At 43.0% G+C, this 71268-nt stretch overlaps 3 protein-coding genes across 5 annotated transcripts in view; 1 reads left to right on the top strand and 2 right to left on the bottom strand.

Annotated features, from left to right (window-relative positions):
• The window catches only part of ZP2 (zona pellucida glycoprotein 2), a 17563-nt gene extending 5191 nt beyond the window's left edge, over window positions 1-12372 (bottom strand). For both annotated transcript variants that reach the window (XM_025370815.1, XM_025370816.1), the window contains exons 1-11: window positions 12089-12372; window positions 9334-9597; window positions 9153-9241; window positions 7979-8062; window positions 7498-7592; window positions 4743-4895; window positions 3623-3667; window positions 3311-3475; window positions 2224-2320; window positions 1946-2127; window positions 1033-1159 (exon numbers count right to left, since the gene is read on the bottom strand). In XM_025370815.1, coding sequence (XP_025226600.1) covers window positions 1033-1159; window positions 1946-2127; window positions 2224-2320; window positions 3311-3475; window positions 3623-3667; window positions 4743-4895; window positions 7498-7592; window positions 7979-8062; window positions 9153-9241; window positions 9334-9512 — 1216 coding nt within the window. In that variant the 5' untranslated portion in view covers window positions 9513-9597; window positions 12089-12372. The remainder of the gene's footprint in view (window positions 1-1032; window positions 1160-1945; window positions 2128-2223; window positions 2321-3310; window positions 3476-3622; window positions 3668-4742; window positions 4896-7497; window positions 7593-7978; window positions 8063-9152; window positions 9242-9333; window positions 9598-12088) is intronic.
• A 21146-nt stretch (window positions 12373-33518) lies between these two features.
• On the top strand, window positions 33519-58634 carry ANKS4B (ankyrin repeat and sterile alpha motif domain containing 4B). The gene is made up of 2 exons (XM_025371158.1): window positions 33519-33725; window positions 57333-58634. Exons 1-2 carry the CDS (start codon window positions 33562-33564, stop codon window positions 58420-58422), a joined length of 1254 nt encoding a protein of 417 aa, XP_025226943.1. The 5' UTR covers window positions 33519-33561; the 3' UTR covers window positions 58423-58634.
• An 8697-nt stretch (window positions 58635-67331) lies between these two features.
• The window catches only part of CRYM (crystallin mu), a 43689-nt gene continuing 39752 nt past the window's right edge, over window positions 67332-71268 (bottom strand). For both annotated transcript variants that reach the window (XM_025370482.1, XM_025370483.1), the window contains 3 exons: window positions 70727-70848; window positions 69958-70042; window positions 67332-67652 (listed from right to left, as the gene is read on the bottom strand). In XM_025370482.1, the coding sequence (XP_025226267.1) occupies window positions 67588-67652; window positions 69958-70042; window positions 70727-70848 (272 nt within the window). In that variant the 3' untranslated portion in view covers window positions 67332-67587. The remainder of the gene's footprint in view (window positions 67653-69957; window positions 70043-70726; window positions 70849-71268) is intronic.

The raw sequence follows: 71268 nt of genomic DNA, 5'->3' as shown, positions 1-71268 counted from the left end.
TTGTGAGGGAACCTTGATCTGCAGCTTTAATTACAAAGGGAGCTGAAGTTAGTTGATTGTTCTATGTGAGATGAAGACTTTTCATCCAAAGGAGGGACCAGTAGACATAGGAAGAGGTGCTATATAGCATAAGACCAGTGAGAATCCTGATGAAGGGCAGAAGTTGACTTAAAATTAAACTTAATGTGGCTTTAAGTACAACACCTATGTTATTGTATCCTTTCTTTGTATACTCACAAATCCTGAGTAGTTCGGGGAGAAACTGAGGCAGGAACTGATTTTTCTATTTGATCTGACTTGTGCAGATCAAATTAAACAGAAGCACATGGTGGAGGCAATGCTAAACAAGAGATATTCACTCTGTATTTCTTTAAGAATTTGTAGGAATTTCGGGGTCAGGCGGGACTTAAACTTTTAATTCTAACTAGAAGTTTGAACATTCTTACCTAGATGGCAGGTTCAGGCTCCTAAGCCAAAATATCTAGATTACTTAACCATGGGGCAGTTACCATAAAATCTACCTATGTAAGGGATCTTAAAAATATCATACTTAGGACCCCATCATAGCAGCTAGACTGTTTCTAATCTGACTAGTCTTTAGTTTCTTCAGTCTATAAGCAATACATCAGAATCTGACCTTCTATACATTTGCCCACATGTATAAGAAGAGCCAAGGGAGAAAAAAGGTAGAATATGGTTTTAATAAAAGGTCTTGCCGGGCGCGGTGGCTCAAGCCTGTAATCCCAGCACTTTGGGAGGCCGAGGCGGGTGGATCACGAGGTCAGGAGATCGAGACCATCCTGGCTAACATGGTGAAACCCCGTCTCTACTAAAAATACAAAAAAAAAACTAGCCGGGCGTGGTGGCGGGCGCCTGTAGTCCCAGCTACTTGGAGGCTGAGGCGGGAGAATGGCGTGAACCCGGGAGGTGGAGCTTGCAGTGAGCCGAGATCGCGCCACTGCACTCCAGCCTGGGCGACAGAGCGAGACTCCGTCTCAAAAAAAAAAAAAAAAAAAAAAAAAAGGTCTTTACCTATGGAAACTGGTGACTCACAGACACACTCAGGATAGATCACCATGGATACTGTCTCCGACTGAAGGAGAAAGGTCAGCCTGAGTGAAGCTAAGTAGAACTGATGGAGCAGGCATTTTTCAGATAACTGAAATAAGAAAAGAATGTCAATTAGCAGCCACAGCCTGTTGGGGCCCGGAACTGTCACAGGGAAACAGCAAGGAAGTCCACTGAATACTTGCAGGACACACTCCAGACTTATCTGGGTTCCCTTTAAGCCAAAACAAGAGAGACCCTATCACTTCCTCAGATCTGGATGTATTCCCAGGCAGATTTATTGCTTTAAACTCATGCCCTGGAGTACCTAGCACTGTACTCTTTGTACGAGGCACTAAAGTTTGAATTAACAGATCAAATTCCAAAGAATAGTGGAATCCTCTGCCAAGCCAGGTCTGAGTCAAAAGGACTCTACAGATGTTATAAAATGGTATTGTATAACATTGTACTCCCAACCTAAGGTTATCATCTGGCGGTATCCCTGGCAGTTCTAGTGAAGGCTAACCTCAGTAGCGACACTACGGGACCCTTTTGTTTAGATCAAGGTGTCCTGTTCGCTGACCAGGACAGATTCATCATTAGGTATTTGACAAGTAGTTGCTACTACTCAGTTGGGGCCTTAGACGGTTTTCAGACTTAGAAACACTTAGATGATTTTTCATGGCAGAACTTAAAGAGGTTTTATGTTTAGAGAATGAACATCAGTTACTTGGTATTTCACTTATGCAAGATGATCAAATGAGGCCTTCTGGCATTTGAATCTGTTATGTTGGCAATTAGAACTCACGGGCAAGTTATCAGCCATATCAGGACTACCCACAAGAGTATACTTCAAGTAAGGACCCGGTGGAGTTCAGTGGTTGACGATTGAACATACTTTCGTTTTGAGCAGAGTTTTGCTGAAATGCAATTTCGTGCCATTTGTTGCTTCTAGATCAATTCCATTTTTATGCAGCTGGTTCACATCAATGTTCCGGTTTTCAAAGCTCACAGACTTAAGCTTCCCAGGAAACTCTGGTATGGTGAGAGTCATGTGTGTGGCATTGCAGTTCACGGGATCTAGAAGGAATGACAACAGAATGCCCATTACCAGCCTTGATTAAGCTTCTAGGACAGTGTCTCCCACACTGAGGTTGCAGCTGTCTGGGACCTTACCTGGTGCACAAATAGCTTGTGAGGAGAAGATCACCTTCTGTCCAGGAGATATAAATGTAAGCTTCAGAGACACCATGTAGAGATGACTGTTACCTTGCTAGGGGGAGAAATAACATTGGTTACTTGAATCTGTAACCAGTAAGAATCCTCTCAGCAAGAATATATCCAAGTAATGGGCACTACTTTGACACAAGTAGGATTTAAGCATTTGCTAATGACTGTTCTGGAGGTACACTTATTTTAACCTTGTTCTAACATCTGGAAGAATGTTGTCTAGATCACCTATAGCCAATCACTTCTAGGCAGATAAGATCTGTCCTTACCCCATATGACTGTTTTAAAGTATCAGCAGCCAGACAATATTTTCAAGCTTCAATCCATTTGTGTTCTTACTGGGAAATAGGACCATTCTTGAAGTGGTTGGCATTTGAGCATTTATGTGTCAGGACCTGTCCTAAGTACTTTAGGAGATTAATTTAGTGCAGTGTTCAGACTATTAGCCTGGAAAGCACCAATACTTGCTATAAAATATAGGACACTGACAACCCAAACAGAACCCCTTAACCTATAAAGCTTTTAGGCGTATGCTTGTTCTATGTTGTAGTATAGATTTAAGACTATGGGGAAAGAGACTAGATTGAGGTAAGGATTATGTCTGTTTATTTTTGAGAAATGGTCTCACTCTGTTGCCCAGGCTGGAGTGCAGTGGCACAATCTCTGCTCACTGCAACCTCTACCTCTCCTGGGTTCAAGCGATTCTTCCACCTCAGCCTCCTGAGTAGCTGGGATTATAGGCACACACCACCTCACCCAGCTAAGTTTTTGTGTTTTTAGTAGAGACAGGGTTTCATTATGTTGGCCAGGCTGGTCTTGAATTCCTGACCTCAAGCGATCTGCCCACTTCAGCCTTCGAAAGTGCTGGGATTATAGTCGTGAATACCCAGGGAAGTGTTTGGCACTTAATAGGCATTAAAATGCTTATATGGGTTGTATTATAAGTTAATGTGAAGACATGGTTGAGATTATGCTTGGATTTAGGAATAATGGCCTGTGCTTTGGTGGTACAAAGAAAGACTTCCACACCTACCACATAGTGAGTCACTCCAGTGGCATTGAATGGCACGTGGAAGATCATCCTGTGGTTGTCAATCAAGAGACTGAAGCCTTCCTTCATGGCCTCTGGCAGGGTTAGAGTCTTGACTCTTGCACCATCACCAACCTCAATGCTCCATCCCATCTTAAGTTTGGTCACCTGAAGTCAAAAAGCTTTGTTCAGAGGGCTGGCACTCCCTTAACCAAGTCTCTGGTAGCCTAATGATTTATCAGGTTGAAGGTAATATCACCTTTAACATAGAATTAAAGGTTATTAAAGTCTGATTTTTAAAATTTGCTTTCATACCTTATTGTCATCAGCCAAGCCAGAGAAGACCCGTGGCAAGGAAAACTGGAAGAAGAGAATTGTGATGTAAGACTCTGATTTGGAGGTAGATGTTTCTGAATTCATGTCACCTGCTAGAGAAATTGCTGTGTGGTTATCAAACCAAAAGGCCTGCTTGTGGGATGCAGAAGAAGCACATGAACCCTGACTGTGCCCTTAGATGTCATGATACTTCTTTGAACTTCTGATCCCAAGAGGCAGCTGGAAGATCTAAGCTCCTTTCTAGTTGTAAGTTGGGACACCTTTTCCCCCTGCAAGTTGGAGTTTCACTCATCACCCAGGCTGGAGTACAATGGTGAAATCTCAGCTCACTGCAACCTCCGTCTCCCGGGTTCAAGCGATTCTCCTGCCTCAGCCTTCCAAGTAGCTGGGATTACAGGCAAGTACCACCACACCTGGCTAATTTTTTATATTTTGTAGAGATGGGGTTTCACCATGTTGGTCGGGCTGGTCTCCAACTCCTAATATCAGGTGATCCACCTGCCTCAGCCTCCCAAAGTGCTGGGATTACAGGCGTGAGCCACTGCGCCTGACCGGGACAACGTTCTTAAACATTCACCCGTTTGACCTATGTCCATATAAATTAGGTACTATGTAAAGCCATGCAATTCTATCATTGTTATGGAGTTGCTTTTATATCAGTGTTTTTTTTAGTTGTCCATGGTTGACATTAGCCATGTTAGATTCCAAATCCATGAAGATGTGATTGGGCCATTTGTTCACTTATTGTATCTTAGCATCTAGGGTAGGGCCTAGAATATGGCATGTATTCCATTTGTCAGATGATTAATGTGAGTGCAACTACCAGTAAAACCCTATTGCCATGCATGATATGCCAAGTACCATGTATACACTCTCAGTCAATTCTTAGAGCCGCCCTGAGGTGAGCATTATTGTCCCATCACTTTGGACTTGAAAACAAAGCCTCAGGGTGGTTAAAGTTAAACCATCAACACACAGAAAGTTAGCAAGTACAGGGATTAAATCCTGGTCTGATTTCTAAGCCCAGCCCCGGTTAGATCATCATCATATTCCCCCTACAGTAGCCATATACCCCAAGCAGTCAGCCCACTTCACTCACAGACATGAAATCCTTCTTGCAGATTGTAGATGCTGAAAGCCCCTGGGTCTCTTCTACTTGCATAGCTGGACAGAAGAACTGATACATGACAGCTCCATGTCTTAGAGCAGCACTGTCATTCATGACTCTGATGGTCATCTGGTATCCACCATGCTGTGTAGAAATAGCATAGTGGGAACACTAAGTGCTGTACCTCCATGGGATTCTAGAATACCATCTGACCCGTCTGAGTGGCAAAACCCTTAAAGTTACCAATACCACAAGTGCCGGAAGGTACCTCATTCCTGTATCAGGAGACTAGCTAGCCCATTGCAATCTGTTAGTGAAGACTCACGCTGATAGGCCAGTTTTAGCATCAGGAAATGGAGTTCAGTTTCTATTTCTCTTGTGTCTACCCTATGTCTCAGTACCATGGTCCTGGCTGAATGGGGTTGGTTTGGGGCTTCTACCAAGGTTATCTGAATACTTGTTAAGTACCTAAGTAGCTGCCATTGTGCTGGGTAGAGCCACCCTTGCTATTACCCCTGACTTTAGGGAACTCAGTCTAAAAGTAGGTGTCAGCCAACCTTTTTCTGTTATGCATTAGCAACTGTTTTAGACTCATGTGAGCCACATGAAATCCATAGCATGTTTCCTTAAAAGAACTTTAAAAAGCTAAGAGCCAGCTGGGCATAGTGGCTCATTGCCTATAACCCAATCACTTTGGGAGACTGAGGCAGACGGATTGCCTGAGCTCAGGAGTTCAAGACCAGCCTGTGCAACATGGTGAGACCCCGTCTCTACAAAAAAAAAAAAAAAAAAAAAAAAAAAAAAAAACCACGAAAGTTAGCTGGGTGTGGTGGTGCATGCCTGTTGTCCCAGCTACTGGGGAGGCTGAGGTGGTACTGAGAGATAGGGGATTGCTTGAGCCCGGGAGGTGGGGGTTGCAGTGAGCTGAGATTGCACCACTGCATTCCAGCCTGGACAACAGCAAGACCCTGTCTCAAGAAGATTAAGATAAAACCCATTCTTAGTTTGAAGACAAAAAAAAAAAAAGACATGAACTAGGCACAGTGGCAGAGTGGCTCATGCCTATAATCCCAGTGCTTTGGGAGGCTGAGGTGGGAAGATCCCTTGAGGCCAGAAGTTTGAGTCCAGCCTGGACAACATGGTGAAATCCCCATCTCGACAAGAAAAGATTAGATAGGCATAGTGTTGCATGCCTGTAGCCCCAGCTAGTCGGGAGGCTGAGATGGGAGAATCCCTTGAGCCCAGCAGTTCTAGGCGGTAGTGAGCCATGATTGCAGCCACTGCTTTCCAGCCTGGGCTACAGAGCAAGCCTGCCTCACAAAGAGGCCATGGACTGCATCTGGCAGTCCACAGGTTATGGTTTGCAGACCCTTGGTCTAAGGGAATGCAACTCTAAGCCCTCTAATGTTGAGAATGTCTGTTTTAGAAGGAAATTATGAGATTTTTTCATGAAGGACATATGATTACTTCATTGGTTGATCATAGAGGGCTCTGGGGACCAGATGACTTACAGTTCAAGCCTGTTTACAGAGTAGGGTCTAAGAATGTATCTGCACAAAGCTTATACTGCAGACCATCTGCATCATAATCAGATGGTGTAGACTGTTAGACATGCAGATTCCCAGAACTCACCCCAGGCCTATGTCCAACTAGTCAATGAAATCCAAACTTTCCAAATTGCAACTTGCTAGCTTCTGCTTAGACAGGTTGCTTTTATTGCTCCTAGTATTCCTGATTGGGCAATACTGTTGCTTGGCAGTAGAAAAAACCTTACTGCTTGGCTGCTGTTTGCCTTTTAACACCTGTTTCTATATGTCAGATTTCTATTTGCTGGCACCAAAATAGCCTTCCATCTCACATGGGGGTTTACGGATCAAAATAGCTCATGTTTCATCATTTGTTGTATCCAGGTGCTGCACCAGGTCTTAATCTGTAGATCATCATTAGGCTTTATTACCCCATGGAGCAGGCACCATTACTGTCATCTTCTAGTAGGCAAACAGGCTTGAAAGGACTAACTTGCTGGAAATAACACCTAATTGGTGGTAGAGCCAGGGCTCAAGGGCTCAAGTACTTGAATGCCAGGGTTTCTCATCCTCAACACTGACATCTCAGGCCTGGTGATTCTGTGTTATGGGGAGGAGACTTGGGTAATGTTTTGTCTGCCAGCATCCTTGGCTTGTATCCATTAGATGCCAGTAGCAGCTGTTCTACCCCCAGTTGTGATAACCAAAGATATTTCTAGATGTTGCCAAGTGTCCCCTGGACAGATTCTCCGCCACTACCCCCCTACCCTTGACAGTTTTGCTCTTGTTGCCAAGGCTGGAGCACAATGGAGCAATCTCAGCTCACTGCTACCTCCGCCTCCACCCCCTGGGTTTAAGTGCTTCTCCTGTCTCAGCCTCCCAAGTAGCTAGGATTACAAGTGTGTGCCACCACACCCAGCTAATTTTTTGTATTTTTAGTAGAGATGGGGTTTCACCATGTTGGCCAGGCTGGTCTGAAACTTCTGACCTCAGGTGATCCACCCACCTCAGCCTCCCTAAGTGCAGAGATAACAGGTGTGAGCCACCACACCTGGCCTGGACAGATTATAATAGAAAAGAAGAACCACACACGAGACACCACCCCCTTGGTTGAGAGCCACTGCTTTACTCCAAAGAGTAAGTTCTTAGCCAAGTTTACTACCAGTAACTCTTAGGTTACTACGTACTTCCCCAAGAACTGCTCAAAGCAATGGACTTACCACTCTCCTGGTACAGTTTTCATAGGTAACCCTCAGGGTGAACTTTTCTGGGTTCAGGATGTAAGTGCAGTTCGGCACGTCGAGACCAAGGGGATCTGCCAAGACCAGAGCAGGATTAGACAGGATGGCTGAGTACATTTTAGTGACAGTCCAAAGCTACAGAGTTAAGACCACCAGTCCATTTCTAAAGCACTTCAGTCCCTTCACTTCCACCCCAACTCGGTGATAGGACTTGAGCTCTGAGATGGTATGACTTGCAGCCAGAAGCTTCCCAGAGATGCTGACGTAAGACACTTTCAAAGGAAGATAGGTCTTCTGTGCTGGGTGGCCTCATGCAAATCAGGTATCCCCATGGCATCATGGGAGCTGGATGCCGTTGCTGCAGGAATTTGGGTACTCTGCTCCCCAGACCAACAGGATTGGCCCAAGCCAAAAGCTGTCTACTAATCAGGACTATGATGAGATAACACACGTTACTTACCCACCACAGATGCATGCCATTTCTTGGTGCCAGGACTGCTTGGGAACTCCACTGTTATTCCCCTTTCATCGCAAACGACAGTGCCTAGGGAGCAAAGGAAGCATCTGGGGGCTTTGAGTCATAAATGATGCAACTCCCACAAAAATGTATAGACTCCTCTTAGATGGGAAGGATTCCAGATGAGGGAGGCAAGAATCGTCCCCTACCCTGGGAGAGCTCACAAACAAGTGAGCAAGATAACAATGATACAATATACCAAGAACTGTAAGGAGAATATCAGGCACCCAGAGCTTTTGAAGTATTTCAGGAAGAAGCCCAGGTTAGGGTTGACAAGCAGGTCTATAGAAGCCAGGTCAACACCTTGACAGTGGAGCGGATGGAGGCAGGTCTGGAATACTGACAAAAGCTTTGTCAACACATTTTGCAAACTGGCGTTAAACGAAGTCCTGGGTAAGTCCGAGGACACCCTTTATTTTTTTATTATTTTTTTGGAGACGGAGTCTCTGTTGCCCAGGCTGGAGTACAGTGGCGTGATCTCGGCTCACCGCAACCTCAGCCTCCCAGGTTCAAGTGATTCTCCTGCCTCAGCCTTCCGAGTAGCTGGGATTATATGTACCTACCACCACACCCAGCTATTTTTTGTATTTTTAGTAGAGACGGGGTTTCACCACATTGGCCAGGCTGGTCTCAAACTCCTGAACTCAGGTGATCCGCCTGCCTTGGCTTCCCAAAGTTCTGGGATTATAGGCGTGAGCTACGGCGCCTGGCTGCATTTTTTTTTTTTAAGATCAACTTTTGCCCATCATCTGCTACTCTGCAGCCTCTGGCTCAGGTGAATGTCAAGTGAGCAGCTCCAGTTTTGCCTGTTATGTCGATGTTTTCCTTAAGCGTGAGTTTGTGTTTGAAGTTAGTTGTGGTGGTTTGCTGTTCTGGCGATACCATAAAGCTTGAGGCAGTGAGGGATTGGAAGGCAGTGCAGGTGTTCTGAGTTTTCATTTAGCAGGTATAGTAAGTCTACAGGTTAGCAGAGGAAAGATCCAGTAACCTGACCAAAGTAATGAAGGGGGTGAATGGAGGTTGTCTGAGCCAGGCCTGTATCTCTTGGCCGGCTAGGCCTTCCAGCTGCAACCTGTTTTTCTCTGCTAAGAAGACTTCCCTCACCCAAGAGGCATACCTGGAAAGGCAGGATTTACCAACTGAAAAACATCTATGGAGTTCACTGAAGTCACAAGGGCAAAGAAGAGAGAAATCGACCTGTAAGTGCTGGAAAAAAAAGACAGGGAGTTAGTTAAGAAGAATGGACTTCAACAAACAAAGCTACCATAGCCGCTCCCTCCACTTCCAGAATTACTCACCTCCAGCCTGCATTGAACCAGCCCGAGGGACTCCAAGATCCTCCTCTCTGCCTGGACGCCATAGCAAAAGGCACTACCAGATCAACCGGGTAGAGGGTGGGCTGCTCTGTGTTTTTATAGCAGGAAGCCAGTCGCATCAACAAGCTCTCCCCATTGTAGGCAGCTGAATCTTCTCCCATTCTCCCAGCTGAAAGGGAAGGATTGGGGAAGGAAGTGGCCTCTCTGATTCCTGACAGATTGTGCCGGGTATTCTGCCAGCTGCCCCTGTGGGCCAGGCATGAAATCAGAGTTCGCGGAAATCAGCTGCAGGTGAGTAAATTGGTGTTTTCCCTATAACTTCGGGGGAAATTAGGATCTTTTGGGCAAATTATTTACAACTGCAATGTAGAGTGAAAGAGAATCATGGGCTTTATTGAGAAAAAAACAAGTCTTGTTCACATCACTAAACATTTTTTTGAGATACAGTTTCACTCTGTCACCCAGGCTGGAGTGCATTGGTGGAATCTTGGCTCACTGCAACCTCCGCCTCCTGGGTTCAAGCAATTCTCCTGCCTCAGCCTCCTGAGTAGCTAGGATTACAGGTGCGTGCCACCACACCTGGCTAATTTTTGTATTTTTAGTAGAGACAGGGTTTCACCATGTTGGCCAGGCTGGTCTCGAACTCCTGACTTAGGTGATCTGCCCGCCTCGGCCTCCTAAAGTGCTGGGATTACAGCCATGAGTCATTGCACCTAAACTAAAACCTTTTAAGTAACATCTAGTCTCCTGGCTACCGCAGAAGTTATCCTGATAATGCACATGAAGTATCTTTAAAAAAATGAATGAAGCCTTATTGACCCCCAAGTGTAAAAGCTTAAGCTTACAGCAAAAAAATGCAATTACAGAAGGATACAGAGAAAAGGCAAAAGTCACTCATAATAGTGCCACTGCTAATATTTAGGTGGGTAACTTTACAGATATGCTTCTACAAACACCACACACAATTTTTTTTAAAACTGGGAGGAAAGTTTAAATACTGTTTTATAATCTGCCACTGTCACTTTATAACCTATTAAACATAAAGCTCTCTGTTACCATTTTAGGGTGGCCTAGTATTCAATGTTGAGATACATCTGTGTTTATATAACTTCCATAATTATGAGCATTAAGGTGGCTTGCAATTTTTCATCATTATAAGCAATAACATCATGAGCATTCTGATACATTTCCTTGGTTAACCCTCAAGATAAATTCCTCAAAGTAAAACTTCCGGGTAAAAGGGAGTAGTGATCTAATAAGAATGTTTTGTTGTTGTAAAGCACTTGGAAGTTTCCCAGTGGGGAAACTGAGGCAAGGAAACTTGCCCCAACAGTATCAGGGGCCAGGTAGAGAACTCAGATTTCCTGAGGCCTGATCGATGTATTTTTTTCAACATCTCTCATTGCTCTTTGAGATAACTAGATGTCTGCAGCCCATGTTCTAAAATAGGTGAATATAATGCCTAGACTCTATACAAGTGATGGGTGACATTTGCAATTATTAGGTTGGTGCAAAAGTGATTGTGGTTTTTGCCACTATTATTTATTTATTTATTTATTTATTTATTTATTTATTTATTTATTTGAGATGGAATCTCGCTCTGTCACTCAGGCTGGAGTGCAGTGGCACAATCACGGCTCACTGCAGCCTCCGCCTCCCGGGTTCAAGCGATTTTCCTGCCTCAGCCTCCCCAATAGCAGGCGCCCACCACCACGCCCAGATAATTTTTGTGTTTTTAGTAGAGACAGGGTTCCACCATGTTGGCCAGTTTGGTCTCGAACTCCTGGCTTCAAGTGATCCACCTGCCTCGGCCTCCCAAAGTGCTGGGATTACAGGCATGAACCACTGCGCCTGGCCCTTTGCCACTACTTTTAATGGCAAAAAACAATTATTTCTGCATCAACCTAAACAGTATTGATTCATGTGTTGCCTTTGAGGTGTAACCCGAGGCATCTGAAATAACACTGTAGATTAAAATGTTTCCCTGACTTCCTTGATCAAAAGGATCACATGGAGCTCTTATTAATGTCACAGATTCCTGAGACCCACCCAAAAGCTACTGAATTGGACTCTCCAGAGGATGTGCCTGGGAAATAGTTGCTTAACGAGCACCACAGGTGATTCTTATAATCAGGAAAACCTGGAAAATACCTGGAGGGAGGGAGGCGAGAAAATCTGTGGTGGCCAGTGGTTAATCTCTTTACGGGAATTGGGTAGATTATATCCCAGCAGAACTGGGGAGAGGGAGCAAAATACAGACAAGTTTTTGGGGATAGAGATGGTAAAATCATTTCATTTTACAGCCAAAGCATGATAGCAATAGTTTCTCCTTCTATGCATATTTTCTGAAGTGACACCGTTTCTACAAATGTAATTCATTACCACAACGGTTGAGACTATGAGGAGAAGACATTAGAGGGAAAAGCATAGATGTGAGACTCAGAGCCCTGTTGAGAAGGTGGTCAGAGAAGTGATGGGTTAATGTGCTTATTCAGCCTCCCTCAGACCCCACCTCCCTCTCCACCCTGCTACGCACTCCCCTCAAGATGGCGTCTTTTCTCCAGAGTGGGAAGTTTTTGTCTTAGAAAGGGCAACTTTGGTCAGAGCCCCCAAATTATGGGTTTCTAAAAGGTTAAGGGGCAGCACAGAGATCCCAAGCAGGAGATGCGGTGAGAAAGTCCACTGTGGGCTGGTGAAACTGGTATGTGCACCAGAGATTAATTTTGTTTGTCTCAGCTAACCCAGACCTGTGGTGTGCTAGGGACAGCCACCGAACAAATGGCTCCGGGCCCATGAGCATCAATGTCTAGGGTTCTGCTCTGGAAAAAGCAGGAAGCTACAGTGTGTTCAGCAGCTGACTTTGAACACAGGAAGAAATAGCTGCTCCGTAAAACAGTGTCTTCTATCAGGAGGTAGGAAAAACTAAAGTCTTTACAAAAATGATTCTTAATATTCTATTCTCACTTATAAGTGAGAGCTGAACAATGAGAACACAGGGACACAGGGAGGGGAACAACACACACTGGGTCCTGGTGGCAGGGGTTGAGGGGCCAGGGGATGGAAAGCATCAAAATAAATAGCTAATGCATGCGGGGCTCAATACTTAGGTGATGGGTTGATGGGTGCAGTAAACCACTATGGCACACATTTACCTATGTAACAAACCTGCACGTCCTGTACATGTATCCGGGAACTTTAAATTTAAAAAAATTGCACTAAATAGGCCCGGTGCGGTGGCTCACACCTGTAATCCCAGCACTTTGGGAGGTCAAGGCAGGCAGATCACCCGAGGTCAGGAGTTTGAGACCAACCTAGCTAACATGGTGATACCCTGTCTCTACCCAAAATACAAATATTAGCTAGGCATGGCGGCACACACCTGTAAATCCAGCTACTCGGGAGGCTGAGGTAGGAGAATCGCTTGAACCCACGAGGCGGAGGCTGCAGTGAGCCAAGATTGTGCTCACGCCATTCTCCTGCCTCAGCCTCCAGAGTAGCTGGGACTACAGGTGCCCGCCACTACACCTGGCTAATTTTTTGTATTTTTAGTAGAGACGGGGTTTCACCATGTTAGCCAGGATGGTCTCCTGACCTCGCAATCTGCCTGCCTCGGCCTCCCAAAGTGCTGGGATTAGTGGCTGATATGGTGTTTCTTGACTCATTGATTTATAGAAATAACACTGATTAGCTGGGTACAGTGGCTCACACCTGTAGTCACAGCAACTCAGGAGGCTGAGGTGGGAGGATAGCTTGAGCCCAGGACTTTTAAGACCAGTCTGGGCAGCATAGCAAGACCCCATCTCAAAAAAAAAAAAAAAGAACACTGATTAGTGATTGGCTATACATTGTTGAACTATAGGGTACGAGTAATGGCGTCTAGCGTATGGTATGAGTTATGGTGTCCAGTGTATGGCATAGTTAGGTTAATTTTATGGCTCCTTGGTGTCAGTGTAGAGCCCATATATCAAGTAGCTCCAAGAGATAATTACTGAGCCCTAGGAGGAAGTAAGGTATGATAGTTGTCACGTTTCAATGCCTCTCTGGGCCTGATAATTTAAAGGGGCTTTGCATTCTTCAGAAACAAAGTTTATTTTCTTTCTCAAACCTATGTGCATATTTATACTTTATGTGTCTGCATGTGGGTCTATACATATGTATTTGGATTACAAGTCAAGAAAGTTGTCCCAGAGAGTTGACAGCGTCATCCAGGAAAGGAGAGGGTTGCCAGGGTCTGGGGAGTCCACGTGGCTGTGCTGGGCATTTGCAACCATTGTCTATTCTGATTTGTTCATGCTTTTGCTGTATGGGTTTTAAATACATTGAATATCATCCCCGGGAAAAGGATTAAGAAGATGCGAGGGTTGGAGCACAGAAAACATTTCCCCAGAATATGGTGCCTGGGCATGCCGAGTGCTTTGGAAAATCAAAAGGCTTTAGAAATAAGCCTCAGAATCAAGGTCTCTCTATCCTTGCCTTGTTCCCTTTCCACCCACAAAGTACAGGAAGGAACTCTCTCTGGAATTTCTTTAGTTGACCTAGAAAGCTTTTTTTTTTTTTTTTTTTTTTTTTTTTGACAGGGCTTTGCTCTTGTTGCCCAGGCTGGAGTGCAATGGCATGATCTGGGCTCACTGCAACCTCCCCCACCCAGGTTCAAGTGATTCTCCTAAGCCTGGCTAATTGTGGGCTTTTTGTTTTTGCTTTTGCTTTTTCTTTGTATTTTTAGTAGAGACAGGATTTCACCATGATGGCCAGGTTGGTCTCAAACTCCTGACCTCAAATGATCCACCCGCCTCGGCATCCCAAAGTGTTAAGATTACAGGCGTGAGCCACCAGGCCCAGCCAAGGCAGCTTCTTAACAGAAGAAATACTATTGCCTTCTATCCCCTCCCTGAAATCTCATTATCTATAGCAGGAAAGAAGACTAAGTAATGCAACCACACATAGACATACTTTTCCACAAGATGATGTCAGCCTCTGAAGCTCATTCAAATTCCAAAGATAATTATGTATAAGCTAATTTCTCTCTCCCTGGTCCATTCATTCTCCCTAATAATCATTACTGCCCCTCAAGAGAATTGTCTACAGTCCCCATCTCCTCCATCCCCTATGAAAAACCATATATACAGCCAGGTGTGGTGGCTCATGCCTGTAATCCTAGCACTTTGGGTAGTTGAGGCGGGTGGATCACCTGAGGTCAGGAGTTCGAGACCAGCCTGGCCAACATGGCGAAACCCCGTCTCTACTAAAAATATAAAAATTAGCCAGGCATAGTGGTGTGTGCCTGTAATCCTAGCTACACAGGAGTCTGAGGCAGGAGAATCGCTTGAACCCGGCGGGCAGAGGCTGCAGTGAGCCAAGATTGCACCACTGCACTCCAGCCTGGGCGACAGAGCAAGACTCCATCTCAAAAACAAACAAACAAACAAAAAACGGAATATATGCATCTGTGCCCCATTGAGAGCTTAGGAACAATCACTGTATGATTCCCACCTTCCCCTGCACATTAATAATTTTGTATGAATTTTTCTCCTATTCATCTGCCTTTGGTCAGTTTATTTTCTGTGAACCTTCAGAGTGAAAAGGTGGGAGTTTTCCTCCTTCAGCCCTTAAAAGAATAAGGAACTCCTGCCTTTCTGACTTTGAGGGAGAAGAAAAGGAAAAATCATTTGGGAAAAACAGGCTGCACCTGCACACAGATAAGCAACTTTGTCTAATTGGCGAGCTCCTAGGAAAAAAGTTTCCTCCCCTTTTCAGGCATATCCATGGTGGAAATTTACACAGGGAGGAGGGGGGCTTGCCTAAAACAAACCCACAGCTATCAAAACAAGAGACCCAGGCTTTGTGCTTGCCTAGATACATGCCCACAGCTGCTGTAAGATACTGGGAGTTGCACAGACAGCTTTACTGATGAGAAGTTATTCAAACTGCTAGAGATGAGAGATGAGTTTCTTAAAAAAGCTTTTGCATTCAGCCGTAACCCAGCAATCCACTTGGACTCCTCTCTCTGCTGCAGATAATTTTTTTTTTCCACTTATTATTATTCTTTTTTGAGACGGAGTTTCACTCTTGTTGCCCAGGCTCGAGTGCAATGGTGTGATCTCGGGTCACTGCAAACTCCGCCTCCCGGATTCATTCTCCTGCCTTAGCCTCCCAAGTAACTGGGATTACAGGCATGCCCCACCACACTTGGCTAATTTTGAATTTTTAGTAGAGATGGCATTTCCCCATGTTGGCCAGGCTGGTCTCAAACTCCTCACGTCAGGTGATCCACCCACCTCAGCCTCTCAAAGTGCTGGGATTACAGGTGTGAGCCACCGCACCCAGCCTCTTTCACTTATTAAACTTTCGTTCCAACCCACCTTTGTGTCCATGTTCCTTAATTTTCTAGGAGGTAGGACAAAGAACCCAGGGTACTAGTTCAGACAATGAGAAATGTCTACATTAAGATGCGTTGGTGAGACTCCGACCACTTTATTCATCACCTCTGTTTTCATTGAATTGTTTTAGTGATAAAATAACCAATTAAATAATTATAGACTGGGCATGGTGGTTCATGCCTATAATCCCAGCACTTTGGGAGACTGAGGCTAGAAGATAACTTGAGGCCAGGAATTCAAAACCACCTTGGACAACATGGCAGGGCCCTGTCTCTTAAAATTTTATTTAGTTAGTTAGTTTTAGTTTTTTGAGACAGAGTCTCACTCTGTCGCCCATGCTGGAGTCTAATGGCATGATCTCTACTCACTGCAACCTCTGCTTCCCAGGTTCAAGCTATTCTTGTGACCCAGCCTCCCCAGTAGCTGGGGCTATAGGTGGATGCCACCACACCTGACTAATTTTTGTATTTTTAGTAGAGATGGGGTTTCATCATGTCGGCCAGGCTGGTCTTGAACTCTTGACCTCAGGTGATCCTCCTTGGCCTCCCAAAGTGCTGGGATTACAGGTGTGAGCCACCATGCCTGGACAACAACAACAAAAAATTTTAAATAATAATTTTGACTGATTTCTGAGTGAGCTACCTAAGCTACAGAGTCTAAGGCTCAAGGATGAAAACTCAACAGTATAAAGGTAAAATGTTGAATGGATCTGGAGCTTGAGGCCTTGAAACAAAGTCCAACTCACTATGGTAAAAGGAAGATATTAAGAAGTTTAATACCTAAAGAGGTTTAGTGACTTGCTCTAGGTCATTTACCAAGTTAGTAGCAGACAGAGCTCCAGTGAGAAACCAGGTCTCCTGATGCCTCTCTCTGCCCTTTCTAATTGATTTTGATTTTCTCTCTCTCGCTGTGTGTGTGTGTCTGTGCATGCGGGGGTGTTTTAAAACTCTGTGCTTCTCTTGCAGTTCACTTGTCTTCTAAAAGTACAAGATGACATTAATTAGAATTTTAGCAGTATAAGATAAATAATATAAAAACTTCTCCCGGTTATGCTAATACAGCTCAAAATAGCTTTCAAATATCAAATATGAATTTAACTTGGAAAAATAAAATAGACTATGTCAATGAGTATGTTCTTCAACATCATATGGTAGTTCCTTTACCAATCTAATATACAATGTTAATGTTGTTTTCCCCCTAGGTTCTTCAGACAGATCCAAGTTGAATGAGCCTTCTGACAGTAATAAATTCAGAAAGAACTAGGATGAAAGCTTTATCGATCTATAAATATAAAGGTAGGGTGGCATCAATATATGGAAGACACAAGGCCCAGAAGTCCTTTTTTTTTTTTTTTTGAGACGGAGTCTCACTCTGTCGCCCAGGCTGGAGGGCAATGGCGTGATCTTGGCTCACTGCAAGCTCCACCTCCCAGGTTCAAGAGATTCTCTGGTCTCAGCCTCCCGAGTAGCTGGGATTACAAGCATGTGCCATCATGCCCAGTTAATGCTTTGTATTTTTAGTAGAGACTGGGGTTTCACCATGTTGGCCAGGCGGGTCTCAAACTCCCGACCTCACATGATCCACCTGCCTCGGTCTCCCAAAGTGCTGGGATTACAGGCGTGAGCCACTGCGCTCGGCCGAAAAGTTCTAAATAAAAACTCATTTTCGTACAGATGTTAACACAAATGACCCTATGGCTAAGTAGCTAGGGCAATGGTTACTCTCAGCAATGTAGCATATTGCTTTGAGTTGACAGACTATAAGATATGTTCAGTATTGAAGTTCTTAGGGGGATGCAGTAGATTGAGTGTAAAAGTCCCAATCTTGTGCCCCTCTCTGTGCTCCTACCATTTGTAATGTGCCTCTACAGTCAGCCTATGATACCACCACCACTGTAACCATAATAAGTTAGTTGCCCAGTGCCCACGGCAAGTCAATATGCCGAGACACTGGTTGCAGCGGAGAAAGAGGTTTAATCATAGGTTCACTGAATAAAGAGATGGGAGGAAACCTCAAATCCATCTCCCTAAGGAGTTTGGGGCTAGGGTTTTGGATGGGCCAAAGTATGGAGATAATTGATTGGTGGAGTGTGGGGGTGAAGTCATGGGACAGGGAGATAAACTATTTTCATGGTGATCCGATTCCTCTGGGCAGGGGTGGTGAGGGGTCCTCCAAATGGTTGCTGGAAGGCAGAACATGGTGGCTCACACCTGTAATCCTAGCACTTTGGGAGGCCAAGGCAGATGGATCATTTGAGGTCAGGAGTTCGTGACCAGCTTGGCCAACATGGTGAGACCCCGTCTCTACTAAAAATACAAAAATTAGCTGGGCATGGTGGTGGGCACCTGTAATCCCAGCTATGGAGAGGCTGAGGCAGGAGAATTGCTTGAACCCGGGTGGTGAAGGTTGCAGTGAGCCGAGATCATGCCACTGCACTCCAGGCTGGGTGACAGAACAAGACTCTGTCTCAATTTAAAAAAAGAAAAAAGAAAAACACAGGCCAGGCACAGTGGCTCACGCCTGTAATCTCAACACTTTGGGAGGCTGAGGCGGGTGGATCACCTGAGGTCAGGAGTTCAAGATCAGTCTGGCCAACATGGTGAAACCCCGTCTCTACTAAAAATACAAAAATTAGCTGGCCATGGTGGCAGGTGCCTGTAATCCCAGCTACTTGGGAGACTCAGGCAGGAGAATTGGTTGAACCCAGGAGGTAGAGGTTGCAGTCAGCCAAGATTGCACTATTGCACTCCAGCCCGGGCAACAAGAGCGAAATTCTGTCTCAAAAAAAAAAAAATTGCTGGCATTTGGGGTCTGAAAAACATCTTAAGTGATCCTTAAGCAAAAAGCCTTATGATTCTAATGTCAGAGAGCCTATCTACAGATACAACAGAGGTGCAAATCAATTCTTAAACAGTCTCGTGTCCCTAATGTCAGGGATCCTATCTGCAGGAACAATGGGAATACAAATGGTCACTATCTAGTGCTATGTGACTTTCAGCCACAAGAAAGTGGGCCAAAGTGCAGCCTGATTAATGCTTAATTGTAACTACATTTCTGTCCCCAGCCTGGCATGCCATTCTTGTCAACCTAGGTTTCACTACCCCAACCATCAAAATCTGGCTGGCTTTGTGACTTGCTTTGGCCCATAGAATGTGGTGGAAATGACCATGTGTCAGTTCTGTGACTAGGTCTCAAGAGGTCTTATACACCCTGCTGTCTCCATGAGAACAGGCCCAGGATAACCTACAGATAATGAGCAGTCTCAAAAGGCAGAGACAGGGCATCTAAACTGAGGCTATCCTAGAGTGACCAGTCCTTAGCTGACTTGCTGGTTAACTGGTGATGAATGAATGAGCCCAGCCACTCAATCATCCCTGTACTCCTGGTACATAACCCATTTGATCATGGTGGATTATCTTTTTGATATGCTGTAGGATTCACTTAGCTAGTATTTTGTTGAGGTTTTTTGCATCTATGTTCATCAGGAATATTGGTTTGCAGTTTTCTTTTTTTGTATGTCCTTTCTTGGTTTTGATATTAGCGTTTGTAGAATGATTTAGGGAGGTTTCCCTCTTCCGCTGTCTTGTGGAATAGTGTCAGTCGGACTGGTACCAATTCTTTGCGTGTCTGATAGAATTCAGCTGTGAATCCATCTGGTCCTGGATTTTTTTTTTCTTGGCCTTGTTTTTATTACCATTTCAATCTAGCTGCTTGTTATTGGTCTGTTCAGAGTTTCTATTTCTTCCTGGTTTAATCTAGGAGGGTTGTATGTTACCAGGAATTTATCCATCTCCTCTAGGTTTTCTAGTTTGTGCATGTAAAGGTGTTCATAGTAGCCTTGAATGATCTTTTGTATTTCTGTGGTGTCAGTTGTAATATCTCCTGTTTTATTTCTTTTTTCCTTTTTTTTTTTTTTTTAAGATGGAGTCTCGCTCTGTCTCCCAGGCTAGAGTGCAGTGGCGTGATCTCGGCTCACTGTAAACTCCACCTCCCGGGTTCACATCATTCTTCTGCCTCAGCCTCCTGAGTGTAGCTGGGATTACAGGAGCCTGCCACCACGCCCGGCTAATTTTGTATTTTTAGTAGAGATGGGGTTTCACCGTATTAGCCAGGATGGTCTCTATCTCCTGACCTCGTGATCCACCTGCCTTGGCCTCCCAAAGTGCTGGGATTACGGGACGTGAGCCACCTTGCCCGGCCCATTTCATTCCTAATTGAGCTTATTTGGATCTTCTCGATTCACTTCTTGGTTAATCTCACTATCACTAGCAGTCTTTCAATTTTATTTATCTTTTCAAAGAACCAGCTTTGTGTTTCATTTATCTTTTGTATTTTTTGTTTGTTTCAATTGCATTTAGTTCTTATTTCTTTTCTTCTGCTGGGTTTGGACTTGGTTTGTTACTGTTTCTTTAGTTCCTGAGATGTGACCATAGATTGTCTATTTATGCTCTTTCAGACTTTTTGACGTAGGTGTTTAAGGCTATGAGCTTTCCTCTTACCACCGCTTTTGCTGTATCCCAGAGGTTTGATAGGTTGTGTCACCATTATCTTTCAGTTTGAAGAATTTTTAAATTTCCATCTTGATTTCATTGTTGGCCCCAGAATCATTCAGGAGCAGGTTATTTAATTTCTATGTATTTGCGGGGGTTTGAGGGTTCCTTTTGGAGCTGATTTCCACTTTTACTCCACTGTGGTCTGACAGAGTACTTGCGTGATCTTGGCTCACTGCAACCTCTGCCTCCCAGGTTCCAGCAATTCTCCTACCTCAGCCTCACGAGTAGCTGGTATCACATGCGTGTGCCACCACGCCTGGCTAATTTTTGTATTTTTAGTAAAGATAGGGTTTCACTATGTTGGCCAGGCTGGTCTCAAACCCCTGACCTCAGGTGACTCGCCCACCTCTGCCTTCCAAAGTACTGGGATTATAGGTGTGAGCCACCGTTCCCAGCCTTAAATTTGTTGAGATTTGTTTTGTGGCCTATTATGTGATCTATCTTGGAGAATGTTTCATGTGCTGATGAATAGAATGTATATTCTGCAGTTGTTGGGTAAAATGCTCTGTAAATATCTGTTAAGTTCCATTTGTTCTAATGTATAGTTTAAGATCATCATTTCTTTGTTGACTGTCTTGATCACCTGTCACTGGAGTATTGAAGTCCCCCACTATTATTGTGGTGTTGTCTATCTCATTTATTAGGTCTAATAGTAATTGTTTTATACATTTAGGGGCTGCAGTGTTAGGTGCATATATATTTATGATATATATGTTTTCCTTTTGACTAGTCCTTTTATCATTGTATAATGTACCTCTTTGTCTTTTCTTTTTTTTTTTTGAGATGCAGTCTTGCTCTGTCACCCAGGCTGGAGTGCAGTGGCATGATCTCTGCTCACTGCAACCTCTGCCTCCCAGGTTCAAGCGATTCTCCTGCCTTAGCCTCCCAAGTAGCTGGGACTACAGACACATGCCACCACACCCAGCTAATTTTTGCATTTTTAGTAGAGATGGGGTTTCACCATCTTGGCCAGGCTGGTCTTGAACTCCTGACCTCAGGTGATCTGCCCATTCCAGCCTCCCAAAGTGCTGGGATTATAGGCATGAGCCACTGCGCCTTGCCTTTTTGTCTTTTTTAACTGTTGTTGGCTTAACGTCTGTTTTGACTGACACAAGAATAGCTACTCCTGCTCACTTTTGATGTCCATTTGCATGGAATGTCCTTTTTCATCCCTTTACCTTAAGTTTATGTGAGTCCTTACATGTTAGATGAGTCTCTTGAAGACAGCAGATACTTGCTTGCTGAATTCTTATTCATTCTGCCATTCTATATCTTTTAAGTAGAGCATTTAGGCCGTTTACATTCCGTGTTAGTATTGAGAAGTGAAGTACTATTCTATTCATTGTGCTAGTTATTGCCTGAATACCTTGTGTGTTTTTCTCGTTGTGTTATTGTTTTATAAGTGCTGTGAGATTTATGCCTTAAAGAGGTTCTATTTTGGTGTATTTTTGAGGATTTGTTTCAAGATTTAGAGCTCCTTTTAGCAGTTCTTGTAGTGCTGGCTTGGTAGTGGCGAATCCTCTCAGCATTTGTTTGTCTGAAAGAGACTGTGTTTTTCCTTCATTTATGAAGCTTAGTTTCACTGGATACCAGATTCTTGGCTGATAATTGTTTTGTTTAAGGAGGCTAAAGACAGGACCCCAATCCCTTCTGACCTGTAGGGTTTCTGCCAAGAAATCTGCTGTTAATCTGATAATTTTTCCTTTATAAGTTACCTGATGCTTTTGCCTCACAGTTCTTAAGATTCTTTCCTTCATCTTGACTTTAGATAACCTGAAAATTATGTGTCTACATAATAATCTTTTTATCATGAATTTCCTGGGTGTTCTTTGAGCTTCTTGTATTTGGATGTCTAGATCTCTAACACGGCTAGGGAAGTTTTCCTCAATTATTCCCTCAAATACGTTTTTCAAACTTTTAGATTTCTCTTCTTCCTCAGGAATACCAATTATTCTTAGGTTTGGTTGTTTAACATACTCCCAAACTTCTTGGAGACTTTGCTCATTTTAAAAATCCTTTTTTCTTTGTCTTTGTTGGATTGGGTTAACTCGAAAGCCTTGTCTTCGAGCTCTGAAGTTTTCTTCTGCTTGTTTCAATCTTGCTTGAGAATACCTGGATGCTGATTTGGTTGTCTTTATCCTACATGGGTATGTGGCTTTGCCTGTGCTCAGGTTGTTTCAAGAACCAAGAGAAGTTGATATTGTAAGAGATTAGTGATACGTATGTGTGTGTTTATGCATGCGTATAGATACATATATATATTTTTCTAGAGTAGCTTGTATATAAAAGGACAGTGATATAGCAAGAAATAAGCTGCTGTTTTTAACTATGGCAGGACTCTACTTGTTCAGAGTGTGTAAGGTGCCCACACAGCAATGACACTATGGGACCAGGATAAAGTGTTACTAAAACACGTAGCAGCTCATTTTGCTCTGTGTAGCCACTTCTGTATCCTTGGCTAACCTGGGAAATTATCCTGCAAGTGTGTGTGTGTTCTTTCTACTGATCAGTAATTCACCTGCAATTGGGCAATATGTAAGTTTGCTTAAGTCTTATAACCCTGTGAGTGCAGGTGTAAATAGCCCCAAGAGAACAGCCTTTTTAATGCTTGAGAATTGGCCAGAAATGCTGGAAATGGGGACTAGGAGAGCTTTCACCCAGATGCACAATATGCATTTTGTGACTGACTGGCACAGAAGGAAATGAGGGAGGGTTAAGATATAACTGATGCAATAGGAAATGATAGGACATTGTCACACTCAAAAAGCTATTTGACATGGTTACTGGAGCAAGGCAAATACTGTACGTGAGTGAAGTCGGTTGGGTGCAAGGAAATGGCTTTAGTGTGATGAGAATGGCAAGTGACTAACTATTGCCCTCAGGGTCAGGATTACAGCTCTGGGCAGCTGGGGGTGAGGTGGACTGTTGAGTCCAGGCTGCATCTAAAGAAATAACTGCTTTGACTGGGCACAGTGGCTCACGCCTGTAATCCCAGCACTTTGGGAGGCCGAGGTGGGTGGATCCCCTGAGGTTGGGCATTCAGGACCAACCTGACCAACCTGGAGAAAACTCATCTCTACTAAAAATACCAAAAAAGTATCCGGGTGTGGTGGCGCATGCCTGTAATCCCAGCTACTCAGGAGGCTGAGGCAGGAGAATTGCTTGAACCCGGGAGGCGGAGGTTGCAGTGAGTTGAGATCGCGTCATTGTACTCCAGCCTGGGCAACAAGAGCAAAACTGCATCTTAAAAACAAAAACAAACCCAAAAAAACCCGCTTCTCAACTTAGGCAGAGGTAATTGTCATGATCTTCAGTTTCGCATCTGGAAGCTGAAAATCCAGATTCCGTTCAATTTCCTTAATTTTAATGTTGATATTTAATGTTAAAAATATTTTCAAAATCCTATGCCTGCCAAATAAGACATATCTCTGGCCATATTTATCCTATCCACCACCAGCCTGTAACTTCCAAAACCGTGGAGAGACCACGTATATTGTGGCTAAGCTGCTGCTCACCTTGTGGGCGTGGGGCAGGAGGCGAACCTGCAGCTCCTCCCACTCTATCCAGATCTCCCCCTTCAGCTTCTCTGAATCCTAGGCCAGGTGCATTTGCAGCTCTGTCCATGGTGAAAGGTGGCAGCTTATCCTGTAGACACCTGTGTCGTCGAGGTTGGGGGTGGTAAGAGACAGGCATGGGTTTCGTTTTCTCTGGGGTTCCAATTTGTCCCTGCAGATTCTAATTTGTTCTTTTTCTTCACTTCCCCTCCATCTTTACTTCCCAATTGCTGGCCCTACGGACTTTGGGTCTAACATCTAGTGCAGAAGAAATAACCTTACTAGCCAGCTTACCTGGCTTCCAGGTATAAGCTTAATCTCTGCAATAAACCCTTTATTCTGTATCACTCAGAATGGTTCTGCTTCTCTGATGAAACTTGACTGATATAGAATTTGGTTGCTACCTCCTTATATGAGAGGCCAGGAACCTGGATTGCAGATAGGGACAATAACTCTAGGTCCTACAGTTACTTAGTGACAGTACTGGGAATTGAATCCAGGGCTCCCCTCATCTCTGCTTTTCACTTTTTCCCCTATGTTTAAAGAAGTTGATTCTCACCTTTGTATAATCTTTTTTATTTTTTTGAGACGGAGTTTCGCTCTTGTTGCCCAGGCTGGAGTGCAGTGGCACAACCTTGGCTCACTGCAACCTCCATCTCCTGGGTTCAAGTGATTCTCCTGCCTCAGACTCCCAAGTAGCTAGGACTGCAGGCGCGTGCCACCATACCAAGCTAATTTTTGTATTTTTAGTAGAGACGGGGTTTCACCATTTTGGCCAGGCTGGTCTTGAACTCCTGACCTCAGGTGATACACCCACCTTGGCCTCCCAAAGTGCTGGGATTACAGGCGTGAGTCACCATGCCTGGCCACCTTTGTATAATCTTTAAAGCATCTTTTCCATAAAATGTCCCCCACCATTCAAAAAACAGCTGAGTCCTGCTAAGTCTCCTTTGATCATAGCTCTATAAGCCACTCCTTCCTCATTTGGTCCTCCACAGGTTTTGTAAGCCACATGTACAGCGTTCGTGTTTCATGCAGAGTTCTGGGAAAGAGTAGGTGGTTCCCAGAAACAATGTGAGTCCATGAGTCTTTCTAAGAAGAAGGCCACAATGTATAGACCTTGTGCTAAGCAGTGATTTATAAATAATCTAGATAGGAGTAAGAAAATAAAATGAAGTCTCCTTGAGGTGAATCTTCCTTCAGTTGCTAGTAGTAGAAAGTTATTATGGGCTGAAAATATATCTCCCCCACCATTTATGTTGAGGTCCTAATTTCTAGCACCTCAGAATGTTACTTTATTTGGAGATAGTCTTTGATACGTTTGGCTCTGTGTCCCCACCCAAATCTCATCTCAAATTGTAATTCTCACATGTTGAGGGAGGGAGGTGATTGGATCATGGGGGTGGTTTCCCCCATGCTGTTCTCGGGATAGTGAGTTTGTTCTCATGAGATTTGATGGTTTTATAAGTGTTCAGAAGTTCCTCCTTCATTCCTCTCTCCTGCCACCATGTGAAGAAGGTGTTTGCTTCCCCTTTGCCTTCGCCAGGATTGTGTTTCCTGAAGCCTCCCCACCCATGTTGGAACTGTGAGTCAATTAAACCTCTTTCCTTGATAAATTACCCAGTCTCGGGTATTTCATTACAGCAGTGTGAAAACAGACGAACACCGCTTTGACAGAGGTGATGATGTTAAAGGAAGTTATTAGGGTGCCCTAATCAATATGACCATCTTATAAGGACCAAGTGTCCTTATAAGAAGAGAAAATTTGGACGCAGACATGTGAAGAGGAAGATGGCATGAAGACCCAAGGAGAAGATGGCCATTTACAAGTCTTTCTCCAGGAGAGAGGCCTGGAACCGGTCCTTTGCTCACAGCCCTCAAAAGGAACCAACCACGCTCACACCTTGATTTCAGATTTCTGGCTTCCAGAACTGTAAGAAAATAAATTTGTTTAAGCCACTCAGTCTGTGGTACTTGGTTATAGAAGTCCTAGTAAACTAGTACAAAACCCCAGATTGAAATTCAGTTCTGTGTGACTATAAAATATATATTATTTTTATTATACCATGATAAGGGGTGGGAAAAAAAAACTAGGTCCCGGCTGTTGTTATTGAGAATGAAAATGCAGAGAAAAGAGAAGTTTTAAGAAAATGCTGTATTTATATAGGATTGACTTAAAGGAGAAACTTTCTTTCTCCTAGTGCTAGTACTAATACTAATTTACATTCGTTGAGTACTAGCTACACACCATAAACTGTACTTAAGTATTTTACAAATATTCAGTAATTACTTTCAACAACACTGTGAATAATTCCCTTTTAAAGAGAAAAGTACTGTCTTTATTTTACTGATGAAGAAACTGAAGCTCAGGGAGAAGTAATTTGTCCAAGTTAAGGGCAAGATCCAATGTGGGGCTTAATATCTGTCAGTCTCTGACATAGACCCTGTGTTCTCAATCATTACTTCACTCTGGCTTTATTTCAACACAGTGCTTGGAGTTTACATTTGCTTGTCTTTCCAGTCCAACCATCAGCTTCGTGAGAGTTGAACGGTTTTGATGGTATTTGATGATCTGCTAATGGGTGCTATAACACACCTCCTTGTGGTAAATTCTGCCATCTTGAAACAGAATGGCACCTAACATAGGTTTTTCCAATGATTGTTGTTCCTGCAGTTTTTCTAGAACTTGAGTTATAGAGGGGACCTGTTGGTAGAAGAATTACAAGGATTGAAATCTTCAAGTCATAGAACCAATAATTAGGAAGGAGGAAAGACATAAGAAAAAAGGGAAATTTGTTCAGCTAACAAAGCCAGTTTAATCAAGTGTAGAATTTAAATTCCTAGCCCCTGCTTAGACTATCCAGTATTCAAATTTGAAAGAATTTGTTTTTGGAAGCCTTTATAAAACTCTTCACTGTTACAATGTATGCCATCTGGGACTTAGCATTTATAAAATGTGCAGTTAAGAGATGCCAAGAGACTCCTCATGCAAACCAGATGGTACAATAACAGCTCTGTCTTTAGTTTTCTGCCAGAAAAATAGGCCTTTGAATGACTTGAAACTTATATGAATAAATTAAGCTCAACCAATACTTCAGGGACATTACAATTTCAATAGGCAACTTATCCACCTAAATATTTTAATAAATGTTTTCATTTAGAAAAGAAGAAACAAAAAGGCAGACAATGGTACTTTTTGATTGTTAAAGAATACAGACATGATGCAATGCTTTTAAGGAAAACATCAGTGACTTTCAATGTGGGAAAGAAAGTTTCTCCTTATTTTGATGGTGTTATATGTGTTTATTTATTCATTTTTTGAAACAGAGTTTCACTCTTGTCGCCCAGGCTGGAGTGCAATGGCACGATCTGGGCTCACTGCAACCTCTGTCTCCCAGGTTCAAGCGATTCTCCTGCCTCAGCCTCCTGAGTAGCTGGGATTAGAGGCACCTGCCACCATGCCCAGCTAATTTTTGTATTTTTAGTAGACACAGGGTTTCACCATGTTGGCCAGGCTAGCTGATGTATGTGTTTAAGTTAGAAGTGAAGTTGTTGAAATTTCTTCCTAATAGGAGAAATCCATATCAAATAGGTTGAACGGTTATATCATTGTGCTAAAGAGAAAAGAATACACATGTAAGTGACATTTTCTGGATAATATATTTGAACACGTCTTTACCTTAACAGATAGTCTCTCATAAACCCAAGTGCAGTGCATACAGCAGTGTGTTACTGATGGCTTCTTTTGTCCTTGCATGGTTCCTGTAAGTTTTCTGTGGAACAACAGGACTTTTGTAATACCCTCTAATTTCCCTTACTTTGTTACTGTTTTTATTTTCATTAAAATTCATAATAAGATCCTCATTAGATGAAGTAATCTTGTTAAAAGCAGTATTCTACTCTGATCTTTTCCCTTCTTATGTAAAAAAAAAAAAAAAAAAAAAAAAAGTGCTTCCCCACCATACAAGTGAATTTCTTCTCTAATTAGACATGAATAGCTTTAGAGATCAAACACAGGCTGCTTTTGAAAACCAGATCTCTTAGGACACAGGGGCAATCTCATTAGTAAAAATATGTGTTTCTGGGTTGCACAAGCCATTGAATTTCTTCCCCAATTAGCAGCAAATGGTTTTTCAGAACAATGAGGAAGAAGTTTGGTTTGTACTTTGCAAGTGTTGTTTTTTTTCGTGGAGGTAGACTGGAAGTATCAACTACCATCATCTCTGTCCCTCCTTTTCCTCTCCCTGAGCAAAGGGACACACACGACTCTGTTTTATAGATAGTCAGAGTCCCAGGTAAATTCTTCATCCAAATGCTGCTTCCTCTGGGCCAGGACTGGACTCCGTGGTAGAAGGAACACCTATTTAGACCACCTAGTTGTCAGCTACTGTCAGCTATTATGATGTTAGGGGAGACTGCAAAATCATAAACACAATGAGAAGCTGACAATATCCTTGCTCTGGGGAGAGGAGAGGACCCATTCGTGGGAGAATCTCTCCCAGTGCTGCCCCTAGAAGCGGATTAACCGTGTTTTCTCTGGGTCTTTGGCAGAAAAGAAGTAGTGTCTGTGGAGAAGGGCTTCTTATTAAATAACCAAATGCTTGGAGTTCTAGATAATGGGTTGAGTTTCTAGAGTTTCAGCACAGTGCAGGAGGAAATAAAACCTGCCTGTCTAAACCTAAGTGTCAGTCACAGTCAAGGGAACACAGAGGTCATGGGCAGGACGTTTCTCTAAGTTGAGATAGACTAGCAGAGCAGGAGTATGGGGAGATATGAGGAGCACGGCGAGGCTCCAACAGGAAGGTTGATTAGAGCCTTGACTTGGGGTCACTGCCAATCAAGTCTGAGCCTCAAAGTCTCTCCAGTGTGTGTCTGGCAAATACTCTTCTCCGGCCTTCCAAGAGCCCATCTGTACACTGCTGGAACACGCTCAAATACTAATTTCCACAAGATCAGTACAGTCAAAAAAATCTACAACTGCCCCCACAATTACCATGATTCCTCACAAGGAATTAATGTCTACATTATATGCAAATTCGTGTTAGCTCTTTTTATTAATTTCTGCCCTTACCATCTCCCACCAATTTTGTTTCATTTGGGCTTTGAGGAATTCAAAACTGATTACTGGGCTAAAACTTTCTCTGTTCCCTAAGCCACAATCACACTACTTCTTCTAGTTTGTAAAAACATACTTTATGGGTTGTAAGAAATTTTATTTCTTTCTCTTTACTACAGTAAAGTTAGTTGATGATGATGATATGATGATATGATCACCAGCAATATCCCCCAATTTTATCCACAAGGATTTGGAGACTCAAATAGATGGAGTAACTTTCCCTGAATTATATGAACTCTAGGTCTTCAACCCTCTTTCCCAACCTCACCTTGAAGGGATGGGATAAAGAGGATCTTCAAGTTTGGAAGAATGTTTTAAATCCTTATCTCTGCCCCCACCTCCCTGCCCCACCCCCGTCACCCCATTCTTCTCCCAGGGAAGAAATTTTCCCAAGGGTGTGCCAGAGGATGCCAGGATATTTTCTATTTAAGAAAAGTTTGGTTATTTCACCATTTCACAGGAGACTTTAAGTTCAAGTCCTAAGTACTACTGGAACTGAGAAATTCTCTTTCTTGTCTTCTATCTCCAATCCTTCTTCCTCATCTCGATAATTATCCTGTCTTTACCATTTGCCTCCATCCTGTGAAAGTCAATCACGCAAATTGCATCATTCTCGTCATACCCAAGTAAATCAGGGTTGAGAAGCCGGGTGGCAGCACTCTGAGTACAACAACAACAACAAAAAAAGTTTGCTCCAAGAATGTAATTCTCTGCAAAACTGACTGCTGGGACTGCCTGCTGTAACCCGGGAGCAGTTTTATTTACAGCTGCTGAGATAACTTGCTGCAACTCGAAGACGAATTTTGCCCACTAATCAGAGCTTGCCAGCTCTCCAAACCCTCACTAGTGCCAATGAACTTTCTTGAAGGGCAATGTGTAACATTTCTCTCTTTAATAAAACCTCTAAACTTCTCTTCTTCAGACATACTGAAGACCACCTGGTCTATGTATATATCCCAAATTGCAAATCTTTTTCCAAATAAAACATTAAATTTAGAGATTCAGCTCTAGATTTTTATTTTGACTTTGACAATCCTCATCCTCATTTTGTTTATGACCATCCTAGTGACCACCATTCTTCTCTTCCTCTTCCTCCTCATCTTCTGAGAGCAGACCCTTTGGATGGAGTCTTAGGATTTTACTACAAATAATACATCTTTGAGAAGTTCTCTATCAGGTTATATATATATTTTTATTTTTTATTTTTTTGAGACAGTCTTTACTGTCACCCAGGCTGGAGTGCAGTGGTATGTTCTCAGTTCACTGCCTCCCAGGTTCAATCGATTCTCCTGCTTAGCCTCATGAGTAGCTGGGCTTACAGGTGTACACCACCATGCCCAGATAATTTTTGTATTTTAGTAGAGATGGGGTTTTGCCATGTTGGCCAAGTGGGTCTTGAACTCCTGACCTCAAGTGATCCACCCACCTTGGCCTCCCAAAGTGCTGGGATTACAGGCGTGAGCCACCACGCCTGACCTATTTTAAATGGCAAAATGCATTAATTAATGCAGTTGTATCTAAATTAAAGTGGCTCATATAAAAAGTGAGGAACAACCTTACCATTTTCTCAAAGTTTTCACAATAATGTTTGGATATGTCACTTTCCCTAGGCTAAAAACAATGTTTAATAAAAGCTAAATAATTCTGCCCTCCAGGCTGCTTCTACTGCTGTTCACCTAGAAGCCAGAAAAAGGAACAAACAGGGACCCTTGGCGCTCATTATTATTGTGAAGAAATTGCAGATGAAAGCTTGGTACTTTTTCTGAGTGAGTAAATAATTTATCTTGGAATAAAAACTTAGACAAAAAGAGATAAGATGAATACACAGTTACAGGCTTCAAAAATAGATATGTCTCACATCAATTTAGTGGACAATTATCCAAATATATTAAAGATTGTGCAACAGTATGGGAATACATTTATGATGGATTAAAGAGTGGAAAAGACGTAATGTAAAATTATGTGTATTTGATGAAAACAATGTAAAAAATACACCACAGAAGAACATATGCATAGCTGATGAGTTATGTAAGGATGGTGGTTTCTAATTTAGTTGCAGTGTCTTCAGAGAACATGGTTTGCATGAACCCTGTTATTTGTTATTTGTTGAGAACTGTACTGCTTCTATTCAGTGGTCAGGTTTTATAAATATTCTATGTGTGCTTAGAAAAAACATGCATTTACTATTGGGCACGGTGTCCCTTCTTCATGTGACTATTAGATCAAGCTTGTTAATTGTGTTCAAATCTTTTTTTTTTTTTTGAGATGGAGTCTCACTCTGTCACCAGGCTGGAGTGCAGTAGTGCTCTCTTGGTTCACTGCAACCTCCACCTCCCGGGTTCAAGCGATTCTCCTGCCTCAGCCTCCCGAGTAGCTGCGACTACAGGCATGTGCCACCACGTCCAGCTAATTTTTGTATTTTTAGTAGAAACGGGGTTTCACCATGTTGGCCAGGATGGTCTCGATCTCTTGACCTCGTGATCCGCACCCCTCGGCCTCCCAAAGTGCTGGGATTACAGGCGTGAGCCACCTGGCCCAGCCAAAATATTTTATAGCTATACCAATTTTTAGTCTGATATAGAACATGATGATGATGTCTGAAATCTTCCCTTATGATTGTGGTTTTGTTTTTTTTCTGTTTAATTTTTGCTTTCCCTTTTGTGCAGCTATGTTATTCAATTTATACAAGTTTAAAACGATCATGGTTTCTTGATTAGTTGTTCCTTTCATTATCATGTATTCTTTCTCTTTATGCCTAGTACATCTTTTGGCTTAAGCTGTATTTTTCCTTGCTACCAGTACAGGTGATCTTCAACTTATAATGCAAAACCACCATAAGTTGATATAATAACTCAGTTGTGAGCTGAGAAGCATACTAAATTCCTGTCATTTTTGCACCATCATGAAGTTGAAAAACTAGGTCAAACTCTCATAAGTTGCAGACCATCTATATGGGTACACAAATGTTTTGTTAGTATTTGCTTGCTATAACTTTTCCATCTTTTGCTTTCAATCTTTCTGCAATTTTATATTTTAGATGTGTCTATTATAAACAAGACATGGCTGAGTCTTCCACACCATAAATTTAGTCCATTTTCTTTTGTTTTTATTGCAGATAGATCTGGAAATGTTTTTGGTCTTATATTGTACTCCTTATAGTCATTTTTCTATACTTTTTCTCCTTCCCTTGAGTTATTGATAATAAGTTTAAGTTATTGATTTGAGATCTTTTTTCTTTCTCATATATGCATAAAAAACTACAAATTTTGCCCTAAGCTTTTCTTTAACTGCATCCTATAAATCTTGATATATGGAATTTTCATTTTCATTCTGTTCCAAATATATCTGATCTAGGACTTGTATCCAGAGTATGTAAATAATTCTTATAATTTATTAATAAGACAACCCAATTAAAAATTGGGCAAAAGATTTGAATAGAAGATGTAAGAATGGCTAATAGGCACATGAAAAGATGCTCAATATCTTAGTCATTAGGGAATTTAAAATTAAAGCCATAATAAGACCATTTCACATCCACTAGGATGGCCATAAACAAAAAGATAGTCAATAATAAGGCTGGTAAGGATGTGGAGAAACTGAAACCCTCATATGTTATTGGTGGAAATGTGAAGTAGTACAGCAACTTTGGAAAACAGTCTGGCAACTTCTGAAATTTAAATGTAAATTGCCATGCAACCCAGCAATTTCGCTCCTTGATGTATACGCAAGACACATGAAAATATGTGTCCACACAGAGACTTGTATGTCAGTGTTCATAGCAGCATTATTCATCATTACTAAAAAATGGAAACAACTCAAATATTCATCATATTCATGAAACATTGAATGGATGAAGAACATTTGGTATGTTAGTACAGTGGAATATTATTCAGCAGTGAAAAGGAAGAAAGACACTACTGTTACATGCTATACATGACAAACCTCAAAAAAGTTGTGAATTGAAACAAGCTATACGCTAAAGACTATGTATTGTAGGATTCCATTTATCTGAAATGCCCATAGAAAACAAATCTATAGAGACAGAAAGCAGACTGGTGGTTTCCTGGGATTGGGAGTGGAAATGGGATTGACAGCACATGAAACGAGGGATCTTTAAGGGCTGATGGAAACTGGATTATGATAATGGGCATGCAACTTTATAAATGTTCTAAAATCATTGAATTGTATACATAAAATGGGTAAATTTAATGGTGTTATACCTCAATAAAGCTGTTCTTTTTGGAAAAAACAGCTAGTGAACTACACTAGCTCTGCATTTTTTTTAGAAATAATTTCTTACATCCTGTGCCTAGATGGCCAATATTAACTCAAGAAACTAATGGGCATAGAAAAATTAAATGTGCCTCAAAACACTCAAGATGAATACAGCAGTCTTCAATAGTCAACGTCATGTCTATTTCAGAGAGAAAAGGTCCAAGTTCAGTGGCTTGAACCTTGTTGCCTTCCATGAAAGGAAGCAGTTGGAATGAGCTTTGCCCCTGGTGACACTCTTCCTTGTCACTAATTAACCAGCTCTATAGGAAGGTTGCTCCGCCAACACCCTTCTCTGCCTGGAGAGACATCTGGCCAAGTTCCGGTGAGCAGGAAAAATGTCTACTCGTTACCACCAAGCTGCTAGTGATAGTTACCTGGAACTTCTAAAAGAGGCTACCAAGCGAGATCTAAATCTTTCCGATGAAGATGGCATGACTCCCACTCTCTTGGCAGCCTACCATGGGAACCTGGAAGCCCTAGAGATAATCTGCAGTAGAGGGTAAGTTCAACCCGATGGTTTCCGCTGGAAACAGTGTTCACAGTAGGTTTTTGCAGATAGCAGCAAGAGTCAGGGATGTCAATACAAATACTTTATCCTCTTTCTAGATTGTCTAAATGATTGGATTTTTAGAGAAAGAGAGAAAACTATGCCTAGAGATGCTCTCTTTTCTCACTGAGGTCTGGCAATATGGGAGTGGCTCATCCCTTAGCCCCAATCAGAAGAGAGACTCTGAACTCTAAGGCATTATCTGCATGGGGAAGAGGGAAGATATTTTAATTCTATGCCTTTAAAAATGCTTTTCATGAAATTTCAATAGTTTTCTCTTTTAAAAGAGGCCATTATTTTACTTGGTTTTAAGTTGTCAACCTTGGTTGGAACAAATGACAGTTTTTAGTTTTTTGTTTGTTTGTTTGTTTGTTTGTTTTATCCATGCCATCAAAATCCCACAGTCTTTTATTAACTTTCAATCCCAGTGCAAGCTCATGATTTTTTTTATTTTTTATTTTTGACACAGGGTCTTGCTCTTTTGAGTGGAGTTGCTGGCTCTACAAGGAATCTTTAGCCTGTCTTAGCTCTATCACTTGTTTGGCTAGTGGATAGACACACACACACACACACACACACACACACACCCCATCTCTTTGCCCAGATTTTAATGGAGGAGTCAGCTAACTCCTCTGCTTGTTCTGCCTGTTATCAGAGGGCTAGGTTGTGTTGGCAACCATAATGCAAGAGGGTAAAGAAAGAGAAAAGGGCAAGGTAAATAAAGGAGCCAGGTGAATCCAATTCAATATACCCATTTATTCAGTATCTGTTATGTGCCAGCTACTTATCTCTTAAGAGATATTTTGCTAGCCACTGGGCACACTGTGATCAACAAGACAGCCACAATCCCTGTCGTAGTGATCAGATTTGAGAGAGGAAGACAAGACATCTATGATGTGTGTGTGTGTATGTGTGTGTGTGTGTGTGTGTGTGTGTGTTTGCTTTGAGACAGGGTCTCACTCTGTCACCCAGGTTGGAGTACAGTGTCGAGATCATAGCTGACTGCAGCCTTGAGCCCCAGGCTTAAGTGATCCTCCCACCTGAGCCTCCCAAGTAGCTGGGACTAGAGGTGTGCGCCACCATGCCCTGCAATTTTTGTATTTTTTGTAGTGATGGGGTTTTGCCATGTTGCGCAGGATGGTCTTCAACTTATGAGCTCAAGTGATCTGACAGCCTCGGGCTCCCAAAGTGCTGGGATTATAGATGTGAGCCACTGTGCTTGGTTCATCTATGATATTTGTTACAAAAGAGGAAACAGAGGGCACTAAACAGGCATTTACCTCAATCTCAGGGGTGAGGGAAGGCTTCCCTAAGGGGAAAGCATTTAAGCTGGGATTAGGAAAATGAGAACAAGTCGGCCAGGTGAAAGAGTGTTTTCCCTAAGATGGAAAACTGTGTCCTGAGAACTAGAGAAGCTGAGTATGGCTGGACATGGCTCAAGTAGGAGTGGGGTCAGGGCAAGTGTGAGAGATAAGACCAGATCACAAACAGCCTTGTCAACTCTGGTAAGGACTTTATCCTAAGGGCCCAGGAAGCCATGTCTTAGGTTTATGCAGGGAAGCTTCTAGAGTAGATTTATGTTTACAAAACTCACTGAGGTAGATGGATAACAGTCGGAGAGAATGTTTGGGGACATTTTAATGGTTGAGATGAGTTGGACTAGGGTAGTGACATTGGGAATGGGAAGATATAGTTGGATTTGAGTGGCAGTTTGGATGTAGAATCAATAATGATTGACTGGACATGGGCAGATAAAGAAAAAGGAGGGTTAAGGTCCCAGGTTTTGGATGTTGACACCCTTTATTAAAATAGGGGACATTTAGGAAGAGTCAGAAGAACCCAGGATTGGGAGAGTTCTCGAGTTGAAGATTGAATGAGGAAGTGAGTGAAGCAGATCTTCCCCATCTCTCTTGTCTGATTAAAACTTTCTTTTCTCAGATACATCGATCCCCATCAGCCAGCCTTCTCCAGTCATCTCATCTCTCCTACGCAGCCTAGGGTTCCCCAGCTTTCTCCATCTACAGAAAGGCTACCTCCTTCCACAAATTGCAAGATGTCAGTTACTTTAAAATCAATGTGTTAGCCTATTCTTGCATTGCTATAAGGAAATGCCTGGGCCTGCGTAATTTATAAAGAAAAGAGGTTTCACTGGCTCATAGTTCTGCGGGCTACACGGGAAGCATAGGAGCTTCTGCTTTTGGGGAGCCTTCAGGAAGCTTCCAATCATGGCAGAAGGAAAAGACATCTCACATGGCAGAAACAAGAGCAAGAGAGCAAGGGGAGAGGTGCTAGAAACCAGATCTAATGATAACTCACTATCATGAGGACAGTACTAAGGGGGATGGTGCTAAACCATTCATGATCCAGTCGCCTCCCACCAGTCCCTACCTCCAACATTGTGGATTACAGTTTGGTTTGAGATTTGTTCCCCATGAAATCTCACAGATCCAAACTGTGTCAACCACTGAGTTTGTCCTCCTGGAAGAGGGTGTGGGTTTCTTCTCAGTCAGCAGAGAGCTCTTGTTCCATTTGAGGACCGTTTTGAATAGTAATGCTTAGGTATTCTCTCTCTCTCACCTGTGAAAGCTTGAAATATTCTCTTACAATAACTGTTCTGCTGGTCTTTATTTAATTTTTATTTTTAATAGAGACAGGGTCTTGCTTTGTTGCCCAGGCTGGTCTCGAACTCCTGAGCTCAAATAATCCTCCTGCCTCAGCCTCCCAAAGTGTTGAGATTTCAGATGTGAACCACAGCACTCAGCTTGGTTCTGCTAGTCTTTAATTACAAAAGTAACATGAGCTGAACCCAGAAAATTAAACCTTACATATGCACACAAAACATGAAGACAAAATGTCCTATAATGCCATGCTACTAAGATGTATATAGTTCTCTCTATATATAATATAGTGTGTATAAATACATTTTAATATTCTTCTATAAATTTCAGGGACTTTGTAGGACTCTAGTCAGCAAATACATTTCTTAGCCAACCGCTCTCCTGGACACACAGTTTGTTTTCCCTAGTTTGAAAAGTGCTGTGATGACTATCCTTGTACATAAATCTTTGCTGACATTGTCTTTTTTGTTTTTTTTTTTTTTATTTGAGATGGAGTCTCTCTGTCGCTAGGGCTGGAGTGCAGTAGCGTGATCCTGGCTCACTGCAACCTCCACCTCTCGGGTTCGAGCAATTTTCCTGCCTCAGCCTCCCAAGTAGCTGGGACTACAGGCATGCACCACCACGCCCGGCTAATTTTGTATTTTTGTATTTTTAGTAGGGACAGGGTTTCACCATGTTGGCCAGGCTAGTCTTGAACTCCTGACCTCAGGTGATCTGCCTGCCTCGGCCTCCCAAAGTGCTGGGATTACAGGTGTGAGCTACTGGGCCCAGCTATATTTTCTTGAGAATAAATTCTCCAAAGTGAAATTTCTGGATCAATTTGCATTTGTGTTTGTCCATTTGTACTGCTATAACAAAATACCTTAGATTAGGTCATTTATAAAAACTAGAAATTTATTTCTTACCATTCTGGCAGCAGGGACATCCAAGATCAAAGCACCAGCAGGACTGGTGCCTGGTGAGAGCCCTGTCTCCGCTTCCAAGATGGTACCTTGTTGTTGCACCCTCTGGCTGTGTCCTCACATGGAGGAAGGGAAGGAAGGGGCAATAAAAGAGGCAAATTCCCTGTGTCAAGCCCTTTTATAAGGGTGCCTAACCCCATTCATGAGGGCAGAGTCCTCATGACTCAATCATCTCCTAAAGGCCACACTGCTTAACGCTGTTACGTTGACGATTAAGTTTCAGCATGAATTCTGGAGGGGACACAAACATTCAAACCATAGCAGCATATGTGCAATTTAAAGACTTTGTATATAAATGGACATGTTGTCCTTCAGAAAGTGAGTACCCATTTTGGCCAACATGATAGGTCCAAAATGATATATCAGGCTGGGTGTGGTGGCTCACTCCTGTAATCCCAGCACTTTGGGAGGCCAAGGCGGGCGGATCACTTGAGGCCAGGAGTTCGAGGCCAGCCTGGCCAACATGGCGAAACTAAAAAGACAAAATTAGCATGGTGTGGTGGTGCATGCCTATAATCCCAGCTACTCAGGAGGCTGAGGCACAAATTGCTCCTGAATCCCTTGAACCCGGGTGGTGGAGGTTGCAGTGAGCCGAGATGAGGCCACTGCACTCCAGTCTGGGCAACAGAGTGAGACTCTGTCTCAAAAAACAAAACAAAGAGAAAATGATATATCACTGTGGCTTTAATGTTCTTTTCTTTGGTTACTGACGAGGTCGAAAATTCTTTTTATGCTTAAAAAGAATTGGCCATTGGAATGCCACTTTTGTGAACTGTGTATTTATAACCTTATTCCACTTTTACATTGGGGTTTTCAACATTTCTCCTTGATTGATAAAAATGCTTTTGAAAGTTAACAATATCAACTCTTGTCATATAGGTTATAACTACTTTACAATACACAGTTTACGTTTTTGACAACAGATTTTTAAATATAAATGTAAACATAAATATATATATTTATATATGTCTATCAATCTTTGTTTTGTGATTCTAACTTTGAGGTCATGACTCAATATTGACTGATCCTTTAGTGCCATTTTTAGTTTCATTTGTTATTTTAAATACTTTATAGAATTTAAGATCTGAATTATGATCTAATTCTGCATTCTCCAAGTGGCTACTCATTTGTTCCAACACAATTAGTTGTTACAGTCTCCCTCTTTCTCCACTAAATTGACATGGTAACATCATTTCTTTCAATGTAATATCAATATCCAGCCCCCCGTTTGCTTATGTTAATATTTATTAAACACTGGCTATGGGTGCAAATATTCTTCTAACCTTGCTTTTCCTAGTCCTTCCTTCTCAACTCCTGTCTTGGATCTAGTAGATCTCAGATTTGTTTTCTTGCCCTCAAAAGCATCTCAGATCTGCTGTGTTAAGTAGACCTCACGTAGGCTAAAAAAAAGAAAAAAAGTCTTGTGAGGTCCCTTTTTGACCATAGCTAATCCTGGGAACCAGTGTGAGGCCAAATTTCCAATTAGGTTTAAGGAAGTTGAAAAGGGAAGAAAATTACCATCTCACATCAGTCAGAATGGCTATTATAACATCAAAAAATAACAGATGCTGGTCAGGTTGAGGAGAAAAGCGAACACTCATACACTGTTGGTGGGAGTGTAAATTAGTTCAACCATTGTGGAAAGCAGTGTGACAATTCCTCCAAGAGCTAAAAGCAGAGCTACCATTCGAGCCAGCAATCTCATTACTGGGTATATACCCAAAGGAATATAAATCCTTCCACTATAAAGACACATGCCTTGATCAAGCCTATAATCCCAGCACTTTGGGAGGCCAAGGAGGGAGGGTCATTTGAGGTCAGGAGTTCAAGACCAGCCTGATCAACATGATGAAACCTCATCTCTACTAAAATAAAAATACAAAAAATTAACTGGGTGTGGTGGCGCATGCCTGTAATTCCAGCTCCTTAGGAGGCTGAGATACAAAAATTGCTTGAACACACAAGGAGGAGGTTGCAGTGAGCCAAGATCGCGCCACTGCACTCCAGCCTTGGGAACAGCAAGACTCCATCTCAAAAAACAAACAAACTGACAAACATGCACGTGAGTGTTCATTGCAGCACTATCACAATAGCAAAGACATGGAATCAGTCTAAATGTCCATCAATGACAGATTGGATAAAGAAAATGTGGTACATATACAACATGGAATAGTATGCGGTCGAAAAAGAATGAGATCACATCTTTTGTGGGAACATGGATGGAACATGGATGGAGATGGAGGTCATTATTCTTAGCAAGCTAACACAGGAACAGAAAACCAAATACCACATGTTCTCACTGATAATTGGGAGCTAAATGATGAGAACACGTTGGCTTAGTGCCTCAGTGACAAAATAATCTACAACAAACACTCGTGATAAGAGTTTACCGATATAACAAACCTGCACATGTACTTCTGAACCTAAAATTTAAAAAAAAGAAAATTAAAAATTGAATTTAGAAGCTAATCAGCTATTGAAGTCCATTCCAGTCTGATGATTTAAGAGTTTATCTGTCATTACCTGATAAACAATGAATCCTATAGCAACCATTTATATAAAAACTCTGGCTTTGTTAGAAAACTATTTTCCTTTCTTTCTTTTTAAAATTTAAAGATGGAAAGCCATCATTAACATGTATTTTCCTGCACTAGGAAGCATAGTGGCCCAATAAAAAAAAAAAATTCATTTTACCTTTAAAGTGTATGAAATTTCTTGGTTTTATTTATTATTATTATTATTATTTTTGGGACGGAGTCTTGCTTTGTCGCCCAGGCTGGAGTGCAGTGGCGCGATCTCGGCTCACTGTAAGCTCCACCTCCCGGGTTCACTCCATTCTCTTGCCTCAGCCTCCCAAGTAGCTGGGACTACAGGCGCCCACCACCATGCCAGGATAATTTTTTTGTTTTTAATAGAGACAGGGTTTCACCATGTTAGCCAGGATGGTCTCGATCTCCTGACCTTGTGATCCACCCGTGTCGGCCTCCCAGAGTGCTGGGATTACAGGCATGAGCCACCGCGCCCGGCTGGTTTTATTTTTACTTTTTAAAATGGAAACTAGACTTTTCCCCCTTGCGGATTCCTTTTTTTTTTTTTTTTTTTTTTTTGAGATGGAGTCTCGCTTTTGTCGCCCATCCTGGAGTGCAATGGTGGGATCTTGGCTCAGGGCAACCTCCGCCACCTGGGTTCAAGTGATTCTCCTGCCTCAGCCTCTGGAATAACTGAGACTACAGGTGCCCACCACCACACCCGTCTACTTTTTGTATTTTTAGTAGAGACAAGGTTTCACCATGCCGACTAGGCTGGTTTGATTCTTAAAGAAATACGTACTTATTGTAACATTTCACATCATATTGAATAGAATTGATAAAGTAAAAATTACACCAGTTCCCACAGTCATCAACATTTGGGTATATATGGATATATATCCTTTCAGACTTTTTCCTCTGAGTACATGCAAACACATGTACATTCTCTCCCTTAAAAAGACAATCATATAAACTATACTGAAACCTTCTAATTATTTAACAATATATCACGGACCATTTGCACTTAAAAGTTGCGATCCATGCCACTATTTTATTTTATTTTTTAAAATAATTTCAATTTTTTTATTTTTGAGAGACAGAGTCTTGTTCTGTCGCCCAGGCTGGAGTGCAGTGGCACAATCTTGGCTTACTGCAGCCTCCACCTCCCGGGTTTGAGTGATTCTCCTGCCTCAGCTTCCCAAGTAGCTGAAACTACAGGTGTGTGCCACCATGCCCAGCTAATTTTTGTATTTTTTAGTAGAGACAGGGTTTCACTATATGTTGGCCAGGCTGGTCTCAAACTCCTGACTTCAGGCGATCCACCTGCCTCGGCCTCCCAAAGTGTTGAGATTACAGGTGTGAGCCACCGTGCCAGGCCAATTTCAACTTTTAGATTTAGAGGGTACATGTGTAGGTTTGCTATGTGGGTACACTGCAGGATGCTGGTGTTTGGGGTATGATCGATCTCATCACCCAGATAGTGAGCATGGTACCAAATAGTTTTTCAACTGTTGCCCTCCTCTCATAGTCCCCCATGTCTGTTGTTGCCATCTTTATGTCTGTGAGTACCCAATGTTTAGCTCTCACTCATAAGTAAGAATATGCGGTATTGGGTTTTCTGTTCCTGTGTTAATTTGCTAGGGATAGGATAATGTATGCCACTATTTTAATGACTTCATGGTATTCTGTTTTATGGTTTTTGTTAGTTTGTTTTTGAGATGGATTCTCACTCTGTCATCCAGGCTGGAGCACAGTGGTGCGATCTCAGTTCACTGTACCCTCAGCCTCCCAGGTTCAAGCAATTCTCCTGCCTGTCTCCAGAGTAGCTGGGATTACAGGCGCACGCCACCACCCCCAGCTAATTTTTGTAGTTTTAGTAGAGACGAGGTTTCACCATGTTGGCCAGGCTGATCTCAAACTCCTGGCCGCGAGTGATCAACCCACTTTGGCCTCCCAAAGTGCTAGGATTACAGGTGTGAGCTACTGTGCCTGGCCAGTTTCATTATTTTTATTAGTTAATAAAAATTATACATATTTATGGTATACAACATGATTTTTAAAAATATGTATACATTATGGAATTATAGCTAGCTAATTAATATATGTGTTACCTTCTATACTTTTTGTGATGAGAACATTAAAATCTACTTGGTAGGCAATTTTCAAATATACAGTGTATTCTTATTAACTATAGCCACTGAGCTGAGTGGCTTATCATGATGACTCATGCCTGTAATCCCAGCACTTTGGGAGGTTGAGGCGGGAGGATTGCTTGAGGCCAGGAGCTCGAGACTAGCCTGGGCAACATAGCAAGACCCCATCTCTATAAAAAATAAATAGATTAACTAATTAAAAAACTATAGTCATCATGTGTTACAATAGATGTCTTTTACTTATTCCTCCTGTCTCACTGAAATTTGTATCCTTTGACCAATATCTCCCCAGTCTGCCTCTCCCTAGTTATCACCGTTCTACTTTCTGCTTCTAGGAGACTTTTTCTTTTAGACAGAGACTCACTCTGTCACCAGGCTGGAGTGCAGTGGCGTGATCTCAGCTCACTGCAACCTCCACCTCCTGTATTCAAGCAATTCTCCTGCCTCGGCCCTCCCAAGTAGCTGGGACTACAGGCGCCCGCCACCACGTCCAGCTAATTTTTATGTTTTTAGTAGAGACAGGGTTTCACCATGTTGGCCAGGATGGTCTCAATCTTTTGACCTCGTGATCTGCCCACCTCAGCCTTCCAAAGTGCTGGGATTACAGGCATAAGCCACCGCACCCGGCCTCTAGGAGACTTTTTTAGATTCCACATATAAGTGAGATCATGTGGTATTCATTTTTCTGTGCCTGTCTTATTTCACTTAACACACTGCCCTCCAGGCTCATCCATGTTGTTGAAAATGACAGGATTTCTTTGTTTCTTAAGACTGGATAGTATTCCATTGTGTGGAGCGACCGTGTTTTCTTTATCCATTCTTCCACTGATGGACACAGATTGATGCCATAATATATTTAATCAGTTGACTATTCATGATGCTTAATTTGAATCCAGTCTTTTTTCCTGTTATAAGTAAGGTTGGGAGGAACATTCTTGCTCATTCATCTTTACACAAAGGTCTTCTATTTCCTTAGGACAAGTTCCTAAAGGTAGAATTGTAGATTCAAAAGAGTGCCTTATTTTAAAGACTTTTTGTGTATATTGCGCCAGGAAATTTGAACCACTTTCTGCTTCTTCCAGCAGTATTTCTTTCCCCATACTCCTGCCAAAACCAAATATTGCTATTCTTTTTAATCGTTGCCTATCTGATTGGCAAAGGGCAGAGTATTGTTTCAATTTGCATTTCTTTGATTATTAGTGAGTCCAAATATTTCTTCTTATGCAGAAAAACATTTTTGAAAGAATAGCTGTTTTCTGAGAACTTCACAAAAAAACAACTTCAGGAGGAGAAATTGGAATGGAACAGATGCTCAGAGTAATTTAAGCAAATTGCCTACTTAGTGACAATAGTGCTAAGCCAGCTTTAAAAATTATTGCCCAAATGCACTGATCTACCAAAAATCAAGGGATAAATGGGTTATTTTAAATCTCTTCGGTAAGTTTCTCTTTTGGGGAAAAGGGGAATAGAAAAAAATCACACTAGACTGAGCTTAGCCCAAGAAAACCATAGAGCATCAATGTTGAACTCAGATGATCAAACGAGAGAGACCAGTTTGCCACCTGGGCAGTTATATGCAATGGTTCTATCAAGAAATGTGAACAATGACAAGTAAGGAATTTAAAAGGACTCCATGCAACTTGTCTGTAGAAAATATTTTCATTTAAATTGTACATCAATTCAGAAATGTGTCTGTAAATAGAAGTTTTGCAAGTTTTTTGTTGTTGTTGTTTTGTTTTTGAGACAGTCTCGCCCTGTCGCCCAGGCTGGAGTGCAGTGGCGTGATCTCGGCTCACTGCAAGCTCCGCTTCCCGGGTTCACACCATTCTCCTGCCTCAGCCTGTCGAGTAGCTGGGACTACAGGCACACGCCACCAGTCCTGGCTAATTTTTTTGTATTTTCAGTAGAGACGGAGTTTCACCGTGTTAGCGAGGATGGTCTCGATCTCCTGACCTCGTGATCTGCCCACCTCGGCCTCCCAAAGTGCTAGGTTTACAGGCATGAGCCACCGCGCCCGGCTGAAGTTTTGCGAGTTTTAATAGCTTAAAGCCACTAGGAAAACCCATGAGTTGTCTTACTGACAGTTTCATCTGTAAATCTGGAATTTTACATTTGAAATTTTCTCAAAAGAAGACCCACCTTTGGGGTCATCTCAGGTTTACTGTTCTTCCTTCTGTCTTGAAAGCATCATTCTTAAGATTCAGTGAAATGGGTGCAGCCGTAAGAAAAAAAAAAGAAGGACAATGAGATCATGTCCTTTGCAGGGACTTAGATGAAACCGGAAGCCATCATTCTCAGCAAACTAACACAGGAACGGAAAACCAAAGACCGCATGTTCCAACTCATAAATGGGAGTTAAACAATGAGAACACATGGACACAGGGAGGGGAACATCACACACTGGGGCCTGTTAGGGGGTGGGGGGCAAGGGGAGGGAGAGCATTAGGATAAATACCTAATGCATGAAGGGCTGAAAACCTAGATGATGGGTTGATGGGTGCAGCAAACCACCATGGCACATGTATACCTATGTAACAGACCTGCACGTTCTGCACATGTATCCTAGAACTTAAAGCAAAATAAAGATTCAGTGAAATGGGAAAATTCCACCACTCTATGGTCTTAAGCATATACATTTAGCCCAGACATCTTAGTGCCCTTCTGCATCTCTCCTGCAGCTCACTCCTCCCAATAATTTTGTTTTCAACTTATCCAATCCAAGGATAACTTCAGGCAAATTTAATCAGTATGTTTCTGTTTCTGTTTATAGTAACGTCTTGGGTGTTTTACAATCCCTCTTTGATGTCTAGGATACTTCAGGAGTCTTTTGCATCTAGTGTTTATTTAAAATAAAAAGTGAAACCACGTGTTTAGCGGGGAGGCACAGCGGTCCCTTAAGATGCAGGTCTGTGCCAAGGTTGAAGGATCTCCTTTCATCCCAAACAATTGAATCAGGCTGACTGACCAGAGCCTTCTGGAAACTGGCTTCCCAGCAAAACTGTTACTTAATATTTGCTTTCCTTAGATTTGATTTCATTTTCTTTCCTTTTCCACTCTTCTCCCTTACCCCCAACTCCACGCACTCTGGTCACGCTGATCTATACTTCTGGTTCTCCAAATATGCCTTGTAATATCAGCCATCTGTGCCTCTGCTCACACTGTTCTCTCTGCTCAGAAGGAGGTTACCAGTTGCCAGCTTATGGGCTGGAGCTGGTCCACAAATGTGTTTTATTTGGACTTTACTATATTTTTCTTTTAAATTGGAGCCAACACTTAAAAATCACAGAATTTCTCATGAAATTCTGGATTTGTGGCTTCATTTGAAAAATGGGAGCTCTGGCAATATTGTTTCTGCTTTTATTCAAGGGAGCTGAGCTGTGGTTGTCCTTTCTAGATGGAGTATGCTTTTAACTGTGACTTCGTTGAAAGAACAAACTTGGCCCCATTCAGTCACTTCCATGACTTGCTTGGCCTCTTTGGGTTGAGTTTGAGACTTCCGCTGGGACATGTGGGTGACCCAAAGGAGAAAGAGAAACAGGCTTTGCCCTTTGGGGCATATTATCCAATTAAGGAGACAAGACATAAATATTTGTCAAATTAAAACTATAAGTGATTGATTGATTTTTATTTTTATTTTTTTTTGAGATGGAGTCTCGCTTTGTCACCCAGGCTGGAGTACAGTGGTGCAATCTCAGCTCACTGCAAGCTCCACCTCTCAGGTTCTCCTGCCTCAGTGTCCCGAGTAGCTGGGACTACAGGTGTGCACCACCATGCCTGGCTAAGTTTTGTATTTTTAGTAGAGATGGGGTTTCACCATGTTGAATAGGCTGGTCTCGAACTCCTGGCATCAAGTGATCCACCAGCCTCGGCCTCCCGAAGTGCTGGGATTACAGGTGTGAGCCACCTCACCTGGCCTATAAGTGATTTTTAAAAACCCACAAGAGTTATTGTGCTGCGGGAATTTACTAGTTGAATACAAGGAAAAATAAATACATGTAATTAAGGATTATGAGTTTGGGGGCAAGGGGAAGGATAATAAGTAATGTTTATTCAATATTTACTATGTGCCAAGCAGTTTTCTATTGCTTTATGTAGATTAACTTATTTAATTCACATAACTCTATGAATAGGTAACAGTATTATCTTCAATTTACAGATGAGTGTTAGGAATGTTTGCTTTTTGGTGTTGTAAAGAAATAGTATTTGAGCATAAATTTAATTCTTTTAGTAAGGCTATTTTTATTTTTTGTAGAAAGGGTTTATTTGTTAGTAGTTTTGTTATAAGAGTATAGTGAACAAAGGAGACAGGGTTATTCATAACTTCACATGTTTACTTTATTGTTGTGTTTGGTTTTTATTGGCTGGAATGGGACTTTACATTTTGTATTTGTCTTGATAGGTTAGTAACTTAGAACTTTTTAAAAGAGGCAAAGGTAGAGGAGAACAAAGGAAGGAGGAAGTAACTTGTGGAATGTTGAGAAAGGTAAAAACACTTTTAAATAAGGAAGAGGAACAGGCTATGACCTAATGTTTGTTTGGACTAGTATAAATATGTTAGGGTAAATATTTAGGCTAAATTGTGGGAGTTAAGAGTATAAAGTATATTGATTTTTTTATTATGGCTAGTCGATATTTAAGAATGTTAGTACAGGTTTTTGAATACATTTTGTTTTTAAGAAAAGTTATTATTTATTTTTAATTAGATGGGGAGGAAAGTTTTTGAAGATGAACCTTTATTTCACTTTTTACATGAGGAAACCAAGTCCTAGAAAAATTAAGCTTGAGGCCATGTAGCTGGAAAAGCCCAGTTGTGTTAATCTAGGATGTATTGTGTTGGAAACAATTTGACTTGGAGACCAGCCTGATCCAAAGCATGCCGCCTGTTACCCTTGGGCAAATCAATTAAGCTCTTTGAGTTTTATTTTATTCCTGCGATAATGATTCTTGCCTGCGTTCTCTAAGAGGGAGATTGTGATGGTTGAAGGCAAAGAATGTGAAAGTGCTTCTTTGTAACTAACACACACCAAAGAGCCAGGAATTCCCATGGAGCAACTACAAATCTGATTTATCAAATTATTGGACTCTGGTTGGATCACATTAACCTGTAGCAGAACAAGCTGCAGATAAAACTCCTGAGACACCGAGTTAAAGAAGGAAGAGGCTTATTTGGCTGGGAGCATCAGCAGGACTCCTGTTTCAAGAGCCAAGCTCCCCGAGTGAGCAATTCCTGTCCCTTTTAAGGGCTCACAACTCTTAAGAGGGTGTGTGTGAGAGGGTCGTGATCGATTGAGCAAGCAGGGGATACGTGACTGGGGGCTGTATGTACTGGTAATCAGAACGAAACAGAACGGGACAGGGATTTTTACAGTGCTCTTCCATACAACATCTGGAATCTATAGATAACATAACCGGTTAGGTCAGGGGTCAATCTTTAACTACCAGGCCCAGGGTGCGGCACCAGGCTGTCTGCTTGTGGATTTCATTTCTGTTTTCAGTTTTTACTTCTTCTTTCTTTAGAGGCAGAAATTGGGCATAAGACAATATGAGGGGTGGTATCCTCCCTTATTCTCCCACCTCTTTGAGACTCTCACTCATTTTATTAGTGGGAGCGCTCACCTTCATTTTCACTACCTATGTCTTTTTGCATGACAGATCGATAGTGATTTAGGTAGTACACTTGTGCTGAAGTATTCTGGTGAACTAGAGTAGGGATGAAACCTTTTACTATTTGAATGAGTACAAGCAGTAAATAAGGGATCAGTAAGCAGGTTCCTATTACTACTATAATTTTTATTATAAGAGTTTTAAATCCTCATAGTGTTGGGAACCATTTTCAAACATGGCCTCAGGGTCAAATCCACGCCACACTTGTACAGTTTCGTCATGTCTTTATGTCTTCGACTACTTGCTCCGATCATCTATGTGCAGGCAGCAATTGGTAAGGTTAAATTTTCTACAGACTTCTCTTTCAGCTGCTAGCAAGGAGTCGAGAGTCATTCTATTTTGATAGCATTTCTCATCCGAGTTTCTTGCCGGGCCAGAACAGTCAAGGTTTTACCAGTTTTATTAATGATGATCTCCAAGACAGCTTGCAACCATATGATTCAGTTGAGCATGTAAATGGGGGTCCGGTATCCCCACGAGCCGTCTTGTGCCCAAGTGGCAGGCCCGTAGTATTGTATACTTTTTTCAGGAGGCCGTTTATCATCTTTTTAATTATCTATGGCTATGCTTTGCTTTTCACGGGAAGCATAGTCAGGGAAGCCCAGGAGTTCGCCTATTTTTATGGGCAGTAGGAAGAAAGATGGTTTAATAGTGCCAATAACACAACTACTTGTCTGCTGGACAGGCAGCTTAGCATAGGCTCTATGTCCACAGTATAGCCCAGTGGGTACAGTCCAGTCCTGGTGGGATTCTGGGTGGGCCTAAACGGTCTGCAAGTTTGGAAATTTACTGAATGGATTTTTCTCTGTGTGGTTTGAACTCCACCATGTAGTCTTCCTACAGGAAGGGTGAAGTCCTTCTCCACTCTTGCTATACAATATTGTCTAATGATTGAGGCTTTTAGGACCTAGAAGTGATCAGGGTGATTCTTTTGGGCCAGAAATTTATCAGGAACTGTGTCTGTAGGTACCAATTCTCGGGCTTCCTATGGCCATTGATCTCCTATTACAGTTCCTCCACATACATAACATGAAGTGACATTGAGAGACTGGGCTACATGCTCAGCTAATTGCAAAAACAAATATCTTGTTTTTCCTGGAATTTCTGGTACTGGCACATTTATCACAGAAGGTTTGAAATACTGGCTTAGGAGAGCGTTTATAAACTTTTTCTCAAACCACAATATTTGCTTGAAGATCCAGTCCAGCTCCATCAATTTTTAGGGTTACACATTCTCCTTTTTTCTAGCGAGGATTAAGGGGGTTGGTTATTACTAGTTCTAAGGGGTTACACTGACCACTGGTATAGGAAGGGCCACTTTTCCCTTGCTGAAGGTGGAGAGGATTTTTTCATTTTTTAAATCTAAGTAGCCTAAATGACATAAAACCAGTATCTACATTTATTTTTACACAGTCCTAATTCATGATAAATGTACTTATTTTCTGCCACGTAGCCTCTTTCCTAATTAAGAGAACCACATCCTATTTTTAACTTATTTTTATTAACGACAGCATAGGCATCAAATTTTAAGGTTTCTCGTTTTGGCACTTTTTTTTTTTTTTTTTTTTTTTTTTTTTTTTGGCTAACACTTTACTCATATCGTTTATGAGCCCCTACCAGTCTTCAGTCCCTAATCTTATTTTAAAAACTGTGGTCATGGGAGGCTCAGATGGGTCATAACACACATTAGGTTGGTCATTTCTTGGGTTACATACCTTGTATAGAATAACATTATACAAACAAGTTCTTTTTAGAGTTCCAATACACTTACAATAACCGTAAAATAATAGGACCATAGCAACCTTTTGTCTTACTTCAGTGACTTGATGTATACACTGGGAACAGCCCTCAGTCTAAGGAAGGTCAGCTGAAGACCTTACTGTACAAATCCAGAATTTAAGGAAAATGAGTCCCACAATGAACTTCCTTATGCTTCTGCCATGCATGGACCAGTCAGCTTCCGGGTGTGACTGGAGCAGGGCTTGTCGTCTTCTTCAGAGTCACTTTGCAAGGGGTGGTGAAGCTGCTCCCGTCCACGTACTGCTCACAGTCTACTGATGTTTAAGGATGGTCTCAGAGGTTGGGCCTGCGAGAATAAACTGAGTCCAATATCTCTACACAGTTATGTTCACCTGGGCTCTCTGATACTGGGAGTAAGGTCGTGGGGTTTAGGGTGTTGCAAACTCCAATGGTTATGCGGGGATTTTCACAGAGCAAGCTTTGGTATCTAATTAGTCTAGCATTCGTTAGCTAATGATGTCCTTTGGTATTTATTAAAGTCACCACAGCATGGGAGGACTTTATGTTTAGGTTTTGCTAAGAGTTAGCTCTCTGCTTCTTGTGCTAACAGGGCCATTGCTGCCAGGGCCTTTAGACATGGGGGCTAGGCTTTGGAAACCCTGTCTAGTTGTTTTGAGAGATAGGCCACTGGCCTTGGCCAGGGGCCCACAGTCTGGGTTAAAACTCCAACTGCCATTTTTTTCTCTTTCTGACACATAGGGTGTAAAGGGTTTTGTCAGGTCAGGTAGCCCCAGGGCTGGGGCCAACATGAGTTTTTCTTTTAACTCATGAAAAGCTTGTTGCTATTGGTTGTAATAGATGTAGTTTATCTAATCCACATTTTTATTAACTGTTACCCACTAAAATATTGTCTTAAATCCTGTAGCTATTTTATTTCAAGCTTTAAATTGATCTGGTATTCCTTGTGGGCCTCCAATTGCATCTAAATAGATGTGAGAGTTGAAAGACCCATAAGGGGCTTCGCTCACTTTACGATGTCTTATTTTTTCTCTCTCTGATTGATGAAATCTCAGGGTGAAAGGGATAGCCAAATGGACTAATGCACAGATGCCACTCCAGTTATTCGGCAGAGTGCCCAGTAAAGGTCCACCATGATACCACCACACATCCGCTTGGGGATGAACAAGGGCTAACTGATAAGCTCTTGAAAATTCTTAAGCTCATTGCATCCTTTCATGTCTCTAAGGAATACTAAGCTTTCTCCCTGTTGTGAGAGACACGAAACAGACTTAGTGTTGGGAGACGGAAGCTGGATGGCCCTTGGGGGCTGAACTGCAGGGTGCCGGACTTTGGGATATAGCAGAGAGAGCTTGGCATGACTTATTACTCCAGGCTGTAGAATCCTGGAAAAGAGCTATCATGCAGCCTATGCCTGGTCGACTGGAGGACCACCTTAGTGGAAGGGGGACAATCTGGGCCTCCGGCCTGCCATGTGCACAAGTGTAACAATTGCTTTTGTTTAACATGCAGATGGAACATTTAATCCATTTTAACCAGGCATTTGCATCTTGGTATCCTGTCTTAATTGCTAAAGTTTGTTTTAAGTCTTTAACTTCTATGATCTTCTAGTAAAGTGAATGTATGATTTTAGGAAATTACAAAAACTGGTTGGGGCAGTCCATCCTTGCTCTTTAGTGGTCCACAGAACATTGGACCAACCATGGCATGAAAGCTCTACATTGGGGGACAAGACTCCTGGTTGGCACTGGGATCTTTATCAAAATCTCCCCGGATTAAATGGTCCTAGTTTAGTAATGCCCAGTCAGGAGGGACAGAAGTACTTTTCTGAAGTAGAGAGCGGTCTTTGACTTGGCAAGTCTCCACAGAGTATAACAAGGCAAGCATTAAATGCAGTAGTTGGAGGGGAAATTGATTTGGTTACGTTAATAACTAGATGATCAGCAAGAGAACGAGGAAAGAAGAAAGAGTAATAGAGATGAAAAGAGTTAAATTTTTCTTAGCTTTAGTTTGGTAGGGTTTTCCTCTGGGACTATGGCCCATGACTCTGGAGGGGGTGACACTTTCTTGACTCGGGTGTGATGAGTCTATCCTTTTTTGCTGTACGAACAGCAGTCTTGGTGGTTAGCAGCACAAGGTAGGGTCCTTCCCAGGCTGGCTCGAGTTTTTCTTCTTTTCACCTTTTCATGAGAATGTGATCTTCAGGCTGGTGCTGGTTTACTGCAAATTCTAGGGGTGCTACATGTGCTAAAAGACTTTTAGTTTTGAGGGAAAGGAAAGTGGAAGATACACCAAGTATATAATTTCTAAGAAATTGACCTTTTGTTTTAAATGTGGGGACCTTGGCAGTGGACTTTATAGTCCTTAGTGCCTTCTTACTGAGAAATTTCCTTTAGCATCTCTTTTTATTAGTTTTTAGACCAAAGAAAGCTAAACACCATTTTATATTTAATAATGCTTTTTGTACGATTTTTATACCAGATAAGCTAAATTTCATCTTTATATTAGTGTATCATTAATGTTAAACTTAATTTTAATAAAAACTTTTAGAAATATTTATCTAATTTTTAATCTTTGACCATAAGATAAGATTTTATAGACTCTTTTTAACCTTTTACAATTTTTGCTAAAGAGCAGGTTGGTGCTTTAAGAAAAACCTGTTATGCTTTTATTTTAATGTCCAGAAAAACTGGATGATACCTTTTTAACGTTAGCTGATGTGTTTACACACAGAATTTATACACAATTAATGTTTTAAAACTTGCTTAAAACTTTGTAACAAAATATACATATTTTTAACCTTTTAATGTAGGTAAAAATCCACATTCTTACACCTACTTATAATCCTTTTACCAAAGGTATACTTTACTTTCCTTATATACCTTGCACATAAACTGTCTCTTCAATAGTTTTACATTTAGGAGGCCTAATTACTTTTAAATCATACAACATTTCTTGCATAAATTCCTTTTTTAACACACTTTTTTTTAATAACTTTTTTTCTTTCACAACTTTTTCAGGCAATTTTTTGACATGCCTTAAGTTTCTGACTTATTACAAACATTTCTTTCTTTAAACAACCAGTTAATTTATTTCAGGACAAGAATTTACAAGAATATAACACTCTTTTTGTGTAAATTCCGTCCCTCTTTCCCCCCGTCTTTTTTTTTTAAATCTGTGGACTAGACTGTCTAAGGCCACAAGAATAGAAGTTACTATAGTACGTGTTACACTATTAACTATTAGCAAACTTTACTTTTATTGAAAACCTTGTAAGTTTGGGATTTTAATTATCCTTTGCTATTAATAAGACCTTGTTTTGTCTAAATTAACTTAGAATTGGTATAGATGGCTTTTTTTTTCTTTACTACTTGTATACCTCTTTCTCACTTTTTTTCTCTCTTTGACTTTATCTGTCTCTCTTTGACTTTCCTTTTGCCTCTGTCTTTTCCTCTCTCTCTCTCTCTGCCTCTTTCTTTTTTTCTCTCTCTCTCCTTGACTCCCTCTTTGTCTGTTTCATCCTCTCTGTCTCTTTCTCTCTCTCTTTGCGTCTTTTCCTCTCTTTTTCTTTCTTTGCCTCTGCCAGCTGCTTATGCTGCTGTTCTCTCAAGCACTGTGTGTTGGGGGTGGGGGTGTAAAACCAGCTGTAACCAAGTGGCTGTGTATGGGAGCTGGTCTTGGAGCCCTGGCTTACAGGTTACCTTGTGCCATACCTTTGAAACAAGGGACCTGTCCAGGCTTCCTGCTAATGGCCAACCAACTCTAATGCTGGCCAGTCTTACACAAAGTTTTAAGTTTTCCTGGTGTCATAGTACTCCATAGTCTCCCTTAAATCCTGTTTTGAAATTTTTCAACATAGTTCCTAGTAGAGTGGGCTTATTTGTGCCTGATCCATGCTTCTTCAAGACAAAACACCATGCTCACCACATGCACACCACAAAACAAAGAACAGGTAAAAAGGGCAAACACACACTTTTGCAGTTTACACCAAACCAAAATCAAAACTAAAATCAGAGTGTCCAGAAATCCAAGCCAGGTCAAAACCAAAACCAAAGTATCAAGCAATCCAAGTCAAGTCAAAAACGAAAACCAAAGTGCCCAGTACAGGCACACCATGGGTGATCAGACCATGCTTCCACTCAAACTGAATAGGCAAGTTCCCAAGACCAGTCCTGTCAAGCAATTCAAACCAAGTCAAAACCAAAACCAAAACCAAAGTGCCGATAAAGGCATGCCGTGGGTGATGAGGCCACGCTTCCACTCAAATGGAGTGGGCAGGTTCCCAAGACTGGTCCTGTCAAGCAATTCAAACCAAGTCAAAACCAAAACCAAAGTGCCGATAAAGGGTGATCAGGCCATGTTTCCACTCAAACAGAGTGGGCAAGTTCCAAAGACTAGTCTTACCAAGTTTTAGATGTCCAGACTCCAAGTGCCCGTTCCTTCCCAGTGTTCTGCATTGACCCTCCACCGGGGCCTGCCACACACTGCTCTGGTGAGGCATCCCACTGGGGCAAATGCCTACCAGGGAGCGCTCTCAGGATCCATGTCGCTTAACTGGTCAGAGGCCCCCACAGGGATGTTCCACAGGGCAGGCTTAAGCTGCCTAAGGAGCTGCCTCAACTATCCAGCAATCACCTCGCTTCCTGGTCAGGGAATCAAGAAATGTAGCAGGACAAGCTGCAGACAAAACTCCTCAGACACCGAGTTAAAGAAGGAAGAGGTTTATTCAGCCAGGAGCATAGGGAAGACTCCTGTCTCAAGAGCCGAGCTCCCCGAGTGAGCAATTCCTGTCCATTTTAAGGGCTCACAACACTAAGAGGGTGCATGTAAGGGCATTGTGATTGATTGAGCAAGCAGTGGGTATGTGACTGGGGGCCGCACGCACCAGTAATTAGATCGGAACAAAACAGGATAGGGATTTTCACAGTGCATTTCTATACAATGCCTGTAATCTATGGATAACATAACTGATTAGGTCAGGGATCGATCTTTAACTACCAGGCCCAGGGTGTGGCGCCGGGCTGTCTGCCTGTGGATTTCATTTCTGACTTTTAGTTTGTACATCTTCTTTCTTTGGAGGCAGAAGTTGGGCATAAGACAATATGAGGGGTGATCTCCTCCCTTAAACTGGTGAAGTCCTTTTCAATCTTTAGTGAGCCTATGAATCACCTGCAGATCTTGCTAAAGTGTAGATTCTGATTCAATAAGTCTGGTTGGAAGTCTTCTGTACTTTTTTTGGTGGGGGTGGGGGGAGACGGAGTCTCACTCTGTCGCCCAGGCCAGAGTGCAGTGGTATGATCTTGGCTCACTGCAACCTCCACCTCCTGGGTTTAAGCAATTTTCTGCCTCAGCCTCCTGAGTAATGGGGATTACAGGTGCATGCCACCATGCCCAGCTAATTTTTGTATTTTTAATAGAGACAGGGTTTCACAATGTTGGCCAGGCTGATCTTGAACTCCTGACCTCGTGATCCACCCGCCTCGACCTCCCAAAGTGCTGGGATTTCAGGTGTGAGAGTCTTCTGAACTTCTAACAAACTCACAGGTGATGCTTCTGGTCTGGAGACCAAACTTTGAGCAGCCAGGAACTAGTAGAAGGGTCATGGTGCACTAACAGGTCATTTGCAAGGGTGCAGATCTTCTCTTCTGTTTCTGCCCTCTACTTTCCGGGAATGTTAAGAGGACTTCTCAGACTCACTCTCCTCTTTCCATGGGGCCAGGCTGGCCAGAGTTTAGTGAGATCCTGATTTTGGAGTCTAGACTAGGGCAAAGGAAGGACCCCTTAGTATATGTATTAGGGTTCTCAGCAGTAGTGCATGGCTCTGGCCATCATTAAAAAAAGTTATTCGACTTTTCATCTGTTCCTGTTTGTAACTCAAGTCCTCGTAGGAGAGGAGGGTTTGCTGCCTTGAGCAGGATTCCAGTAGGTTTTCATTCATTCCACAAATACTGGAGCACCTACTATGTCCCTGCTCTGTGCCAGGCATTGGGTTTCTGGCCTTAATACCATCTAATAATATCTTCAATTCCTCCTTAAACTTTTGTAGAATGACACACTTATATGAACCTGTAGTCATATGGAAGTAAGTAGAGAAATAAATAGAGATGTAATGCCCTTTTAATGAATAGTGTTTATAACAGAGACTGTTTGCTACCTCCCCAACATCCATTTCTTTCTTCTTTTCTGCTGATGGGGACTGAGTTTGGTTCAGTTATTTATTTCCCCACATGTGACTCAATTCGGGAGGGTAGCAGTAGCATGCTGGAATCAGCTTGTCAGGAGTTATTTCTAAATTTTAGAAAGTTTGGCAGTTAAACATAGCCATTCTTTTTTACTTTTTATTATTTTTATTTAAAAAAATATTTAATGGAGACAGGTCTTGCTGTGTTTCCCAGGCTGGTCTTGAATGCCCAGCCTCAAGCAAATCTCCCACCTCATCCTCCCAGTGCTGGGATTACAGGCATGAGCCACTGAGCCTAGCCTTTTTCTTTTTTTTAAGACAGGGTATTACTGTGTTGCCCAGGCTGTAGTACAGTGGTTCAATCATAGGTTACTGTAAGCCTGAGCTTCTGAGAACATAGCCATTCTTAAAAATAAAATTACAGGCTGGGTGTGGTGGCTCACAATTGTACTCCTAGTACTTTGGAGGCTGAGTCGGGTGGATCACCTGAGGTCAGGATTTAAGACCAGCCTGACCAACATGGTGAAACCTGTCTCTACTAAAAATACAAAAATTAGCTGGGTGCAGTGGCGGGTGCCTGTAGTTCCAGCTACTCGGGAGGCTGAAGCAGGAGAATTGCTTGAACCTGGGAGGCAGTGAGCCAAGATCGCACCACTGTACTCCAGCCTTGGAGACAGAGCAAGACTTCATCTCAAAAAAAAAAAAAAAAATTTAACCTTTAATTTAACAAATTATATTAAAAAGTTTACACAAAAGTCTCTACTTATTTTAATACCTTTCACTCTTACCTATCTCTTAAGGTAATTCATGTCCATTATATCTACCTGGTGGAAATGGTTGATAATGGTATGCTACTGTGGATCTCTTCCAGACTCTGTGTCTAGCGATGTCACATTGGTAGCTTGAAATCTGCCATGGTGGATGTATTTACACCACAGAAATTGGCACATGCTACAAATTAGGATTTTGATTTTATTATTTTCTTGAGGAGCCATTGAACAATCCTATGCCTAGTTTCAGGGCAAAATCCAGTTGATCTAAGTTAAACACAGTACTATGTTTCACATCTCTTAGGCATGTGACCCAGTGCTGGCCAATGAGACAAGAAAGTTGTTTGGCTGGAGAATTTCTTAGAAAGTTTTTCTTGCTTCTAAAAAGGAGACACAGCTGGGTGTGGTGGCTTACACCTGTGATCCCAACACTTTGGGACACCAAGGTGAGCAGATGGCTTGAGTCCAGGAGTTTGCAACTAGCCTGGCAACATGGTGAAACCCTGTCTGTACAAAAAATTAGCCAGGTGTGATGGTGCATGCCTGTAGTCTCAGCTATTCGGGAGGCTGAGTGGGGAGAATAAACTGAGTCTGGGAGGTCAAGGCTGCCAATAAGCTGTGATCACACCACTCCACTCCAGCCTGGGAGATAGAGTGAGAACCTGTCTCAAAACAAAACAAAAGAAACAAACAAAAAGGAGACACAGGTTAGAGATGGACTCTGTTTCTGGCCATGTGGTTTTAAGATGGGACGGTTCTAAGATAGCTGGACTTGCAGCCAGTATCTTACAACAATGTCAAGTCAGGATGAACATGTTTGCATTAACATGCCTTTTGTTCTTTATTTTTGTTTTGAATTTTTGGAGCCCAATTCAGAAAAAAATGCCCAACATGTTTATTTATTTTTTTGTATTTTCTCTTCTAGAGGGGACCCTGATAGGTGTGACATCTGGGGAAACACTCCTCTACATTTTGCAGCCTCCAATGGCCATGCCCACTGCGTCTCATTCCTGGTCAACTTTGGTGCCAACATCTTTGCCCTGGATAATGACTTACAGACTCCGCTGGATGCTGCTGCCAGCAGGGAGCAGAATGAATGTGTTGCTCTCTTGGACAAGGCTGCCACTGCGCAGAACATCATGAACCCCAAGAAGGTCACCAGGCTGAAGGAGCAGGCTCAGAAGAATGCCAGGAGGCAGATCAAAGAGTGTGAGAGGCTCCAGGAGAAGCACCAAAATAAGATGGCCCGCACCTACAGCAAGGAGGAGTCTGGGACTCTCTCTTCTTCCAAGGGTACCTTCTCCAGGTCATTCCCTTCAAATGCTTCTGCTCCTGGCACATTCGGGTCACTGTCTAAGGGCATTAAAGATACTTTCAAGATCAAGTTCAAGAAGAACAAAGATACAGCAGAACAGGTGGGGAAGGAAGGCAGAAGTGGGCAGAGGAACGTGATGGAAGTGTTCAGAGAGGAAGAGGAAGACTCGTTCCCAGGGGACTTCAAAGAGAAGCTCCAGTTGTCAGCAGAGGAGGACAGCAGTGTGCACCACGAATCCATTCTCAATCGTCCAGGTCTAGGAAGTATTGTTTTTAGAAGGAACAGGATATTGAGTCCTGAAGACATCTCAGATAGCAAGAGGGAGTTGGGTTTTAAACTGCCCAGTGAATTGTTTCAAACACAAGGAACATCAGAGGCTGATGAGGGTGCAGCTGATGAAGAGGAAGAGGAAAATGGCCTCAAAGATGAGCTGCCGTGGGGTGAGGATGAAGTGGAGTGGGAGGAAGATGTGGTCGACGCCACACCCCTGGAAGTGTTCTTGCTGTCTCAGCACCTGGAAGAATTCCTGCCTATCTTTAAGAGAGAGCAGATTGATCTAGAAGCTCTGCTGCTCTGTTCTGATGAGGACCTTCAGAGCATACAAATGCAGCTGGGTCCCAGGAAGAAAGTTCTGAATGCTATAAACAGGAGGAAGCAGGTGCTACAACAGCCTGGGCAGCTGGTCGACACCAGCCTGTGATGGAGGGTTTTGGCCTGGAGCATTGGGGTGATGCTGTGGTCTGCTGGCAGCACTCCAGGCAGCACCCCTTCTTTACCCAATGCCAGATCACTGGGAATGGATTCTAGGGCGTCGGAGATGCCTACTTGAGAGAGAGGCCCAAAGTTTACTCTGGGAGGTAGGCTATGCCCATCCAAATAAATCTCCGTGAGAAACTTGAGGAGACTTCATAACAAGAAAATGGCATTTCTCTTCAGTTATCTTATATGTGTGTGTATGTGTGTGTGTGTGTGTGTGTGTGTGTGTATACATATATATATATTTTGGAGATGAGGTTCTCACTCTCTTACCCAAGCTGGGTTGCAGTGGTATGATCATAGTCCACTGTATTCTCAACCTCCTGGGCTCAAGTGATCTCCTCCCACCTCAGCCTTTCAAGTAGCTGGGACTACAGGTGCACATACCCACACCTGGCTTATTTTGTATGTTTCAGTAGAGGTGGGGTCTTACCACGTTGCCCAGCCTGGTCTCAAACTCCTGACCTCAAGCAGTACTCCCACCTTAGCCTCCTAAAGCACTGGGATTGCAGGTGTGAACCACTGTACCCAGCCTATCTTTTTGATACTTTTGAATAAAGAAAGGGTCATATGCGTGACAGGAAAATGAAAGAAACTTCCTTTACTTTTCTATCTCTGGATTTAAAATTATAATCTCATCTCATTATCCTGCTGCTTGCTTTCTGATCCGTATAACCTGGGAATTCTAACTCTTTTTCTCTCCTGAGCTCTATGACTTTGCCTAGTGGTAGAGACTAAAGTTCTTTCCTGGCCTGAGGCTTGATGCCCAACTTAAATGCATCTAACCCTTTAACAAATGTGTACATGTTTATAAGTAATGGAAATGCATCTATAATACTCCTGCCTGAGAATAGAGACAGAGTGGCAGTGGGGAGAGTGAAGAAAGAAATAGAATACAGATGGTACCTGTTGTTGACTGACTTGTGTCAAATTCATATGTTGGCATTCTAACCCCTAATGTGACTGTATTTGGAAATAAGGCCTTTAAAGAAGTGATTAAGGTTAAATGAAGTCATAAGAATGGGACCCTAATCCTATAGGACTAGTGTCCTTTTTTCCTTTTTCTTTTTGAGATGGAGCCTTGCTCTGTCACCCATGCTGGAGTACAGTGGCATGATCTCAGCTCACTGCAACCTCTGCCTCCCAGGTTAAGCAATTTTCATGCCTTAGCCTCCTGAGTAGCTGGGATTACAGGTATGTACCACCACGCCTGGCTAATTTTTTGTATTTTTAGTAGAGACAGGGTTTCACCATATTGGCCAGGCTGGTCTTGAACTCCTGACCTCAGGTGATCCACCTGCCTCGGCCTCTCAGAGCGCTGGGATTACACGCGTGAGCCACGGCACCCAGCCTAGGACTGGTGTCCTAAGAAGAGGAAGAGACATGTAGGTAGAAGGGACACAGTGAGGCCACGTGAGAATACAGTGAGAAGGCAGCTGTCTGCAAGCTGAGAAGAGGGGCCTCAGGAGAAACTAACCCTGCCAACACCTTGATCTTGGACTTCCAGCCTCCAAAGGTGTGAAAAAATAAACTTCTGTTGATAAACTTCTGTTGTTGAAGCCACCCAGTCTGTGGCATTTTGTTATGGCATTCCTAGCAGAATAATACAGTTCTAAGTAAGAGGGGTGGGGAGGAGACCAAGAAAAATACAGAAAAAAAGTCTGGCCAACTGCAACTGATGAGTTTTTTAAAGGTAAACACCTACTGAAACTTAAGGAAAAAAAAAAAAAACAACTAAGTTCTTTGGAGGGAAGATTTGGTCATAAAAGGAAATTTCACATTTTCATACTTATTATGTACACAAGGTTTATTTACTGTTGTCTGTCACCATTGCTGCATATCTGAATACCTTTAGGTTCCATGATAGAAACTGGCAACACTTGGCTCACTCCTGTAATTCCAGCACTTTGGGAGGCCCAGGCAGGCAGATCACTTGAGGTCAGGAGTTCAAGACCAGCCTGACCAAAATGGCGGAAACCCATCTCTACTAAAAATACAAAAATTAGCCGGGCGTGGTGGCGTGTGCCTGTAATCCCAGCTACTCGGGAGGCTAAGGCAAGAGAATCGCTTGAACCCAAGAGGTGGAGGTTGCAGTGAGTTGAGATCACACCACTGCATTCCAGCCTGGGCGACAAGAGTGAGACTTCAATTCTCCAAAAAAAAAAAAAAAAAGAAAAAAAGAAAAGAAGAAAGAAACGAACAACACTGCTGCTGACATTTTTTCAGTGGCAATCCCAAATTCAAACTGAAACCCCACTGAATAGCTAAGCTTCATTAGATCTCCACAGCCTGACTTACATCAAGTGGAATTTGCTGTTGCTTCTGGATATAATACAGATACAGCTGTTTATCTTCAGTTTGCTTTCTGATGCACATCTGTTTGGGTTACTTCAAGAGGCATCATGGAGGATTCAAGTTTAGGGGAGGATACAGATGCTCAAATCTGATGAACAATTGGCTTATTCTTCCTCAATGAATATATTCAGAAAGCTTGTTAGCCATTGAATAAATATGTTGCATTAGGGGATGATTGTTTACAAATACCATATCTTGTGGAATAAACTGAAGTTGTGTTTGCCTTCATTAATGTGCACAGAAGCAGCTGGCAAATAGAAAGCGCTCAGAAAAGTTTGTAGTCTGAGCCTGCCACTATTATATTTCATCATCACAGATGCCAGAATCCCCGCTTCACCTATTGTCCGGAATCTGCCTAATGAGATACTTGCTCCCCGTCCTGCCCTAACTACATCATGGCAAGAGAGCCATCACTCAGGTTAGTAGAAATGAACTTGAACATTGACTCTCATCCCTTTTTAGGAGATGTTTGTCCCTAGGGGTCTCATCAGGTACCTTTATGCTCTTCTTGGGGGTTCTTTTCTTTTAAGATTGACAGAATTAATAGGTGAGGGTTCTCCAAAGGTCTCAGCATCAAGGATATAGTCTCTCCATCACAGAGTATTGTTATATAATAAAAAAGGTTTATACCATGTTATAAGAGGTTATCAATGTTCTAAGAATTCCAGATCTTTCAAACTAAATAGCAACTACAGGGGCCTAAGAGAAGATGCCAGAGCAATATAAAGGCCTTGATGAGAGACAAAGACAAGAGGATTATGAACCAGGACGAGTTCAAGTACTCAGTGATCTCAAACTTCCATCTCTTAAACTAGACGCTTAGAATAGATCAATCCAATAATATCTGATCACCCCTGCCACCTGGCCCCTCTTTTTCCCCTCTATGTAGCTTGACATAAAAGTCAACAAGAGAGAAAAGCGGTTGGGAGCGTTTCACTAAGGAGAGTTTGAGAAGTTATGGTGTGGTGAATGTGTATTGTGCTTATATTCCAGGCCATTGTGTAATATAGGTCAGTTAAATGCTCATAATTCCTAAGTCCAAGTCACCAGCCCAGACCATTGCTTTGGGCACTGAATCCATAAGCCCAAGTCTTACCTGACATCTCTTCTCACATGTCTCACAAGTACCCCAGACTCAATGTGTCCAGGACTGAACCCATTTTCTTCCAAGTTGGCAGTTCTCAACTTGGATGGTTTTGCCCTGTGTCTCCTAGAGGACATCTGGCAATATCTGGAGACATTTTTGATGGCCATGATAGGGGAACGGTGGTGCCACTGACATCCAGTCAGTAGAAACAATGGGGGCTAAACATCCTAGAATGTACAGGACAGATGATAACCATTGTTATCATCTGGATAACAATGAGTTATCCAGACCCAAATAGTAATCGTGCTGTGTTTCAGCTGCGTTGAAACACGCAGCTCTAAGTCTCCATTTTTCAAAAATGGAAAATTTAACCCAATACTTCTTTTCATCACCCAATTGGTCACCAGGCCCTTTCAACCTTTCAATATGTCTCAGAGCTAAATCCTCTTTGATGTTTGCAAGATGACCTATTGGTTCCTGCCCCCAACCATCACTCACTAGATTGCTGTAAGTATACTTATCTGTCTTATTTCATTCTCCACAAGGCTGGTTGAGTCATGTAATCTTTTTTTTTTTTTTTTTTTTTTTTTTTTTTTTTTTNTCCGCTCACTGCAAGGTCCGCCTCCCGGGTTCACACCATTCTCCTGCCTCAGCCTCCCAAGTAGCTGGGACTACAGGCATCTGCCACCACGCCCAGCTAATTTTTTTTATTTTTAGTAGAGATGGGGTTTCACCGTGTTAGCCAGGATAGTCTCAATCTCCTGGCCTCGTGATTCGCCTGCCTCAGCCTCCCAAAGTGCTGGCATTGCAGGCATCAGCCACTGCGCCTGGCCGAGTCATGTAATTTTTTAAATATGCAAGTCTCTTGTCATTTTCTACCTTCCTATTGCTTTTCTTTTTTCTTTTTCTATTTTTCTTTCTTTCTTTTTTCTTTTTCTTTTTTTTTTTTTGACAGAGTTTTGCTGCTTTTGCCCAGGCTGGAGTGCAATGGTGCCATCTCAGCTCACCACAACCTTGGCCTCCTGGGTTCAAGCGATTCTCCTGCCTCAGCCTCCTGAGTAGCTGGGACTACAGGCATGTGCCACCAAGCCTGGCTAATGTTGTATTTCTCCATGTTGGTCAGGCTGGTCTCGAACCCCCGACCTCAGGTGATCCACCCGCCTTGGCCTCCCAAAGTCCTGAGATTACAGGCATGAGCCACCGGGCTCAGACCCCATTGCTTTCCAAACTCACCACCACACAGGAGGCCCACATGATTAAAGAGCCCTATTCTCTCCTCCAAACCTCTGGTCCCATCCTCACCATTCCTCTCCCTGTCCCCTAATTTCAGCTATACTAGATTTCTTGTGGTTTCCTGAATACACGCCTCTCATATGCCTGTGCCTTAGCACACCATCACCCTTCTCCCTGGAAATGTCTTCCTCCATATAGCCATCCTCATTGGTAGACGTACCCTCTCTCTCTGCCCCTAGTCTGGGTTGAGTAACTTCCTAGCTGTGCAAGCTGTCTTTGTTTGCCTCTCCAGAACTTCTCTCTACTATTTTCCACCCTACTTTGTGTCCCAGGTGGTTGGGCTCTGGACTGCATCAAAGGACTCCTTTGCCCTTGGGATCCTGGTTGGGTTTGGCCAATGGGAGGTACTAACAAGAGACCAGAAGGTGGAAGAAAGATTGAGGCATTTATTCCACCTGTTTCTTCTTTTCAGGGCAGCAGCTGCCTTCATGTAAGCTCACCTCTCCCATCTGGCAGCCCTCTGGTAGAGCTCTAGTGGTTTCTGGGTTTCACTAACCGCTCTTTCAAGCTTAGCAGTGGTAGTGATTTCCTACTATTGCTAACCCTGGGGTGCTTCTTCCTAAACAGTCTCTATTCTCTTCAATCACACCTTTTGAGTGTGGCATCTACAGACAGTTCCCAACTTACAGTGGTTCAACTTAAGATTTTTTGACTTTACGATGGTGTGAAAGTGATATGCATTCAGTAGAAACTGGTAAGATATTCTCTCTGGATGCTGGGCAGAGGCAGTGAGCCACAGCTCCCAGTCAGCCACGTGATCACCAGGATAATCAATTGCTAGTGAACAGTGTACTGTGTTACCAGATGATTTTGCCCAAATGTAGGCTAATGTAAGTGTTCTGAGCACATTTAAGGTAGGTAAGCCTAAGCTGTCATTTTTGGTAGGTGTTTTAAATGCATTTTTGACACATTTCCAACTTTTCTTTGAGACAGGGTCTCGCTCTGTCACCCAGGCTGGAGTGCACTGGCACAATCTCGGCTCACTGCAGCCTCTGCCTCCTGGGTTCAAGCAATTCTCCTGCCTAAGCCTCCTGAGTAGCTGGGACTACAGGCGCACACCACCACACCCAGCTAAGTTTTGTACTTTTAGTATAGATGGGGTTTCACCATGTTGCCCAGGCTGTTCTAGGACTCCCGACCTCAGGTGATCCGCCCGCCTCAGCCTCCCAAAGTGCTAGGATTACAGGCATGAGCCACCGTGCTCGGCCACGTATTTCCAACTTCTGATGGATTTATTGGGACACGACTGTATCATAAGTCAAGGAACATCTGCATTTTCTGCAGGGCCCCTGAACCATGTTCCTGTAACACCAAATTATTGTAATTTTTTTTTAACATCTGTCTTCTCTTTGGGGTTGTGTTCTCTGGGGCTGAGGACTACTTTTCTGTTGTATCTTAGCATCCTAGCACAGGGTTATGACAGGGGCTCTTGTGAAAAGAATGAAAGAAAAAAGTATGAATATTCTCATCATTCCACGCTCGTCTCTATACATGCTTTAGGGTGGTGACCATTAGGATTTCCCAGAAAGACTCCATAGTCACTTGAGATATGCAGAATCAGATCATGTGGCCATTTTGTTTCAGCACAAAGACCCCTGTCCAGACAGTCTGGCAAATATGATCAACTTTTGGCTAAGCCACCTGGAGCATGAGTCCTTCCCAGGAGGAGGATGGGCAGAAAAACAGAGCCAAGCATGCTTTGCTGCTGACTTATCTGAAAACCAGCCTTGGAGTAGCAATAAGCAAAGGGGTGGGATGAGGCTAGGGTCAGAGTCGGGTTTGGACAGGGCCTTTGGCAGGACAAGGACAACACAGTTCTAGTGATTCAGGGGGCCTGGAGAAAGCATCTCTGCACCTCAGTTTCCCCGTCCATAAGTTGAAGATTGACAAGATGATCCTTCATGGCCCTTTCAACACAGATACTGTAATGGATATCTGTAGATTTTGCCTTTCAACTATCCAGTCCTCTTTTTGGTAAGAGACACCTTCCCTCCGTCAGCTCATGTGGGCAGATGTGCAGACTGCACTTCTGACTCAAGGGTGAGCATGTGATCCAGGCCTGGATAACCAGAGCATCCAATCCCCCCAGTCAATGTGATGGTTTGAGGATAGGTACAAGGCTTGAGCCTGGCCAGAGTATTCCATCACTTTAAGAGATGAGGTCTTGCTATGTTGCCCAGGCTGGTCTTGAACTCCTGGGCTCAAGCGATCCTCCTGCCTTAGCCTCCCAAAGTGCTGGGATTACAGGCATGAGCCATCTCGCCCCATCTAGTCCATGTCTTTCAGCCACAATGTTAGGCTCAGGAATAGACATGTGACCTAGATGGTCCAGTAACTCTCAGTTCTGGAACATCTAACTGTAAGGGAAGAGAATATTTATGCTCAGTTGCTCAAGAGGACAGGATATAATTCAGGAGCTGCTGACCAACGTCCTGCCACTACCAGGGAGAACTTGATAATGGAGCCAATGAGGAAGAAGACCAGGTCCTGGTGACAGTTGGAGCCCCTGAATACAGATGTAGCTGAAACCAGTTACCTGTGTGTTCCTAATTACAAGAGCCAATAAATCCCATTCTCCATTCATTCAGCTTAAGGTAGTTTGAGTTGTAGTCTACTACTTATGACCAAAGGAGCCCTGATCTATACAGAAATTCCATTTTTCCTTTAAATGTTAAGAAGTCAGACACAAAAGACTACATATTGTAGAATTTCACTTATAAGAAATGACTAGGCTAGGTGGGGGGCTCATGCCTGTAATCCCAGCACTTTGGGAGGCCAAGGCAGGAGGATTGCTTGAGCCCAGGGGTTTGAGAACAGCCTAGGCCACATAGTGAGATCTTATCCCTCAAAAAAATAAAAAAGTTGCCTGAGGCCAGGTGCGGTGGCTCATGCCTGTAATCCCAGCACTTTGGGAGGCTGAGGCAGGCAAAGTACGAGGTCAGGAGTTCGAGACCAGCCTGACTAACATGGTGAAACCCCATCTCTACTAAAAATACAAAATATTAGCCAGGCGTAGTGGTGGACACCGGTAATCCCAGCTACCCAGGAGGCTGAGGCAGGAGAATCGCCGGAACTCAGGAGGTGGAGGTTACAGTGAGCTGAGATCGTGCCATTACACTCCAGCCCAGACGACAAAATGAGACTCCTTCTCAAAAAAAAAAAGTCGAGCATGGTGGTATGTGCCTGTCATTTCACCTATATAGAAGGGTCACTTGAGCCCAGAAGGTCAAGGCTTTAGTGAGCCGTGATCACATCACAGCACTCCAGCCTGGCGACAGAGTAAGATCCTGTCTCAAAAAAAAAAAAAAAAAAAAAGGCCGGGAGCGGTGGCTCATGCCTGTAATCCCAACACTTTGGGAGGCCGAGGTGGGCAGATCACCTGAGGTCAGGAGTTCGAGACCAGCCTGGACAACATGGTGAAACCCCATCTTTACTAAAAATACAAAAATTAGCCAGGCATGGTGGCGTGCGCCTGTAATCTCAGCTACTTGGGAGGCTGAGGCAGGAGAATCGCTTGAACCCGGGAAGTGGAGGTGGCAATGAGCTGAGATTGTGCCATTGCACTCCAGCCTGGGCAACAAGAGTGAAACTCCATCTAAAGAAAACAAAAACAAAAACACTGAATTGTATTCTTTAAAACAGTAGATCTTAGAGTATGAGTTGTATTTGCAAAAAAAAAAAAAAAAAAAAAAAAAGAAGAAGAAAAGAGGCCGGGCACAGTGGCTCACACCTGTAATCCCAGCACTTTGGGAGGCCAAGGCAGGCGGATCATGAGGTCAAGAGATCGAGACCAGCCTGGCCAACATGGTGAAACCCCATCTCTACTAAAAATACAAAAATTAGCTGGGTGTGGTGGTGCATGCCTGTAGTCCCAGCTACTCGGGAGGCTGAGGCTGAGGCAAGAGAATCGCTTGAACCCGGGAGGTGGAGGTTGCAGTGAGTCAACATCACGCCACTGCACTCCAGCCTGGGTGACAGAGAGAGACTCTGTCTCAAAACAATAATAAATATAAAAGAAATTTCATTATAGCCAGTGGAGCTCCCCCAGGGAGTGAATAGAAGCATCTGATCCCTCTCAGTTTCCTTGTGATAGGAATAGAAGTTACCAAAGCAAACACTGCAGAATTGGATAGTGCTTTATTTCAGGGAAATATAAAGGGAAATGAATGCTATTATAACTTGGTATAGCAGAAGAAATGGCTAGTTTTGCTTTCCAACTACAAACATAAACGAGGATCTCAGCACTTAAGGTAAAACGCAATAAGCACAAAAGGAGAGTTCACTGGGGACTGGACTTCCTCATTTACTCTAGAAATTATGAGAACCAGCAGCAACATTCCTCGAGCATCCATCTCAACACCAAGTTCCTTTGTTCTATTTACCAGATGACCAGGAATCATAGATCAGTTTGGCTGCAACTGTGTCTTCCACTGCCATTCCTAGAATAGACAGAAATTTGGTTCACCTTTGGTCAGAACAACTTTTCCTGAAACAACCCAGGCCCCATGGCTGGCAGTTTCCTGATACGTGTCCATGTTGCCAGTGCCCATTGGAATAACAGGGACTGATACTCAGAGGTGAGTTCAGGCTTAGATGGTCTACAAAGGGGCAGAGAATATGACACTAAGAAACACCCACCAAGAAATTGTGTGTCCTTCTAAATCTAGCTCAGGGCTGAGCAAACTTATTTTTTTGAGACAGAGTCTCGCTGTCGCCCAGGCTGGAGTGCAGTGGCGTGATCTTGGCTCCCTGCAACCTCCACCTCCCAGGTTCAAGCGATTCTCCTGCCTCAGCCTTCTGAGTAGCTGGGATTATAGGCACATGCCACCAGGTCTGGCTAAATAGATATATATTTTTGTATATTTAGTAGAGTTGGGCTTTCACCATGTTGGCCGGGCTAGTTTTGAACTCCTGACCTCAGGAGTCAGGAGATCCTGACTCCTGTCAGGTGATCCACCCGCCTCGGCCTCCCAAAGTGCTGAGCTTACAGGCATGAGCCACCAGGCCCAGCCTGAGCAAACTGTGGGCCACAGGGTCTCTACTACGATTATTCAACTCTGCCTTTAGAGTAGAAAGTACAGCCAACAGGTAAACAAAAGAGCCTGACTGTGTATCAGTGAAATTATGTATGGAACTGAAGCTTGAATTCTGTATCATTTTCCTACATCATGAAATATTTTCTCCCCCCGATCATTTGAAAATCTAAAAAACATTTCAAGCTCATAGGCCACACAAAAGCAGGAAGCTGGGTGGGTCTGGCCCACAGGCTGCAGTTTGCTGACCCTTGGTCCAGTTCGAACGCTGCATCCTTTGGCAGCTCCCCTTTGTCGTGTAGTTTTGGTAGACACCTCAACCTCTGCACCCAGCGCAGATACATAATTAGGTGCTTGATATGCATCCGTTAGGTGAAATGATGTGCCAATAAACTAATCCCCAAAAGTAAGATAGCAAAAATTGCCAGAAAGAACAAAACAAGTTTCTGCAGCATTTTGGCTCCTTAAGTGGGGGCTGGCTGACCCCTGATCTGCCATGACCTCTGAAGCTTTCAGACAAAACTGGATCCATGTGATGTCTTTGAACCAGGCTCCACATAAAGTTTTATTGCCTTTGTCTTCCAGTGCATGAGAGATTTTAAAGACATTTACCAACCTGCAAGGAATGCATACTTAACCAATGGCGTGGGCTCTGGGTGGCCAGAGCACTCTTGATGCTCTGCCAGGCATTAACTCTTTTGCTGCTTGATCATGAAGTATGGAAGGTCATGAGAGGGGGACAGAGGACACTCTTTTTTTTTTTTTTTTTTTTTGAGACAGAGTCTCGCTCTGTCGCCCAAGCTGGAGTGCAGTGGCGTGATCTTGGCTCACTGCAAGCTCCACCTCCCGGATTCAAGTGATTCTCCTGCCTCAACCTCCCTAGTAGCTGGGATTGCAGATGTACACCACCACGCCTGGCTAATTTTTGTATTTTTAGTAGAGACAGAGTTTCATCATGCTGGCCAGGCTGGTCTCAAACTCCTTAGCTCAAGTGATCTGCCCACCTCGGCCTCCCAAAGTGCTGGGATTACAGGCGTAAGCCACAGAGCTCAGCCTGTTCCCATGTACTTCTGTTTCCTTCAGTCTCATAGGGTGGAAGAGGACCTGGGGCAAGGGACAGACTGGCCACTGGGACCCCACCCTTTGTTGGGCTTCTATAAGGTACCCCATACAACTCAGGTGGTAGGGGGCTCCCCGTGGAAGCCCTCCTCAAAGCAGCAAGTGGGAGAGTAGGGAAGGAGGGAATGAACAGGGCTCAGGCTATACTTTCCATCTGACTCTCTTTCAGGTTGGGTCTCTGCCATTTCCCTTAAGGATCCTGTCTTTTAACATCTTTGTCCCCTGCCCCCTCCATCTCTGAAGGGTACCTTCTGAGTTTCATTAAGATCTGCACCTAACTGATTCATTTTATATGCACATCCCACCTAATCCTCACTGGTGACAGGTGGTGAGGAAACTGTGGCCTAGAGAGGTCAGATCACTTGCCTAAGGACACATGCCTTTGAGTGGCAGGGAAGGGACTCCGACCCAGGACTGCTGAGTTCCAGAGTTCATGGGCTTCATCACTAGGCTAAGCCATGTAAATAATTGACCTGAATGATGGAGCACAATGATTCAGCTGCAGAGTCTGATGGTCATTCCTCTTCCCACCAATGGGTGAACCTGCCTTGTGCTCTAGTTGGATTTGTGCCCAGGGAGCAGTGGATCTTACCCAAAGACTTGAACACTGTGGTCTTCTCACAGTGGGCTGGCTTCACTCCCTTAATCACTTCTCCCAGCTCAGCAAAGATCTCGGCCTAGGAAACAAACATACGCTGACCCAGGCATGAAGCTAAAGTCTGCTCAGGGTTGACTTTTGAAGCCAGCCCAGGGAATTCCTGAGCTGGATAAGAGAGAAATTTGGTTCAAAAAAATAATTATTCTTTGTACACTGAATGATATTAGGGAAGAGGCTGGTCCCCGAAATCCTTTTGGGGTGGCATTTGCTTTTGTGATACCATAAACACGGATTCAAGTTGGTGTCCAGGGAGCTGTCGTGCCAAGATCATTGTGTCAGTGAGGAAATAGACATGCTTTTATCTGAACATGCATGCCAGCAGCTCCCTTCTTGTTTTGAAGCTGATTATAACAGTAAAATGACGCCAGAAGGTGGGCAACACAGTCTTATCGTGTTGGTCACATTGGGAAGGTTTCCAGGCTGCAAGAAGCTTCCAATCCCACTGCTTTATAGGACAGCCCAGCAGAAAAATAAAATCCATTGAGCTTCTTCCAGGAACACACATGTCACCACCCATAATGCCCACATTTTTCTGCAATGGAATTAAAGAGGGTTGCAAAATGTTTAAGAGCTCCCTCCCCTACAAGGAGATGGGGTGGCTGAGGTCTCGAGCAGACCTAACTGGAAGGGAAGTTAATGAGACCCTGGGATTCAGGTGAGGCCAGCCCAGTGGCAGCCCTGACCCGGGTCAGAAGAGCCTCACCCCTGACAACAGGACATCTCCAGACTCCTTCAGGGCAGCCTCCTGGGAATCCACGTACAGCACAGCTTCCTTCATGAGCTCATCATCCAGTTCTCTCCAGTCAGGTCGGCTGGCTCCGACAGCTAAGAGACAGCAAAACAGACCCTAAGCCCAGGATTAGTGCCAAAGGCTACTAAGAAAGCCAAAGCATAGGAGACAGGTGAACAAAGGACCCGTGAGCACACTCAGATTCAAAATACCCCCTCATCCCCCAGGCCATGCCTCTGCCAATCAGTAAGACCAAATACCTTATTAAGAAATAGGCCAGGTGTGATGGCTCACACCTGTAATCCCAGCACTTTGGGAGGCTGAGGCAGGTGGATCACTTGAGTCCAGGAGTTTGAGACTAGCCTGGCCAACATGGCAAAACTCCGTCTCTACTAAAAATACAAAAAATTACCCAGGTGTGGTGGCTCACGCCTATAGTCTTAGCTACTCTGGAGGCTGAGGCACAAGAATCGCTTGAACCTGGGAGGCAGAGGTTACAGTGAGCCAAGATCATG

This window comes from Theropithecus gelada, chromosome 20 (assembly GCF_003255815.1).
Source record: "Theropithecus gelada isolate Dixy chromosome 20, Tgel_1.0, whole genome shotgun sequence".
Taxonomy (NCBI): Eukaryota; Metazoa; Chordata; class Mammalia; order Primates; family Cercopithecidae; genus Theropithecus; species Theropithecus gelada.
This window is presented reverse-complemented; position numbering and strand designations above follow the sequence as displayed.

Bases quoted from the DNA above. Each gene is read 5' to 3' on its own strand.
- ANKS4B (XM_025371158.1), top strand. From the start codon at position 33,562: ATGTCTACTCGTTACCACCAAGCTGCTAGTGATAGTTACCTGGAACTT. The intron at 33,726-57,332 runs GTAAGTTCAACC...TTTCTCTTCTAG, and splicing joins GAGATAATCTGCAGTAGAGG to AGGGGACCCTGATAGGTGTG.